Raw genomic sequence first — 72089 nt, 5'->3', positions numbered from 1 at the left:
GTGTGCTCAGCCGCCGCTTTCGTCATGCTTGGCCTCCCAGGTCCCCAGACCTCAGTCCGTGCGATTATTGGCATTGGGGTTACCTGAAGTCGCAAGTGTATCGTGATCGACCGACATCTCTAGGGATGCTGAAAGACAACATCCGACGCCAATGCCTCACCATAACTGCGGACATGCTTTACAGTGCTGTTCACGACATTATTCCTCGACTACAGCTATTGTTGAGGAATGATGGTGGACAGATTGAGCATTTCCTGTAAAGAATATCATCTTTGCTTTGTCTAACTTTGTTATGCTAATTATTGCTATTCTGGTCAGATGAAGCGCCATCTGTCGGACATTTTTGGAACTTTTGTATTTTTTCCGATTCTAATAAAACCCTATGTCATTCCAAGCATGTGTGTCAATTTGTACCTCTCTATCTACATTATTCCGTGATTTATTCAGTTTTCAAATTTATACTGACTTTTTGATCACCCGGTATTTTAGAGAAATTAAGTGTGCCCAAGTACACTGTTTCAGGTGTTACATAAAATGGAAACATCAAGAAAGCAGAAGAACTATTGATTATTGGTAATGCATTACAGAAATAACTGTGACTGGTGAACCGCAAAGCGAACATTGCAAGTTAACCAGCGTACTTGTCTATAGCCGGGAACACCCGTGACGGTAGCTCAAGTATTCAGGTCAGAGAAACTGCGAAGTCGGGGAAAAATGTGTGGAACATTCAAACGAAGTCCACCTGCTGCTGACAAACAAGAGCTGAACGAAAGCAGAACAAGCATACAAGACGACTAGGCGAGAAGCCTTTCTCCTACCAACAGTAGTGGTTACCCTGAGACTCGAGGGCGCAGCGTGCCTTTTTCAGGTTACACAGGAAATCTTGTACTAACGCTTTCTGATGCAATGCTAGCGACAAACATGTCGTAGTCTCCGCGTGAATATCACATTCAGTGAAATTTAATGGGTGTTTTGCTCATCAGATATACACTGAAGAGCCAAAACACTATGCTCGGTCGGCCGGTGTGGCGCCTCAGTCTGGAACCGCGTGACCGCTACGGTCGCAGGTTCGAGTCCTGCCTCGTGCATTGGTGTGTGTGACGTCCTTACGTTGGTTAGGTTTAAGTAGTTCTAAGTTCTAGGGGACTGATGACCACAGATATAAAGTCCCACAGTGCTCAGAGCCATTTGAACCATTTTGAACCACTATGATCGGCAGCTTAGTAGCTGGTTTGTCCGTCTTTGTGGAACGAAATACATCACTGATTCTGCGTATCAGGTATTCGACAGTTTGTTGATAGGTTTGTGGAGGTATGTGGCATTACACGCTTCCGCGCTGGTCATGTAACTAGCGTAAATAACGGGCCGCTGATCCATGTACGCGGTGATGCGCGACAGCGACCCAGAGGCGTTCCATAGGAATTACATCAGGAGAAATTGGTCGCCGACTCATCAACGTGCGGTCACTATAACGCTCCTCAAACTTCTGTAGCACTGTTGCGGCTCCGAAACACGGGCAGCTATGCAGCTGAAAGGTGACATTGCCGTCGGAAAAGACATCAAGCATGATGCAGGTGGCTCACAGCTGTCAGCGTGTCTTCGATCACTACCACAGGTCCCACGCAATCGCGGCAGAATGTCTCGCGCCAGCCTCTATCCGTGGCGCGCTGCACGTTTCGAGCCACCGTTGATCTCGATGACGGCGTTGGTGGAGACGACCATCGACCCTGTAAAGCAAAGCCGACACGTTTCCGTTGATCGACGGTCGAATACCGATGGTTCCGCGCCCACTGCAATCGTAATTGACGATGGCGCTCGGTCAAATGTGAACACGTAGGGGTGGACTGCTGCAGAGCTCCTTGTTCAACTACGTACGATGAACGGTGTGCTTCGAAAGAGTTGTGCGTGCACCAGCATTGTGTTCTTACGGCAGAGATGTCACACATCATCTATCCTACTTTACAGAGCAGCCAAGCCTCTGAATCCCACGTTCTGTGAAGAGCTCAAATGGTTCAAACGGCTCTGAGCACTATGGGACTTAACATCTGAGGTCATCAGTCCACCAGACTTAGAACTACTTAAACCTAACTAATCTAAGGACATCACGCACATCCATGCCCGAGGCAGGATTCGATCCTGCGACCGTAGCGGTCTCGCGGTTCCAGACTGAAGCGACTAGAACCGCTCGGCCACACCGGCCGGCCTCTATGAAGAGCCGTGAACGTCCAACAATTTAGCGCCGAGTGGTAATTCCACTGTCCTTGTACCTCTTCTCATAGATGCTCACGACAGTAGCACGTGAACACTGGACAAGCTTCGCCGTTTTCGAGATATTCGTTCACAGCCTCTCCGTATTAATAATCAGCCCTTTATCGTAGCTAATCTCAATGGATTTCCCCATTCGCTGGGGCGATCCCCCGTCAGTGTCTGCTCCGCTTACACATTATTGTTAGCGCGTCACTTGTCCACAACGCCACCAGGAGGCATCCATGTTGCGGTAGGCAGTGGTCATAACGTTTTGGCTACAGAACTCTCTTACTGTACGACGTAACACATAAGGAGTAGTTTTCTACACACAGTACCACAAAAAAAGTAGAATCAGTAATATGAGCGAAAAACATCGCTCGCGGTATCACTTCTGAACAGATGATTTTTATGGCTATTATTTCATATGATGCGTGATGAATATATCCGAAATAATTTATAAATATCATTATTGTTCGGGCGAGAGACAGACAGATGGATCGACGAAAGAAGGGTAGTGAAACGAACTGGAGGAAAGAAAATTCTTGACACAACTTGACTACTAATTTAAAGATTAAACGCCATGTTCGTTATAAACTGAGTGGTTAACAACTTCTTTCTGCCTGACAGATGATATTACCAGAACGTAACAAAATCGGTACGAGTTCTGTATGAGAATACCCACCGTTGTTTCATTACTGTATGTGAATTGTTTCTCTAATATACTTGACCTACAAATTAAGGTAGCACAAAACGTGATGTGTCTGACCAAAACACATTTTCGTGTTCAACACATACAACATATCAATGGTCAGCTATAAAATATTCTTTGTCAAAGATAGTTGTACACAAGACAATTGCCATCAAATGATAAACAATGTCGCTACAACAAATTTCTCGGCATTCGAATTTAATACGGAGAAACTTAAATGGATTCAAAAACGTACCCAGTAATTAATACAGAGGTGCGATATAAATATTTTATTTGATATCGCAAGTGCTGAAAGAGATGAAATTGTTATTTTCTTTATTTTCATCATGGCAGGGACAACAGCAACCGTTACGAAATTGCCTCGAATGAAAAACAGCCCACAGTTGCTCTAAATTATGTGTATTTTAAACCTAGACCATAGTTTCTGCTATAATAATATAGTCTTCTTCAGAAGTCGTACACAGTAATAAATGAAAAATATCTTAGCCCAGCAGGCTGTTTTTCATTCGAGACAGATGAAATTGTGTACATTGCTCGCAAGTGTCATATTCTGAAAACACTAGTGTCAAAAGGAGAAAGATGATTGTTGGATTTATGAATCTGTTAGCTGTTCATGAAAACAGTTTGTGAATAGTCTTGATAGTCTCTTCCTTGCATTTGTACATTAGTAATAGTAATGCAAGTAAAAAAGAAGCATACTCACAAATAAACTTTTATGTTTTTCTTTTTAACCAAAGTAGGCACGTTATAATCAATCCGGGTGCCATTGCCATCCCATTTTATATTTGGTAGGAGTATACAGTTCGTATCTAAACTTATAACAAACTTTCTAGCTATTAATCTTCATCTTCTCTTCTGCTATTAGGCAATAATTGCCTGTTACGGTACCCATCTCCGTCGGCGTCTTCTTCTGTCTCTTCTCCCATGGAACATATAATTTCTTTCCTTTAAGTGGAGTCTACCACTCTCCATTCATTCTATATGTTCGTTCCATTTTTTTCTATAATCTCGAATTTTATCACTGAGGCTACAGATTTGCAGTTCTTCTCTAATTTCTTATTTCTTAGCCTGTCTTCCGTTGTGCAACCTTTAACACCTCTAAGGAATTTCATTTCTTGTGCCTGAATCCGGCTTTCTTGCTTCTTGGTAAGCAACCAGGTCTCACTTCCATAGAGCAGTGTGGAAACTGCAACAGTTTTGTAAAATTTAATTTTTTTTTTTTTTTTTTGGTTTCTGTTAATTTCTCCACATACCCGCCTGAATTTACTAAGCTTAATTTCAATATCTCTGCTGTAGCCATATCCCATTTCACATCCGAGGTTACTGAAATGGTTTACTTGTTCTAAAATCTTCTAATCTATCATTATTTTGGTTCTGATTGGTTCTTTCCCCAGGGCAGTGTCTTAGTATTTTCTTTTGAAATTTCCATGTTAAATTTTACCCTTATTTGTTTTAGCAAGTAGATGCCTTTCTGAAGGTCATCTTCGTTAACTGCGCCTTTAAATCCGCGCCTTTAAATAAACGGAACATATCGGCTAAGGCAGATAAACCCGAAAGAAAATCCTGGTCCTCCTAGAAGAGGGTTGAGCAGATGGCTGGTAACCAACTTTCAGAAAACACAGACTACTCCCAGTACCCAAACGAGTTTCGGAAACTTTCTAGCTATTATATGTTATTAATTTTTAAAATAAATTTACCCACATAAATAACGACAGCCTGATAGTCACAAAGAACGTCATTCATAATACTATCCGAATACCTTAAACGATTACAGTGTGATAAATGAAAAGCACTACTTTGCTTTTGTTCTACAGTATTACTTTTGTACTGTTAACTGGGTTTCGTCTTGCAAGACCATCTTCACACATTTAGTATCTTGAGATGCTCAAAATAACGCAAAACTTTTACTGGTGATTTACATGGTTCAAAATCATATTTTTCTTTCAGTATCATTGTTAGGTTGTTTTCGGAGCTCTTATTCCCTCTGAAATACACTCCTGGAAATTGAAATAAGAACACCGTGAATTCATTGTCCCAGGAAGGGGAAACTTTATTGACACATTCCTGGGGTCAGATACATCACATGATCACACTGACAGAACCACAGGCACATAGACACAGGCAACAGAGCATGCACAATGTCGGCACTAGTACAGTGTATATCCACCTTTCACAGCAATGCAGGCTGCTATTCTCCCATGGAGACGATCGTAGAGATGCTGGATGTAGTCCTGTGGAACGGCTTGCCATGCCATTTCCACCTGGCGCCTCAGTTGGACCAGCGTTCGTGCTGGACGTGCAGACCGCGTGAGACGACGCTTCATCCAGTCCCAAACATGCTCAATGGGGGACAGATCCGGAGATCTTGCTGGCCAGGGTAGTTGACTTACACCTTCTAGAGCACGTTGGGTGGCACGGGATACATGCGGACGTGCATTGTCCTGTTGGAACAGCAAGTTCCCTTGCCGGTCTAGGAATGGTAGAACGATGGGTTCGATGACGGTTTGGATGTACCGTGCACTATTCAGTGTCCCCTCGACGATCACCAGTGGTGTACGGCCAGTGTAGGAGATCGCTCCCCACACCATGATGCCGGGTGTTGGCCCTATGTGTCTCGGTCGTGTGCAGTCCTGATTGTGGCGCTCACCTGCACGGCGCCAAACACGCATACGACCATCATTGGCACCAAGGCAGAAGCGACTCTCATCGCTGAAGACGACACGTCTCCATTCGTCCCTCCATTCACGCCTGTCGCGACGCCATTGGAGGCGGGCTGCACGATGTTGGGGCGTGAGCGGAAGACGGCCTAACGGTGTGCGGAACCGTAGCCCAGCTTCATGGAGACGGTTGCGAATGGTCCTCGCCGATACCCCAGGAGCAACAGTGTCCCTAATGTGCTGGGAAGTGGCGGTGCGGTCCCCTACGGCACTGCGTAGGATCCTACGGTCTTGGCGTGCATCCGTGCATCGCTGCGGTCCGGTCCCTGGTCGACGGGCACGTGCACCTTCCGCCGACCACTGGCGACAACATCGATGTACTGTGGAGACCTCACGCCCCACGTGTTGAGCAATTCGGCGGTACGTCCACCCGGCCTCCCGCATGCCCACTATACGCCCTCGCTCAAAGTCCGTCAACTGCACATACGGTTCACGTCCACGCTGTCGCGGCATGCTACCAGTGTTAAAGACTGCGATGGAGCTCCGTATGCCACGGCAAACTGGCTGACACTGACGGCGGCGGTGCACAAATGCTGCGCAGCTAGCGCCATTCGACGGCCAACACCGCGGTTCCTGGTGTGTCCGCTGTGCCGTGAGTGTGATCATTGCTTGTACAGCCCTCTCGCAGTGTCCGGAGCAAGTATGGTGGGTCTGACACACCGGTATCAATGTGTTCTTTTTTCCATTTCCAGGAGTGTATCAAGAAAGTTGGTGAAGTTTGTGACATTAGTGAATCTACGAAGAAGTGCGCTGAAGTACAAAAAAAATACAGAAATACGACACTTCGCATCATTAAGGATCTATCTGCCATCGCTTGTTAGTGCATGGCGCTGTCCTAATACTTGTAGTGACAATAAATTTAATAATAAACGACCGCCGGTGAGTTCTTTAATGCTGACATATTCTAACTCCCTGCTGGAAAATGTCGTGTACGAGGCCTTACAGAAAGGAAGCAACACTGTCGCTCCATATGTATGTACTCACCAAATGTATCAGATTGGTGCATGTCGCCTTCGCAGAGTATCCCATTGGAGTCCACACACGCTTGCGTCCGCTCCCGCATGCCGCTTCCCTTGAGGCTGCTCTGTATCGTTTGCCTCCTCGAAAGGCGCAGTAACATGTCAGTAGTAAACTGCTCGTCCACTGCCACGCAAAAGTTGGATTTTGATGAAATAGTCAGAACTTGCGGTCACAGGTCAAGGCTGAGAAACAGCCGTGCACTAATACGCCATGACACGGCATTTCCTTTCTAATGAGAACAAACATCTACACGTACTAGCACTTGCACGTGTGTGGGTAACAATACCTTGACTGTAAACCAACAGTGAACGATAATTGCTTTACCGATTCCTTTTCTTTGTAGTCATCAGTTTTCTGACTGGTTCGACGCAGCCCGCCATAAATTCCTCTCGTGCGCCAACCTCTTCATCTCAGTCTAGCACATGCATTCTACTTCCTCAGTTCTTTGTTGTATGTATTCCAATCTCTGCCTTTCCCTGTAGTTTTTACTCTCTATATGCCCTTGTAGTACCATGGAAGTTATTCCCTAATGTCCCAACAAAATCCTATCATTCTGTCTCTTCGTCTTGTCTGTGTTTTCCATGTGCTCCTACATTCAGTGATTCTGTGTAGAGCCTCCTCATTCCTCACCCTATCAGTCCACTTAATTATCAACATTCGTCTGTAGCACCCACAGTCCATGTTTCGCTACCACACAACGCTGTTCTCCAAACGTACGTTCTCGTAAATTTATTCCTCTAATTATGACCTATGTCTGATACTAGTAGACATCCCTTGGCCAGGAGTGCCGTCGTTGCAAGGACTAATCTGCTTCAAATGCCTTCCTTGCTTCTTCCGTCATGGATTATTTTGCTGCCTATGGGTCAGAATTCCTTCACTCCATTTACTTCGTGGTCCACAATTTTGATGTCAATTTTATCGTTTATCTCAAATCCGATATTTCTCATTACTTTCGCCTTTCTTCGGTTTCCTCTAAATCCACATTCGCTGCTTATTAAACTATTCATTCCATTTAACATGTCCTACAGTTTTTCTTCACTTCTACTGAGGATGGCAATGTCAACAGCGAATCTTATTACGGATATCGTTTCACCTAGAATTTGAATCCCACTCTTGATCCTTTGTTTTATTACTATCATTGCTGCTTCGATAAACAGATTGAACAGTTGGGGTGAAAGACTGCACGTCTGTCTCACACTGTTTTTAATCTGAGCACTTAGCTACTAGTCTTCCATTCTGACTCTTTCCTCTATATTTTTGTACGTATTGTATATTATCTGTCGTTCCTTATAGCTTAATCCTATTTTTTTTAGCAATTTCGAACATCTTGCTCCATTTTACATTTTCGAACACTTTTCTGGATCGATAAATCCAAGAAATGTGTCTTTAGTTTTCATAGGTCTTGCTTTCATTATCAATAGCAACGTCATGAACCGTATAAGTATCAGCGTCTTCTTTTTACATTGACATACTGCGCACTTTGAACAGAAAAATGGACCCATTTATGTTTATTTTATATGCCACACTGCTTTTCGTTTCCTCCATTTCCACTCCAGTGAGCTTAAATGCGTGAAAGTGAGAATGATATGAAAATAGGAAAGCTTACGGCTAACAGTAGATAGTAGGAGTAGAACGAGTTAGTACCAACTTCACCTATGAGGGCAAATTCAGCAAAAGGAAGTTAGCACCAAAGATAAACGGAGTTACCAGGTTTAGAGATGTCCTGTTGTTCGCAGCCAATGAGAAACCTACCCCCTCCAACGAGTGTGAAAAAGGAACCGTTGCCCTCCGATCCCCCCATATTGCAGTTGTTCGGCTGGTGATGGAAGTGTGCGCACGTTCCGTCAGGGATTCTCGGGTAAACGTGAAAAGAAATCAATAGGAATGTGCAAGTTTGTTATAGAAAACGCTAATAGTTTGACTTGCAGCATCGACATCGTCAGAGAAACGTCGAGGGACGTATTAGTTGTCATTAAATGGGTGGTTCAAATGGTGGAAGCGGGACTTAGAGGTGAGTATTCACGTCCAGTGTGAACCTTCAGTTTACGGTCTAAATACGTTTGAAGCGAGGTTGCGAAGTGTAGGAACAGGTGTAAAATCGCGTAATGTTTAGATAGCATTATATTGGCTGACTTTTGTTAAAATCAGTGGTATTTCTTTGTATGTGGGATCACGCCACACATTCCCGTTATTACTACCCTCTCCAGGCACTTAAATGTGATTTGCAGAATATCCATGTAGATGTAGATGCAGTAGAGTTCTTGCTCAAATATGTCTAAATTACACTTCTGGGCGGTTTTTCTTACACTTGAAGTCTGATTACCTGAATATTAATTGGGCTAAACTAGCTTTGTGAAGAATTTGTGCTGAATTTGTAGTGATTTCTTTCTAATTAACATTCAGCCACATGTTCCAAATTAAATTTTCATATGGTTTGGTTACGGTAAAAGTTTGGTCCAGCGGATATCACTTAGTCCGTAACAACTTATCGTTGAAATTTCATTGAATATGTGGTCCTTTCTTTGTAAGCATAGTTCAACCAAGTGTTTTCGCCACTCACGGCGTACTGTGCTAGTCCCAATTACATCTTCGGGCGGTTTCCTAACGCTAAAAGATTGTTCAGCTGAGTATTATTTTAGATTAACGTTGGCCAAATGACGTTTTCGTGTGACCTCCCTTACGTGACGACGTTGATTGAGTGAATATTAGAGCTGATGACAATTTTATGTGAGAATTTTACCGATTTTTATACGAATTCTGTTTAAGTAGTTTCGGCCAACAGCTGCCCGCTATTCATCGTGTGCTAGGTTTGCGTCATCAAAATTAATTTCTCAAGTGTGTTCAATTAGAGTTCGCTGAATATGATTGAAACTGGCCGTCTTCGATTAAAAAACTGCCCTGGTTTGCTTTAAGAATTTTATCAGGTTTAGGACCCTAGCCTCTGTAAGTGTTGTACTACCATGTGTTTTCGCCATCTGCGTTCAGTTATTTGTTTGGTATTAATCGTATGCTTAGCGTGGAATCTTTTGCATGAAGTGTCTGTTTGTAAGGATCTGGAGTTTAATTAATGCCTTCCCACATAATAATTTCGCGTAATTTTGGCATAGTTCAGTCCATCGTCTCCGGCATTGTAGTATCGTACATGCGCTCATATGGCTACTGAGTCATTCGTTTGACTGAAAGCAGTCTGTCGGAGAAGCCGAATGAAAACTATGGAGTAAGTCGGTTGTAGTTTTACGTGTCAGTTGGATTATTATTCATTTATTTTTTCGACTGAAAGCAGTCTTTGTGAGCAGTTGAATGGAAACATTTGCCGCCGTAGCAGTTTTGCATACTGACTGATTAATTCATCATTTCTTTTCAAGTGAAAAATGTGTTATACAAAAAGTTTTTTATTTAACTGGTTATTCTCTGCGTTTTAGTCTTCAATGTGTGAAATTTTTAAATTGATTTCAAATATTTTGATGTGATTACAACAAAGTCATGTGATAAATTTCGGGTTTATTTCACTTTCTCTTCAACTGAGTCAGCCAGTGTATTGCTTCCTCCTACGTATATCTCGCTAAAAGATCTCGAATACAAGAATGAGAGAGAATCGAGCTCACACTTAATCTTAACAGCAATCGTTCTTAACTGCGGGACATTTGCGACTGGGAACAGGAAAACAGGGAAATAACAGTGCTACACCAAGTACTCTCAGCCACACACCAGAAAAAAAAGCGAGTTATTATTGCATTGTCACTCAGCTCCGAGCTAAGTTGAAAGTTGAAAGTCTTTTACCTTATCGGGAAGTCAGTTTGTAATCAGTTGCAAAATTTGAACCGACAAATAGACCGACAGAAAAACAAAGTAATCTCTGCCACATACTAGACTCTAAAGCGTGCTAATACTGCAGTGTCATACATTTCTGAGCTATATTCAAGTCTCTAGCTTATCTGAAAGTTAGTTTAAAATCAACTGCAAAATTTTTACCGACCAATAAAAACGTATTAAAAACTGATTGTTCATTTATATATAGATAGTTTTACACTGCAGCACCAGATACTAGACTTTTGAAATGATTTTTAACGCTACAAGTACGAAAATTCGTATTTGAGTGACTAAATACAAATATTTTGAAAATATTTTAGTTCAAAAAATGGTTCAAATGGCTCTGAGCACTATGGGACTCAGCTTCTGATGGTCATTAGTCCCCTAGAACTTAGAACTAGTTAAGCCTAACTAACCTAAGGACATCACACACATCCATGCCCGAGGCATGATTCGAACCTGCGACCGTAGTGGTCTCGCGGTTCCAGACTGCAGCTCCTAGAACCGCACGGCCGCTTCGACCGGCATATTTTAGTTATAGAATACACTTTTACTCACATGCCCTTGAAATAAAATACTGTAATTGCCTCTAAAAATGTTGTCAACCCCTAATATTGTTCATATATAACCAAAAAGGCTGAAAAAGTATATAGATAAAGTCACTCAAACCCAGAGACTTCAAAACATTTGTATAACGGCCATAACCAACAGAGACTTGTCAGTCGGTTGTCTCGCATTGAATGAAATCACTCAAAGGCAGTGAGTGAGCGAAAAACATTCACATGACCGCCGCAACTGAAGAGGACTAGTTTCAGTCATTGAGTGAAACCACTTAAGCCCGGTGAGTGAATGAGGTAAAAACATTCATACATGTGATATGGCCATAGACATTACTTTCATTCGGTTCTGTTATTCGACTGAGAAAAACCGTCTGAACGAAAAAGCAATGGACTAACTGATCGGCTGTTAAAAACAGTCGGTTGACCCATCACTAAACGTGGCACGGCAACACGGCAGTTCTGGCCGCAGGTTGACGGCGCGTCTTCAGGTTCAGTCGGCAGGGCAACGCTCCCGGTCCTCTCTGTGAAAAGCGCTTTGTGAAGATGACAGCCAACAGTCGACAAAACATAACTCTCTCCTGTCTGTCTACCACTGGGAGTTGTCACGTCGCTAGCGGTGCTTTTCTTAGACGCTGCGCACAGGTGTCTAAAAAAAATTGTGTACGGGATAACGACTTCGGTCGAATAGTTAACTCGCTTAACACGGTGTAAGCAGTGGGCCAGCGCCGTGACTGCGTCAAAGTGCGGCCTCATGCATCCAGACGGTGACTTTAAGCCTAGATACCTAAAAGAAATTTACCGGGTGATACAAAAGTAACGGGAAAATCAATTAGAGGAGTCACTTTAGCGGTAGCGGGATTCAGTTTTTACATAAGTTAGTTGAGTCTTGAGTTGCTACAGTTGGTACAGTATAATTCACAGCTGCGCGTATTTACAAGCAAATGAAGAAGTGAAAGGGAATACAGATACCTACAAACTCAGACTGACAAAACGTACAAAATGGCGAAGAAGGAATTGCTGGAGGACAAATGCGAGGGTGTAGAAGCGCGTAATACTAGAGGAATGACAGATGCCGCTTACAGGAAAACTAGAGAGACTTTTGGCGATAAGAGAAGCAAGTCCGGTACTAAGGAAAGAAGAGAAAGCTTGAAGCTGGAGTCAACGTATAGAGGGTCAACATAAGGAAAACAACCGCGACGGCTATATAACAGAAAGAAAAGATAAAGAAGGTGTAGGTGAGAGGGGACACACGATATTAAGAGAAAAAAATTAAGAGAGCACTAAAAGGCGTAATTCGAAACAAGGCTGCTGGAAGAGATGACATACCCTCATTTTTACTGTTGTGCTTCGGAGAGCCAGCCACGACAGAACTACACCACTTGGTGTGTAAGACATACGAGAGAGGCGAGTTACTCTCATACTTCAAGAATAATGTAATAAACCCGATTTCCGTGACTCCAGGAGCTGTCAGGTGTGAATATTACCGAACCATAAATTTAATAACCCATGGTTACTAAATACAGACAGAAATCATTTACAGAAGAATTGAAAATCCCTATGATTTATCCTATAAGATAGAATAAAGGAAGGCAAAACTGCCTCTATAAATTTTGTTGATTAAAATAAAAATGGCTCTGAGCATTATGCGACTTAACTTCGGAGGTCATCAGTCGCCTAGAACTTAGAACTAATTAAACTTTACTAACCTAAGGACATCACACACATCCATGCCCGAGACAGGATTCGAACCTGCGACCGTAGCGGTCGCTCGGCTCCAGACTGTAGGGCCCACAACCGCTCGGTCACTCCGACCGGCAGACTCAAAAAGGTTGGCGATTAAAATAAAGCTTTTGAGAACGTTGACTGGAATACAATATTTAAAATTCTGAAGGTATCAAGGATAAAAGTACGTGGAGGAAGTTGTAAAGAAACCAGACAGCAGTTCTAAAGAGTCGAAGGGCGGCGTATTAAAAGCGTGTGCCGGGCTGGGACTCGAACCCGCGACCTTCGCCTTTCGCAGGCAAGTGCTCCATCTACTGACGACTCACCCACACATCTCTCCTTCCGACAGTAACTCATCTCGCGCCTTCCAAACTCACGGAAGTTCTCCTGCATACCGTGCGGTGCTACCGTCTTGGAAGAAAGAAATGGCTTAGACACAGTCTTGGGGGATTATTTTCAGAATGAATTTTCGCTCTGCAGCAGAGGGTGCGCTGATGTGAAACTTCAAGGCAGATTAGAACTGCGTGAAGGACACTGACTCGAACTGCCGACCTTCGATTTTCGCGGGTAAGTGCTGCACCGACTGAGTTGTAAAAGCGCGACTGACGACCCCTCTTCACACCTAAACTTCCGCCAGTACCTCATCTCATGTGCTCCGAACCTGACAGAAGTTCTCTCGCATAGACTGCGGGACTAACATTCCTGGAAGAAAGTATATTGCGGAGACAAGACTTAGAAACGGGCTGAGGGATTGTTTCCTGAATTCATTTTCAATCCGCAGCGGAGTGTGCGCTGGTTTGAAACAAAATGGCTCTGAGCACTATGCGTCTTAACTTCTGAGTTCATCAGAACTAATTAAACCTAACTAACCTAAAGACATCACACACATCCATGCCCGAGGCAGGATTCGAAACTGCGAACGTAGCGGTCGCTCGGTTCCAGGCTGTAGCGCGTAGAACCGCACGGCCACTCCGGCAGGCCATGGTTTGAAACTTCGTGGCAGATACAGCGGTTGAAAATCAAGTGAGACAGGGTTGTAACCGATGTTATTCAATCTGTACATTAACCAAACAGTAAAAGGTGCCGAGGAAAAACTTCAAGACAGAATTATAGATCAGGACGAAAAAATAGAAACTTTGAGATTTGCCGATGACACGGTAATTCCGATAGAGACAGCTATGGACTTGGAACAACAATTGAACGGAATGGACAACATCTTGAAAGGAGGATATAACATGAAGATCAACAAAAGTGAAACAAATATAGTTGAACCGAGTCGAATTAAATCAAGCGATACTGAATGTATTAGACAAGGAAATGAGATAGTGACCGTGGTAGACATTTTTTCCTATTTGGGCACCAAAATAGCCGACGAAGGGCGAAGTGGAGAAGACATAAAATGTATAATCGCTATAGCACAAAAAGCGTTCTCGAAAAAATGAATTTTTTAAAAATGTAATATAAATTTCATTGTCAGGAAATCTTTCCTGAAGTAATTTGTCACGAGTGTAGGCTTGTACGAAAATGAAACATGGGCGATAAACAATTCAGACAAGGAGAGAATAGAGGCTGTTGCAATGTTGTGCTACTGAAGAATGCTGAAAACTTGGCTGGTAGATTGAGTAACTAATGAGGACGTTCTGAATCTAATGGGGGTGTAAAAGAAATTTATGGCCCAACTTGACTAAAAGAGGGCATCGGTTGACAGCACATATTTTGAGTCATAAAAGGATTACCAATTCAGTACTGGAGGGAAATGTGGGGGTAAAAGTTGGAGACGGAGACCAAGGGATGAACACAGCACGCAGATTCGAATGGAGAGTACCTTACGCACAGAGAGCCGACTGACAAAATACGTACGGACGATGTCGGCCTCGCCGCAAGCACAAACTAACAGGCCAAATTTAGCGGACCAGAACGAGTCTTCACAAGTGACGCCTCAGAATCAAATTTCAGTACAATCAACGCCGAATCACAATGAGCCAACATTAACACTTACGCCTAGGTGCTCTCCTTTCTGCATTACTTTTTTTCACTTATTCTTTTTCTTCATTTTAACTAGTTCAGTAGTATAATTTGGAGTTGGGTTTTAGAGTTGGACAGAAGAAGAAAATAATTTCAATAGTGTACTACGGGTTGTATGTAAATGTGGAAACTCGTGCAGTTTCTTCTAGAATGCAGGGGCTTTGTAAAAATAAACAAACAAAAATAATGTTCAAAAGCTTGAAGTAATAAATACAAACACAACACCAAAATAGAAATACGAGCTCTAGAGTCTTAAGTGGGACTTGAATCGCCGAAGAACGCAACTTAATTGAACGATAAGTTTACTTGATTACAAGAATTATCGAATGAACGAAAGTGGAACAACGTGTACACACATGAGATACTTGAAACCCTGCAGAAGAGCAACTACGGACATCCACCCCTGCTAACCAACCGTCACCCCTACTAGCCAACTTCTCTACACGAATAAAATATAGTAAATACAAGATCATTCAATTGTAAGATAACAACGCTTGAAGCAACAGTTAAATATAAAGATGTCACTGCTGTCCAAAAGCGAAGCACGGCTAAATCCAAAAGCTAACTTCAGATTTCCAGGCTATCAAGTTATAAAAAGAGCAGTTAGGCAGGATGTACTCTGAGTAACATCTCCAATACATGATCGCAAGCTCCTATGAAATATTCTAAAGAAAGGTAAGGAATGGTGGGGAGGACTTCTGTTCGGAATTGAACAAAAATGTGCCGATTACCAAAGTGTGACACAATGTCGGAGGATTCCGCAATAAAAGAACTTTGTCGAGTTACTTGTCAAAGACCTTCTGGAGGTAATTTTACACAGCAACTGTATATCCAGATGTACTTCACGGTGACAGACGTGAGGAAGTTCTTACTTCTTGGAAGAGAGACAGCGGATGGGTGAGACAATGGACATTACAGTGTGCCTGGATGAGGAAAGCAAACATTGCTCAACACTGTCAACGGAGTCATCAGATAAACAACTCGCTACTGAAGACGTTGAGGATAGTACCTAAGAGCCGGCCGCTGTAACCGAGCGGTTCTAAGCGCTTCAGTCCAGAACCGCGCTGCTGCTACGGTCGCAGGTTCGAATCCTGCCTCGGGTGTGGGTGTGAGTGATGTCCTTAGTTAGGTTTAAGTAGTTCTAAGTCTAGGGGACTGGTGACCTCAGATATTAAGTCAGATAGTGCTTAGAGCCATTTGAACCATTTGAAGTACCTAGCAAGAATTCCAGCAATCCAAATCTTCGACTGCAGTCACACAAACACCAGTCAGGATATTCTCTTGTCCTCAAAAATTATTTGAGCGAATAATAATTTGCATCTACATCTACATGGATATTCTGAAAATCACATTTAAGTGCCTATCAGAGGGTTCATAGAGCCACTTTCACAATTTTCTATTATTCCAATCTCGTATAGCGCGCGGAAAGAACGAACACCTATATCTTTACGTACGAGCTTTGATTTCCCTTATTTTATCGTGGTGATCGCTCCGCCCCATGTAGGTCGGTGTCAATCAAATATTTTCGCATTCGGAGGAGAAAGTTGGTGATTGGAACTTCGTAAGCAGATCCGTCGCAACGAAAAACGCCTTTCTTTTAATGGTTTCCAGCCCAAATCCTGCATCATTTCAGTGACACTCTCACCCATATTTCGCTATAATACAAAACGTGCTGACCTTCTGTGATCTTTTTCGATGTACTCTGTCAGTTCTATTTGGTAAGGATTCCACACCACGCAGCAGCGTTCTAAAAAAGGACGGACAAACGTAGTGTAGGTAGTCTCCTTAGTAGCTTTGTTACATTTTCTAAGTGTCCTGACAATAAAACGCAGTCTTTGGTTAGCCTTCCCCACAACATTTTTATGAGTTCCTTCCAATTTAAGTTCTTCGTAACTGTAATTCCTAGGTAGTTGAATTTACTGACTTTAGATTTCACTGATTTATCATTTAACTGAAGTTTAACGAATTCCTTTTAGCTTCCTTGTGGGTGACCTCACACTTTTCGTTATTTAGGGTCAACTGCCAATTTTCGCACCATTCAGATATCTTTTCTAAATCGTTTTCCAATTTGTTTTGATCTTCTTAGAGTCGATGGCACAGCTCCATCTGCAAACAACCTAAGATGCCTGCTCAGATTGTCTCCCAAATAGTTTGTATAGATAAGGAACAGCAAAGGGCCTATAACACTACCTTTGGGAATGCGAGAAATAACTTCTGTTTTACTCAATGACTTTCTGTCAGTTACTACGAACTGTGACCTCTCTGACAGGAAATCAAGAATCCAGTCACATAACTGAGATGATATTCCATAATCACGCAGTTTCACTACAAGCAGCTTGTGTGGTACAGTGTCGAAAGCCTTCTGGAAATCCAGAAATACGGAATCGATCTGAAATACTTGTCAATAGCACTCAACACTTCACGCAAATAATGAACTAGTTGTGTTTCGAAAGATGTTTTCTAAATCGATGTTGACTATGTGTCAATAGACCGTTTTCTTCGAGGATATTCATAATGTTCGAATATATGTTACAGAATCCTGCTGCATATCGACGTTAATGATATGGGCCTGTAATTAAGTGGATTACTCCTACTACCTTTGTTGAATATTGGTGTGACCTGAGCAACTTTACAGTATTTGGGTACGGATTTTTCGTCGAGTGAACGATTGTATATGATTGTTAAGTATGGAGCTAATGCATCAGCATACTCTGAAAGGAACCTAATTGTTTCTTGTTGATTTAAATTTGAACTGAGAGTACATTACCGAGCTTCTCCCACATTGAGGATCAGTAATGTTTTGTCTTCGAGTAATTGCCAGACTGAGAAGCAGATCAACATCTTAACATATTTTACATATTTCCATTCATTGTCTTAAAATATAATTTTTTGAGGTAACAGTATTAGATACACAAAATCGAGCATGTGGTGTTCCCCTGTAGTCAAAGTGGGGGCCTATTGAAGAAAAGAGTTGAGTATTCCAATAGCACCTTCAGAGTATACATATTTTCATAACTAATCCATCACAATTTGAGAAGAATAGTAGTACAATTGCCAGGATAGCAATGGCAAAAGAGGCGTTTTATAAGAAAAGGAGAATCTTCTGCAGCGGTCTGGACAGCGAACTCAGAAAGAGACTCATAAAATGTCTTGTATGGAGTGTTCTTCTATATGGCGCTGAAACATGGACTATGAGGAAAAAAGACAGAGAAAGGCTGGAGGCTTTTGAGATCTGGACATGGCGGAAGATGGAAAGAATAAGTTGGATGGACAGAGTAAAAAATGAAGAGGTACTGAGAAGAGTGGGAGAGAAAAGACAGTTACTAGATGTAATAAAGAGAAGAAAAAGAAATTGGATTGGGCATATATTAAGAAAGAATGACGGACTAATAAAAACAGTTTTAGAAGGTTATGTAGAAGGGAAAAGGAAGCGAGGAAGGAAGAGATTCCAGATACTGGATGACATGATGGACGGTACAACATACAGCAGCCTTAAGAAGGAAGCAATGGATCGCAGAAAATGGAGAGGCAAAGGACCTGCTAATATAGCAGATAACTGATGATGATGAGTAGTACAATAATACAAGGGTTGGGGTTGTTTGGGGGAATAGACCAAACAGCGAGGTCATCGGTCTCACCGGATTAGGGAAGGACGGGGAAGGAAGTCGGCCGTGCCCTTTCAAAGGAACCATCCCGGCATTTGCCGCAAGCGATTTAGGGAAATTACGGAAAACCTAAATCAGGGTGGCCCGATGCGGGATTGAACCGTCGTCCTCCCGAATGCGAATCCAGTGTGGTAACCACTGCGCCATCTAGCTCGGTGATAATACAAGGAAAAATGATATTTGTTGCAAGGAAATCATGGATACGTAACTAGTAAACTGACTCGTTCCGCGTAAATTTGGTCTAAATTGTGCAAATTCTTTAAATAACATGTAATCAAGTAACAAATTATATGACTTTGGGGCGAGCGCCTCCGAAATTACCTGCGTTAGCGATTTCGACTGTGAAGATTCCTTTCCTTTGCGTATAAGCTGAAATATCTTGGACCAACCTATCTTAAGAGACTCCAAGGAACCTGACACTTTTTGGAGACTGTAAACTTGTCTGTGTCAGCAAAGACATTGACCGGTTAGTCGGCCTGCTCGTTATTTTTTATGCAACACGGAAGATATTCGTAGATGAACAAATATGTGTGTCTACATCTACCTCTAGACACATACTCCGCAAGCCACGGCATCGTGCGTGGCGGAGAGTATGCTGTTCCATTACTAGTCATTTCGTTTCGTGTTCAACTCGCAAATAGAGCGAGTGGAAATCGACTGTCTATATGCCTCCGTACGCACTCTAATCTCTTTACTCTTATCTTCATAGTCGTTATGCGAAATATACGTTGGCGGCAGTAGAATCATTCTCCAGTCAGTCTCAGATGCCGTTTCTCTAAATTTTCTCAATAGTGTGCCTCGAAAAGAACGTCGTCTTCCCTCCCGGGATTCCTATTTCAGTTCCCGAAGCACCTCCATAACGTGTGTTGTTCCAACCCACAGGTAACAAATCTAGCAACCCGCCTCCGAATTGCTTCGATTTCTTCCTTTAATCCGACCTGGTGCGGATCCCAAACACAGCAATTGGCCGCAGTAGTGTCCTATATCCGACCTTCTTTACAGATGAACCTCACTTTGCTAAAATACTCCCAGTAAATCCTAGTCGATTATTCGCCTTCCCTAATACAATCCTTACGTGCTCAGTTCATTTCACACTGCTTTGCAACGTTATGCCTAGATATTTAATCGACGTGAGTGTGTCAAGCAACACACTACTAACGCTGTACTCGAATATTCCTACTCATCCACAGTTACATTTTTCCAACATTTAGAGCTAACTGCCATTCATCACCCGAACTAGAAATTTTGTCTGAGTCACCCTTCATCCTCCTACAGTCACTCAAGGACGACATCTTACCGTGCACCAAAGCATCGTCAGCGGACAGCTGCTGACTGACTTTTACCCTGTCCTCCAAATGATTCATGTATACAGAGAACGACAGCAGTCCTATCACAGTTCTCCCTGGTGCACTCCTCACGATGGCCTTCACTCTGATGAACAGTCGCTGTCGACGACAACGTACTGGGTACTGTTCCTTAAAAAGTCTTCGAGCCACTCACATTCCTAGGAACCTATTCCCTATACTCGTACCTTCGTTAAAAGACGACCTTGTGGCACCGTGTCAAATGCTTTACGAAAATCTAAGAATATGGTATCTGCCTGTTGCCCTTCTCAATGGTCCGCAGGATATCTTGTGAGAAAAGGGCAAGGTGAGTTATGCCTAATCGATGCATTGTGTACTGACTTGTGGAAAGAGGCTTTTCCCTCTCAAGGAAGAATATTATAGTCGAACTGAGAATACGTTCCAGGATTCTGCAGCAAACCGATGTTAAACAAATACGTTATTGTTGAAAAATGGAGAGTTGTGGTAGACGTGAGATATAGAATCCTCACTATCAGCGAGTTACGAACCAAAATTAGGTAAGTTGAATTGAAAAACACATCCTTTCGAAAAAACAGAGCGGTACAGTGACGTGTGTGTATTGGCAACAACACACGAAGTGAACGATTTATTTTTGGGTTATCAGTCTTCTGGCTTGTTCGATACGGCGCGTTACAAATTCCTCTCTAGTGCCACCTTATGTGCCCCGGTATTTGTTGGAGGTATCCCAATCTCTGTCTTTTCCTGCACTTTTTACCGTCTGCACCCCTACTACTGTGGAAGTTACTGCCTGTCGTTCGTCGCCGATTCTGCAGAGAAACACTTCATTACTCATGTGATTAATGTACCTAATTTTCAATAACCTTCTACAGCACCAAATTTCAAACGCTTTGATTACCTTCTTGACAGGTTGTCCCACAGTCCACGACTCAGTACCAAACTATGCAGTACTCCAAACGTAAATTCTCGGCCAACATTGGATGTCAGCAAACTTCTATTGGCCAGGAATGCTTTCTTTGCATATACTAGACTACTTTACATGTTCGTCCATCAGGTGTTATTTTCCTTCCAAAGCAGAAAAATCCGTTAATTTAGTCAGCTTCATGATCCCCAATTTTGATGATAGGCTTATCGCTAATTTCTTCTACCCCTCAATATTTTCATCTTTTTTCAGTTTATTCTCGCTCCACATTCGGTACTCATTAGACTGTATATCTCATTCAATTCATTCTATAATTCTTCTTTTTATTTCACTGGGCAACAATATTAGGAGCGAATCTTACCACTGATATACTTTCAACCTGAACCTTTAATTAATTTCTGTCATTGCTTATTCGAAGTAGAAATTGAATAGTAGGGATGCGTTTTTAATTAGAGTACTTCGTTCTTGGTCTTCCATTCTGATTTTCCCTCTTGGTTCTTGTGTATTATGTGTCTTTCTCTATAGTTCAATCCTATTTCTTCAGAACTTCGAACATCTTGCACCATTTTACATTGTCTAACGCTTTATCCAGGTCGACAAATCCTATGAAGGTGTCGTCGGTTTTCTTAAGTCTTGTTTGCTCCTTCAGTCGCAACTTCACTTTTCCGAAAGATGAAACAGATTCTCAGGTATCTCTTCCATTCTTCTGATGATAACGGGTGCCCTAGTGAAGAGTTTCTCCCGAGGATGCAGAGAACAGGTGTCGCAAGCAGCTGTGCCACTTCAGAGGTCAGCAGGTTTGGCGCGGCAGCCGAAGCGCCAAATGGTCCGTGTCGCGTGACAGACTGCCTGGGGCCCGGCGCGCAGACTTCCCACGTGTTAAGGGTTAGCGCTCCGCTGGCCACATGGGGGCGGATGGCGTCACCCTTGGCAGTGGCGAGTAACCCCCGACAGCCGGTGGGTGTCTGGTTTCCCCGCCCTCGCCGCCCGTGTTCCCACGGCTCGCTCCAGCTCCAGGACGCCTCGTCTGGAGACCAACAGTGCTGGAGCGAACGAGTTTCCGGCCGCTGCCTAGTCTTGGTCTCTTTCTTTTTCTCAAATTGAAATTATCGCCTTCTTCAACGGTTGTGAGCGTGCACAAAGAGAAACGGACCGTATTCACCAATTTTACTTCATAACAGCACTGACAATTATCTGTAACTACCTCTCTTAATATTGTCTAAATGTTAATGCCAGATAACACAGGATTGCTAAGTTGATGTTCTGGCAGTTTATCGATCTCTGCTTAGTAAAAATTTTTGCCCTCATGATGTAAGGGAAAAAACACACTAGTAAGATATCAGTCCCGGCAAACAGTTCCGCCTGAATATTTGGGCCCTGACTCTGAAAGTACGTAGTTATGACCTCCTGAAATTACAGATTATAAAATTTCATGCCCACCGATGGTTTGCATCCGCTTCACCCCACTTTACGCGAAAAACAAATAAGTAATATGAGGACGAAATACATCAGCCTCAGTCACATACACGTTCAATATTATTTTAACAATATTCTATTATTGTCGTTCGGCAGCTACATATATTCCTTAAAAGCAAAATGGATAGACCTAAGAAACTGAAGAAATATTATGAAATGAAGTTAATGACTTTGGACGTACAATTTAATCGCTCCAATCAAGTTGGGGAATAGAGCATCGCATGCAAATATACTGTATTTCATTTTACCTGTATCATAAAATCCGAAGATGATAAACCACATAAGCGAGGATTAAATAACGCCAGTTACTTATTTAATGATACAATCATTCAGTTTAGCCGTTTACACTTCGTATGTGAATTACAACATAATAATGCTTGAAGTAAAGAAATCAGTGTCACCAGCTACAGGTTGGAAACCGCTCATACACAATGAACAAAGCATGTTACCAGTGTCAAATTAGTACTTCACCAACCTCTTACTCACTCCACTGTACAGTACATAGCGCTCGGGCATTTAGCCGCCGCATTGGGGCAGAGCAAGTGACGAATAATCGGTGCGAGCGGAAGTTTAAAAGATGTTTATTCGGAAGGTTGTAACTGCGTACTATCAGATGTATGGGCAAACTTTTCGTGAGGAGTTGACTGCTAGGGCTGTTAACTTGCTAGTGTAATTTTTTCCTCCTTAAAATATGAGGTGACGTCATATTTTGAAAGAAAGTTTAGGTGCTTCTTTCAAGTATGAAATCAATAGAAAGCTTTTTGTTACAGATCTGCAAGAAAGAAAATTATGCTTGCTGATGTTCGTCCGGTAGCTAAACAACATTAGCTTCATATAGTTTTTATTTTACTTCTGGACAAAAAGTAACTTGCGGTGGTCAAGATCAGTGGGACACACTTTATATAACACTGCAGTGTTCAACTTTAATATTATCCTCAGGTAAGTGAACCAGCGCCCATATTCATTAAAGTCACAGTCTTGCACTCCAATCGGTCCCCTGTTCCTTTTGTTTGTCACCCTGTCTCGACTTTCACATTCTTATTCTCAACAACTATTTCTCAGTTGTTCGCTGGGCAACATTTAGTTATAGAATCGATTTCACACTGAGAGTTCATACCTCAGTGTCGTAAGTCAGCACTTGCAGTGCACATTGACTGAAAATTTCTCGTTTAAGGACATCTCGGGCTTAGGTTTGAAAATTCCGTTAGGTAACAAACAGCGCTCCATGACATTTTTACTCTTGTGTTTAGTCATTTCACTGTTATCCAGTCGAGCCACAAACATCAGGTGCTCGCTAAATAACTCTCCATGAAAAAATATATTTATGTTGAACAAATTCTTGCCTGCGTCTCGTTACTAGGATCACGCAATGACGTGAATTTAGACAGAGCGGGGAAGACAAGACTTTATGATAAAATAAAGAAAATAATGAGTTGTGTTTTGAGTCTACCAGATAATGAACTTAAGAACAGAGTGAGGGACAAAAGGTAATAACTGGCACAAAAAGTAACGAAGTCAGGGACAAGTTGCCGGGATTGTAGAAGACATTGCTTATACCAGAAGCAAATACTGAAGTACTGGTACAGGAAAGCGATATGGATGAGTGCATCAACGTAAGTAGTAACAGCAAAAACAGGGTTTTGGAAGGAGGTGGGGGATATGTCGAGTGACTGACCTCAAATTCTCACTGCGCCGCAAATATTCCGTAACCAGGTGTGCAATTTACGTGCTGTTTCGGCAGCAGTCGATCCACCTGGTAAGTGTCGATTTGGGTGCTCCCAGACATTAGCATTCATTTCTTTTGCGGGGGGGGGGGGGGGGGTACTGTTGGGAACTGAGAACTGTTGTTCTCTCTCGCAGGTTGTGTAATTAACCGGTGTTTCATAATATCGAACAGAATTGACTATTGTTCCTATCTCATTAATTATTCATATTGACTTGTTAGAGGAGAAACATTCAACCAGTTAATGTGTTTAAAGGATCATTAGGATCTAGTTCGTGTGCCAACTGTGGTTTCTATGCAGTCCTAGCCGGAGCGCCTCTACAACCTTCCAAGCTGTCTATTTTAATAATATACTGGTTCTTCTCGCTAATTTCACTGTGCACTGTAGTGAAGTTTCACACACTCTGGTGACTTATCACTTATTCTTGACCTCCTCCATGGTAGAAGCATCTGCTCTGGCAAAATTGTTGACACTGCTTCGGAGGAAGTCGCATAATGGGCACAATTTCCAAATTGCCATTAAAATACCTACTGGATAACAATGGCACAGTCTCGCGGCGCATCTTCGAGCAAACGGTAACGCAGATATGTTCTCCAAGAACAACTGTGCACGTTTTCCACTACAAAACATATGGAATCAAACTGCACTTTCCAAACCGCACATTTCCCTCTCTGAGGTGGTGGTTGGACAGTGTATTTACCTTCGCTGTGCGAGAAAACAGAGACTTATGAAATTATCTATTTTTAAGTAGACGCTTCGTCGATAGAGATGTTATGTAATGGAATATCAGATCGATTCGAGAAAAACTTCCTAGTGATGACGAAGTCTCTAGAAAAGGAACACGAGTTCCTAGGTACTATCGAACAAGAGACATGCTGTTTATTTAATGTGGAAGATTTGATGATGTAACTGAGATGAACAAATCTTGATCGATTAGTAATCGTTTAAGAGCTCGAATAAAGTTTAAGAGTGGAATGTTCTGCTTAAAGGAAAAGCAAGGAAGCAAATCAGATAATGTGTGCAGGAACAGAGCTACAGCCTGATGAAATTTCAGATCGAGGTATCCATTAACTATGGAAATGAAATATGATTGCAAACAGCGTCTTAATTACAAAGGGAAGATACGTGTACGCTACTGAAAGAAACTGAACGGATCCGTGGTGTCATTAAGTCGGATGCCAGGGTTGATTGTCGTCAAAGAACACTATTTGATCATAAGTATCAGGACACCTATTAGTTGACATTAATGTGGTGCGTGTCAGCCCCTCGCTTCTGCGAGGGTGAGTCAAATGAACACCTTAAATTTGTAATAACAAATCGAAATTTCGCGCCGTTGTCCTGTAAGTTGGTAAGCGTGCTACAAACAACGTGCAGAATGTCCTGTAATTGGGAGCATAGTGCAGATGCACACATACTGACGCAGTATCTGTATAAAGATGGCCGCCCCACTTGCGACTTGCGCCAGGGAGGAACAGCATTCTCTTATTCGGTTTATGCATAGTGAAGGTGTGAAACCTATTATAATTCATCGACGAATGAAGGTTCACTACGGTGATGCATGTTTGTCACAGCAGCAAGTCTACGAATGGAGTAGGAAGTTCGCAAATGGTGTGACTTCAGTGGAAGATGCTCCTCGTCCAGGTCAGGCACAACCAGTTGTGACTCCACAGAACATTGCAGTAGTTGAAGCCATAGTGAAGGAAAACCGCAGAGTGACACTGAATGACATTGTAGCATGTTTACAGACTAGCCATGGCTCAGCACACCACGTTGTGCATGATGTGCTCCAGTTTCACAGAGTGGCTGCAAGATGGGTGCCACGGCAACTGACTCCTGAAATGAGATAACGACCTGTTGATGCTTGTGAAGAACTTTTTCGGTGCTTTGAACGAGAAGGTGATGGCTTCTTTGCAAGAATCGTTACTGGGGATGAAACCTGGGTTCACTTCCACCAACCGGAAGCGAAGAGAGCGAGCAAAGAATGGAGCCATTCCTTATCACCAAAACCAAAGAAGTTTCGAACAGAACCATCAGCAGGCAAGGTTATGCTGACTCTCTTTTGGGACGAAAAAGGCGTCATTTTGGAGCACTACATGCCTACAGGGACCACTGTCACCAGTGCATCATAAACAGATCTCCTAAAAAAATCATCTGCGGCCTGCAATCAAATCAAAGCGACGTGGATTGCTGTCAGCAGGTGTCCTTTTGCAACATGACAATGCAAGGTCTCACACTGCCCGTACAACAGTTGTAACAATCTCAGACCTGCATTTTGAGTGTCTTCCTCATCCACCATACTCATAAGACTTTGCCCCAAGTGATTTCCATATGTTTGGACCACTCAAAGACGCAATGGGAGGAAAGAAGTTGCGAGATGCCGTATGGAGAAGAGTGTGTACCACTTTGCATGAGAACATGCACTCGACCCCCTCCTCATCTACCGGGTAATTAATTGTGTACACAACGGTAACGGAAGGAAATTATGGTGGACCCTGCTAGTTGGTAAAATAAGGAGTGCACATTCAAAATAATTTAGTAAAAATCGTAATCTACTCAAAAAGAGAGAGAACGTTATTATAATAAACAACAGGAAATGGGATTCTGCCTTTATCTACGAAATGATATGCGGATTAAATATTACAATGAAATTTATTATATATCAGAACATAAATGCACATGATTGTTGACACACACAGTAGGTTAAAGGACAGGGTATACTCAAATATTATGAGAGTAAGAGTTGGCTCGAGAACAAGGGGCTCTTACTCTCTGTGATGCAATAGATTGACGATAATGACTGGAGATCCTAATGAATCAAATATTAATATCCCGACTATGTAGCAGTATCGCAATTAGTAGCGAAAGTTCAAATGGAACCACATGGAGAAAAGGGCAAGGTGGACTTGTAGCAAAGCGAACGCGTGTGCTGCTGAGGGATTCAGTATAAAATTGATAAGGTCCTACAATGCCGGAGCCGCAAAATACTGTACCAGTACTGAAATCTGCAGCACATCGTCAGTAGGCAGCGTCCTGACGATGTAGGCGCCGACTTCTGCCGTGCAGCAACTCTGTGTCAACCCCTGGCCGCGAAGGCTGTCCGAGAATTCTAAGTTCTTCAGAAAACGAGCGACCAAGTCGCAAGACCATCCGGCTCCGAGGAAGATCAGATCCCGACTTCCGCTGCCCGCGCAACGCAAGAGCGAAGCCAACATTGCTCTACTGCCTACTCCCCTCGAAAAACTGCGAATCAGCATTCAGTTCTCATTCCAAAATTCCCCCACACTGTCTCAGATCATCATTCGCGCCAATAGCGACCGTTCCCGCCAATTTCGAGCAGGGCTTTATGACGTCAACTGGCCTCAGTTTAAGTTGATCAATCATGCCTCTGCTATTCAGCTGAGGGCACTGAACTTGCCGTTTGACTGGCTACGAAAACAACCTGCCTAGACCACCGGCCATCCGGTGCCAGACAGTCGCACTCAGCAGGGTACAGTCCACAAGTTTTCTCCGAATCAAGAGGACAATGCAGTCAGTCGGTGCCAGGAATCTTCGTTCCGGACGCGCCGCGCGCCGGAACGGTAAACACGTAAACTGCGGCCACACTCAGAAGTGTCGCAGGTCGTTTCGCCCTGCATACAATAGGCGAAACTCGACCGACGTCAGTCATTCCTCCAGACGCTTAAAACCTTATTCGGTCTGTTACTGCCATGCAGTGACATAAAACATTAATAAAATTGATGAAAAGGAGAGGCGACATGCAAAAGAGGACATGGAACCTCTCAAAGTTCCGTTCTGATGAAGAGGTACGCCATGCGGTGCATGAGTGTTTGCGCGGACTACCAAAAGAATTTTTTTTCTAAAGGTATTTATGCAATTTCTAAGCGCTGGAGGACTTGCATTGAGAGTGGGGGAGATTATTTTGAAAAGTGATGCAGCTTTGTACTACTTCTGCACAATAAATAGTATTTGAAAAAATATTTAAGGATTTCATTTGACTCACCCTCATATGACCGCTTAAACCCTGCCGGGAACACTTTCAATGTCGTGCCTGAATGTTTGTGGAGGACTGGCAGCCTGTTTTTCCTCAAGAGACGAAACTGCAGAAGATAGTGAAGTTTGGTCCTGGAGTCTGGAGCGAAGTCGACGTTCTGTCTCAACCCAGACGTGTTCCACTTGATTCCGGTCGGGTCTGGGAAAGCCACTCCATTCCAGGAATGTAGTGTCCACAATGCTTGCACAGATGGTGTTCTAAGACAGGGCGCATTGTCATGCTGATGCAAACCAATATCGCCTCCACAATGTTCCTCTACTGCACGCAGTACACACTGAAGTAAAATGTGTTCACATCCTTCCACATTCAGCGTTTTGTTAAGCGGAATAATGGGACCACAACATCCTTACCACGGAAAACCACCCACTACCGTAATGCCACCTCCTCATTACCTCACTGTTGGTACTACACATGATATCAGGTAAAGTTCTTCAGGAATTTTCCAAATGCAAATCCTTCCGTCGGAGTGCCAGATCACTCGTTTCCACTCATCCACTGTCCCGTGGTATCGCTCTTTACATTACTGCAGGTGTTCTTAGCGTAGACTACAAAAGTGTGTCGCTTTTATGGAGCTGCTCGACAATTGTAGCCCATTCTTTCTAACCCCCTGCGCACCGTGTCATAGCACTTTGGAACTCACCATTGGTTCCCCCCGCTGATTTAATGCGGCATTTTGCAACCGCCCTCCCCCATGCTCGACGGTCTTCTTCCGTGAGATTCGCCTGGTCTTAGTTTAGCTATGATTGTTCCTTCGCGCTTCCACTTCATAACCACACTATCGACTGTCAACTCGGGCAGCTTAAGAGGAGTTGTAAAGTCCCTGAAGGATTTATTACTCCAACGACTAGTCCACGTTAGAAACCAATAAGCTCTCCTGAACGATCCGATCTGCTGTTACTGACAACACAGTACTCCCCGCCTGCTTTTATACTGGCCGTACGTGATATCTGCTGATCAATTTCACAGTGCGAAAGGATGTGCGGATACTTCTGATGAAATAGTGTAGACGCTGATATGGCTCAGGGATCTTGCTCTGTCCACGAAACGGAGCCTATACACACTCATGAGTCAAAACATTATGACCACTGCCCATCGTGAGACGGTAAAGCTCACCGTGAGGGTGCGAGCACGTGATGCGGTGAGAGAAGGATGTAACGGGAGCACAGACCACGAATAGGGAGTCACCCAAGACAGAGTTTTGCAGATCCCATTCGAAATTGTCGGTCGGGATAAGTTATCTTCCAGTCCGTGACTTGTTGGAAAAATTATCTGCTGTCGGAGCTCATAACAAAGGCTGGTTGCAGCCTGCTGAGCACCCACTGCTGATTGCTGTCTACCAGCGACTCGACTCCGCAGATTTTTATTCATGCCCACGCTCTCAGCCACGTGCACCATCGCACTGTGCCCACACCAGAGAATATATGCATGTGTGAAACTCGGAGATAATCTTATTCGATAATTGTTCCACAGCGTAGTCGAGTTTTTATTCCATCTGAAATTTCATCCTGCTCACAAGAAATCATAGGGAACCGTAGTTACACAATAGGTCACCACATGACTTTTCCAACAGCTCATTCTTATATACATTTTTTATCGATTTTATTACAGAATAATTACGATGTATATTGAATTATCGAAACTTCTTGGCAGATTAAAACTGTGTGCCCGACCGAGACTCGAACTCGGGACCTTTGCCTTTCGCGGGCAAGTGCTCTGCCATCTGAGCTACCGAAGCACGACTCACGCCCGGTCCTCACAGCTTTACTTCTGCCAGTACCTCGTCTCCTACCTTCCAAACTTTACAGAAGCTCTCCTGCGAACTTTGGAGAACTAGCACTCCTGAAAGAAAGGATATAGTGGAGACATGGCTTAGCCACAGCCTGGGGGATGGTAGACCACTTGCCCGCGAAAAGCAAAGGTCCCGAGTTCGAGTCTCGGTCGGGCACACAGTTTTAATCTGCCAAGAAGTTTCATATCAGCGCACACTCCGCTGCAGAGTGAAAATCTCATTCTATATTGAATTATCTCTGTGTTCAAAGATAATAAATTACAGTGATACCGAATCTGATTCTCATTTCGGTAGTTAAGGTACTACTTTTAATATCCTGTCCCCGTGATAATACATTTCTGGCGGATATTAATAAATCACATTGTCACTAAAATAAATTATGACGCAGGTGTTAACTCTTAAAATGTTCACTGAGGGTCCAAAATAATTTCTTTTAGCCTTAATCATTGTCCTTGCGTCATAGAAACAGTATCGGCTCGTGGGGGAGGGTAGAGTGCAATTGCCTTTCAGATACAGATTTGTAGAAATCAAGTATGCATCTCACCTCTACACCAGTGGCAGCTCTTGAGTGTACATACGAGGTGTTCATAAATTTTTAGATTCAGATAAATATGAGAGTGTGAAATTAATAGCGTCTTCGGTATAATAGTTATGCTTATCAACATATTTATACAATTACAGCCCCTGCCAATAATGATAATAATAATAATAATAATAGCAATAATAACAGCAAATATAATAATAATAGTAATAATGATAACACGAATACCTTAAAAAAAGAAGAACTGTTTTGTGGAATTTTGTTGTTTTGTACATAATTAAATACAAGTTTGGAGCTTTTTTATTTTTCGGACAAATATACAAGATTCCTCGCACATGTATTACTTGACGAATTAACTTCCAGGACGAAAATCAGACAGTCTTACGTTGCAGCAACACAGGAACTTACGCTTATTATACGCTTCTTTGCGAAATCTTCGCTTGTAGTCACCCTTATTTGATTCCGTCACTTTCTCGGATTGATCTGGGAGGCCTAACTTCCTTGTAGTTAACTTTTACTGGTAATTTTCTTTTCTGTTAGTAGTTACAACAGATTCGAAGGAGTTCATGTTGAAACTGAACACGAAAGCCGATTGCTGTTCAGTAAACAACCAACTCCAAACACAAACTGCTTTTGTGGAAATCATTAATTTCAAGTAGTACTGTCCATGAACCATGGACCTTGCCGTTGGTGGGGAGGCTTGCGTGGTTCCTGAAGAGGGGCAGCAGCCTTTTCAGAAGTTGCAGGGGCAACAGTCTGGATAATTGACTGATCTGGCCTTGTAACACTAACCAAAACGGCCTTGCAGCTTTACTGTATGGTTAAATAATGATGGTGTCCTCTTGGGTAAAATATTCCGGAGGTAAAATAGTCCCCCATTCGGATCTCCGGGCGGAGTCTACTCAGGAGGACGTTGTTATCAGAAGAAAGAAAACAGGCGTTTTACGGATCGGAGCGTGGAATGTCAGATCCCTTAATCGGGCAGGTAGGTTAGAACATTTAATAAGGGAAATGGATAGGATAAATGTAAGAATGTAGAGGAATGTCTCACTAGGGGCAAGACAGATACTGCCTACAGGAGAATTAAAGAGACCTTTGGAGAAAAGGGAACCACTTATACGAATATCAAGAGTTCAGATGGAAACCCATTTCTAAGTAAAAAAGGGAAAGGAGAAAGGTGGAAGGAGTATATGGAGGGTCTGTACAAGGGTGATGTACTTGAGGACATTATTATGGAAATGAAAGAAGATGTAGATGAAGACGAAGACGAAATGGAAGATATGATACTGCGTGAAGAGTTTGACAGAGCACTGAAAGAGCTAAGCCGAAACAAGGTCTCGGGGTAGACAACATTCCATTAGAACTACTTATAGCCTTGGGAGAGCCAGGCATGACAAAACTCTACCAACTGGTGAGCAAGATGTATGAGACAGGTGAAATACGCTCAGATTTTAAGAAGAAAGGCAAAGATCCCGAGTTCGAGTCTCGGTCCGGCATACAGTTTTAATCTGCCAGGAAGTTTCAAGAATATAATAATTCCAATCCCAAAGAAAGCAGGTGATGACAGGTGTGAAAATTACCGAACTATCAGTTTAATAAGCCATGGTTGCAAAATACTAACACTAATTCTTCACAGACGAATGGAAAAAGTGGTAGAAGCCGACCTCGGTGAAGATCAGTTTGGATTCCGTAGAAATGTTGGAACACGTGAGGCAATACTCACCCTACGACTTATATTAGAAAATAGTTTAAGGAACGGCAAACCTACGTTTCTAGCATTTGCAGACTTAGAGAAAGCTTTTGATAATGTTGACTGGAATACTCTCTTTCAAATTCTAAAGGTGGCAGGGGTAAAATACAGGGAGCCATAGGCGATTTACAATTTGAACAGAAACCAGATGGCAGTTATAAGGGTCGAGGGACATGAAAGGGAAGCAGTGGTTGGGAAGGGAGTGAGACAGGGCTGTAGCCTCTGCCCGATGCTATTCAATCTGTATATTGAGCAAGCAGTAAAGGAAACAAAAGAAAAGTTTGGAGTAGGTATTAGAATCCACGGAGAAGAAATAAAAACTTTGAGGATCGCCAATGACATTGTAATTCTGTCAGAAACAGCAAAGGACTTGGAAGAGCAGTTGAACGGAATGGACAGTGTCTTGAAAGGAGGGTATAAGATGAACATCAACAAAAGCAAAACAAGGATACTGGAATGTAGTCGAATTAAGTCGGGTGATGCTGAGGGAATTATATTAGGAAATGAGACACTTAACGTAGTAAAGGAGTTTTGCTATTTGGGGAGCAAAATAACTGATGATGGTCGAAGTAGAGAGGATATAAAATGTAGACTGGCAATGACAAGGAAAGCGTTTCTGAAGAAGAGAAATTTGTTAACATCGAGTATAGATTTAAGTGTCAGGAAGTCGTTTCTGAAAGTTTTTGTATGGAGTGTAGACATGAATGGAAGTGAAACGTGGACGATAAATAGTTTAGACAAGAAGAGAATAGAAACTTTCGAAATGTGGTGCTACAGAAGAATGCTGAAGATTAGGTGGGTAGATTACATAACTTATTGAGGAGGATTTGAATAGAATTGGGGAGAAGAGGAGTTTGTGGCACAACTTGACAAGGAGAAGGGATCGGTTGGTAGGACATGTTCTGAGGCATCAAGGGATCACAAATTTAGCATTGGAGGGCAGCGTGGAGGATAAAAATCGTAGAGGGAGACGAAGAGATGAATACAGTAAGCAGATTCAGAAGGATGTAGGCTGCAGTGGGTACTGGGAGATGAAGAAGCTTACAAAGGGTAGAGTAGCATGTAGAGCTGCATCAAACCAGTCTCAGGACTGAAGACCACAACAACAACAATGGAAACTGTATCCCTGGTAAGCTATCAGACTGGGATGTGAACCCGACTGCTGCGGAATACGCGACCGCTGTTTTCTCACTGTTGGTCGGCAGTGCGCAGTGCTGGGAGGCGACAATGAGCGGAGGCGGCTGCTGGGCCTGGGTGCTGGTGCCTCTGGTCTAATGGAACGCAGGGGGAAGCCGGCCCGTGGCGACGCCATCCATCATGGCGGCTGCTCCCGGCGGGACCTGGGGCCGCATCTGTCTTGCGGGCGTACTCCGCCGCTTCTCTTTTTATCGCCAGCTAACTCGAGTTCATCATCCGGGCCGCCACCGGAGACAAATTCTGCAAATGCTCCTGGGGAAGACAGTGATAGTCGCCGCCCGAATTCCCGCGTCGCGTCGGGTCTCCGAGGCTTCCCCGTCGCAACAGCCTCCGATATTCACGGCAAGGGTCAGTGGGAAAGTTCAAAAGGCCGTCAGAAGAAACACTCTGCTTTCGGAATGTAACGGATGCCAGAGAGTCACACACGACGAAAATGTAGATTTTCGTAACAGACGTTTAAAAATCACCTAAACTGCCGAGGACGCCGCGAGAAGCATTTCACAGGAAGTTTCTTATCATCTCAAAAGTAATCGCTCAGATGCGTTTGGCAGCGACAGGACAGAAATCACTGCAGCATAAAGGTTGCAAAGCATATATCATCTAGCGTAAAGAACCAGCTATTGCTTGTTTACCGCTGTCGTAATAACCAGTTATCTATGTTAAGTAGTGTAAGAACTGCCGCACAGCGAACCGTCTCTTTACCTAAGTACATACTTCGGTGTCTCGACATTGATTAAGGATGTATCACCTCAATGGACACACAATATTCGTACTTCCCTAAATATAACCAGTTATACTGGACTCCAGTATCTTTGATCATAAACGGAATAGCTTTTCTTGACAGTCCGCAGCTCGTGGTCGTGCGGTAGCGTTCTCGCTCCCCGCACCCGCGTTCGATTCCCGGCGGGGTCAGGGATTTTCTCTGCCTCGCGATGACTGGGTGTTGTGTGATGTCCTGAGGTTAGTTATGTTTAAGTAGTTCTAAGTTCTAGGAGACTGATGACCATAGATGATAAGTCCCATAGTGCTCAGAGCCATTTGAACTTTTTTTTTTTCTTGACAACAATAGCACGTACGGCTCACACCGAAAGATCTCAGCGATTATCTCGTGTAACTGTTCGATTACATTAACACGGAAGTGGAGGGGTTGAACTAACGACCTAACGCCATGCAGTTTTGTGACACTTATGAAGTAACATACAATATCAGATCAATAACTTAACAAAGACGGACGCTCTGCTACACGGTCCATTCGACTGCAGAAATAACTGGCAATATTATCTTCAAAAATAGCTAATACCGAAGAACAGCTGTAATAGCGACAAGCGTTGTCGCACACTAATCTTTTCTCCTGTCTACACTACTTCAATAGAATTGTCTCGTACGTAAAATCGTTCCCAGTCAGCCCACATATCGCAGTGGCAATGTGCTCAAGAACCCATGCAGCGTAACAGACCCTCGCATTGTCATTTATGTTGCGACAGTGAAACATCCCCTTTGAAAACTTAATGAATTACTATGCTGATAAACTTCTTACGTTATTTGATTTTCAAACAGCTCAGCAAAACTGAACGTACTCAACATTTCTCTCTTTACTTATTCTGATCAACGCTAAACTGACACACAATATTTTTTTTTAGCGCAACGCAATCTGACTTTCAATTATCCCTACAAAAGAATGGCCCTGACTAACAATAACCTATACCTTTCATGAATCACTTACCTCACAAAAATCTTCGTTACTCAAACTACTGCAATACAGCGTGCGCCAATACTGCCATCTGAATAGAAGATTCTTACTGCTGAAGGCATAGTTAGCAAATGAAAGATTTTGATAGAGAACATTACAAATTTACTATTTCTGATGGACACACGTCCAGAATGTCCGCTCTCAAAATTCTGCCACCTCTCTCCCCACATCCACCACTGCTGGCGGCTCACCTCAAACTGTGAAATGCTACAGGCTGTTCACATCCAACTGCCCAACACTACAATAGCAAATATTCCAACAATGCAAACCAGCCACAGACTTCACACAGCACAATCATTGATTTACTTATAGAATGCTACGTGGCGTTACCAACATAAAAACCTAAACAGCCTACTTTTAACAGTATTTTTTTAAAACTATATGTTAGAGTATTACTGTACAAGAAGCGGCCTTGGACTGTTGGAAGTAAATACAAAGTTATTCGCCTAACGTGAGTTGTGGAAACCATGAGCTGACCTAATTTAATTTTAGACCCTTCTCTTCTCAATATGGAAGTCTAGCGTACCATCGCATTCAGTATACAGAACAGAGAAAAAATCGAGCATCCATTCTAATGATTTCGCCACCGCCTTCCTTTCGTAACGACTTTCGACTAGCTGTATACAAGTGGTGGAAATTTCAGTAGTTTTCCTAATACACTGCTGATAAAGACAATACCAGATCGAATACAGTATATCTTAATATGGTATTCCGTCCTTACATATACTACTCCCCATAAGATCAACTTGCTCAGGACCTGTGGGGAAATAGTATTAATGGGTTGCTCACCAACCTGCATTACAGACACAGTGGTGTGATAAAGTCTGCAGCCCTCTTGAGAGGAACACAATTATGAATGTATGACCGACTGTAAAGTAAATGTACCGACGAGAAGGATCTAACGCAGAATTATAACTCATGGCAGGTTCGCCTGCGCTAGTGTGGAATGTATCCTCCTGCCTATAATCTCCACGGTCGTGAAATAACATAAGAAACTTAATATTCACACGAACTAGTCGTCATGACCCAAGACTCGGGTTTCCAGAAATCTTCAGAAGTGACCTGTGAGCATAATTATGGCAGTGTTGGTAGTAAGTCGACATATTCTCGACGATAACGTAGATTAATCGATTATGGGTACGGTTGTTCGAGGACCTACTGGAGTGCGCGAGTTTCCGGTATTCCAAAACAGTTGAATTAATATTAGGAAAAAAGGGGCTCAGTGAACTCAGGAATTAGTTTTAGCTCTGCGACACAACCACGAATGCGCCTACACTTTGCTCGGGTGAATAAACAGCAGTATAGGCTTTACACCCCTCCATGAACCATGGACCTAGCCGTTGGTGGGAAGGCTTGCGTGCCTCAGCAGTACAGATAGCCGTACCGTAGGTGCAACCACAACGGAGATGTGTCTGTTGAAAGGCCAGGCAAACGTGTGGTTCCTGCACAGGGGCAGTAGCCTTTTCAGTAGTTGCAGGGACAACAGTCTGGATGATTGACTGATCTGGGCTTATAACATTAACCAAAACGACCTTGCTTTGCTGGTACTGCGAACGGCTGAAAACAAGGGGAAACTACAGTCGTATTTTTTCCCGACGGCATCCAGCTTTAATGTATGGTTAAATGATGATGGCGTCCTCTTGGGTAAAATATTCCGGAGGTAAAATAGTCCCCTATTCGGATCTCTGGGTGGGGACTACTCGGGAGGGCGTAATTATCAGGAGAAAGAAAACTGACGTCCTACGTATTGGAGCGTGGAATGTGAGATCCTTTAATCGGGCAGGTAGGTTAGAAAATTTAAAGAGGGAAATGGATAGGTTAAAGTTAGATACAGTGGGAATTAGTGAAGTTCGATGGCAAGAGGAACGAATTCTGGTCAGGTGAATACAGGGTTATAAATACAAAATCAAATAGGGGTAATGCAGAAGTAGGTTTGATAATGAATACAAAAATAGGGGTGCGGGTAAGCTGCTACAAACAGCATAATGAACCCATTACTGTAGGCAAGATAGACACGAAGCTCAAGCCTACCGCAGTAGTACAAGTTTATATGCCAACTAGCTCCGCAGATGACGAAGAGATTGATGATATGTATGATGAGATAAAAGAAATTATTCAGATAGTGAAGGGAGACGAAAATTTAATAGTTATTGGTGGCTGGAATTCGATAGTAGGAAAAGGAAGAGGCCGGCCGGTGTGGCCGAGCGTTTCTAGGTGCTTCAGTCTGAAATCGTGCGACCACTACGGTCGCAGGTTTGAATCCTGCCTCGGGCATGGATGTGTGTGATGTCCTTAGGTTGGTTAGGGTAAGTAGTTCTAAGTTCTAGGGGACTGACGACCTCAGAAGTTAAGTCCCATAGTGCTCAGAGCCATTTTTTTATTCTGCACATTTAACGTAGGCTGTCAACTGTAACCATCACAAATCCACATGAATCTGTGTTCGCAGTTTGAGTGTTATTTCACAATCAGGATGAAAATGATGAGCTCTATTAATGTTGAGATTCCAAAAAGACTTTAGGTACGCCTGCAATAGCAGGACTCAGCAATACATCACGTATATATTTGGATGATATACAAATTCCTTCAGAAATTACTGCATGAATGACTTTTTTTAAGGTAGATTGGCTTCCACGTTTAAATATTCGGAACGCTCATTTCCGCTTTATAGTGGCATATATGACGGTTTGGCGACATAATAGTCCGTAAGAGAACTACAAACTTATGACACCGTTGGTTTCGAAAACTTTCAACGTTTTTTGTTTGCAGAGTTATTTGTTCTATAACTGATATGATACAATAGGTGCAGTGGATTTTTTTTTTTTTTTTTGCAAAACTGGAAGTATGTGATATGCGTGGTCTTAATAATCGTAAAATAACTGATGGGTATTTTTTTCATTTTCAACGTAACGCTAAAACAACGATACGACAAAAGTAAACAACATACCTGAAAAATAAGCTGTCAGAAAATGACACCGAAAATGGCAGAAAATATCACCGATTTGGCCACAAAATAGCACCGAAACTGGCCAAAAAAATAAACATTTTTTACCTGTTCGTACCGATTTGGAGTATGACCTGCTCTACTGTCACCTTGCCAGCTTCGAGTCTGAGAATGTTGAGCCGTTCATCTGATATTTCTGCTGAGCTCGCTGGAGTTCAGGACTCCAGGACAATAATTTTAGGATGATTTAGCACACTCTTCTGCGCAGAGCGAATGCACAGCGTGCAGAATCCACAGTGGCGCAGAGCCTGACACCTCGAAACGACGCGAAGTTTAGGCGCGGCCTGGACGTGGCAGGTGTCATTTTGCGGGTTTCGTTCCGCCGTGTCGGCCGGCCGCAGCTGCTGCGCGGTAGCGCGTGGGAGGCCGTCGCTGTGCCGTGTGCGCGCCGGACAGCGGCGGTAAATCTGGCAGCAAACCGCGCCACTGCCAGCGCCGAGGCGACAATTAGCGCCCACTGCGGCCACGGCGACCTCCTGAGATTTAGGGGCGGCGCGGCACTCACCTGCCAGCGGCCGGCCGGGCCAGGTGCGCTCCGTGCCGTGGAAAATCGTCCTGTTGCGCGTTCCAACGAGCTATGCGCTTACCTCGCTATTTGTACTTCCGTTCCAGTTAACCACTGTGGACGCACGCGAACAGCAAAAATACCGTTCCCTGAAAAAACCCACTAACAGTTCTGTCAGTAGGCACTCGGAATTTTAAGTGGGTTTACTACAACGTTCTGGTCTGGGCCCTCTGTTGTCTCTAATATACAGGGTGAAAAGTATTTAAACCGACAAACTCTGGGAGGTTGTAGGGGACATCAAAACAAATATTTTTTCCTAATGTAATTTTTTCTTATGAGGAGTATTTCACCCGGTAGAGGAAGATTTCTCTGGCGGCAAATTAATTAAACCAACAAATACTTTTCCATTTTTTTATGACCAAGAGACAACAACTAGGTAGCAGATACGGCCCAATTAAACAGTCTCCAACAACACCGACCCACACATTAACGAAGAACAGCTCTTGATGAGCGCTAGTAACTGTGGCATGTGGATTATCCTCACTCCAAACATGGGAATTGTGCATGTTGAAGACTCCATCACGCCCGAACGGTGCTTCATCGGTAAACAACACAGAGGATGGAAATGTAGGATGCATTTTACACTGTTCCAGGTACCACTGCGAAAACTGTGCTCTCGGTGGATAATCAACTGGTTCCAAGTTGTGGACACGCTGTAAGTGAAATGGACGTAACAATTGACCTCGAAGGACTGTTGTTACATTCGCCTGATTCGTCCCCAGGTGACGCGCAATTGCACGAGTGCTGACTGAAGGATCCCGCTCCACATGCTGCAAGTCAGCGTCCTCAAATTGCAGCGTTCTTACCGTGCGACGGCGATTAGGATATTGTTGTTGACAAACCCACTGTGCAGCTCGCTATGTAGTACGTTATGTAGTACGCACCAACCATATCAGTGTACTCACTCCAGGTGTATCGCTCCATTAGTACACAGAGACAATGCACTACTACGCCGGCCGGGGTGGCCGAGCGGTTCTAGGCGCTATAGTCTGGAACCGCGCGACCGCTACGCTCGCAGGTTCGAATCCTGCCTCGGGCATGGGTGTGTGTGATGTCCTTAGGTTAGTTAGGTTTAAGTAGTTCTAAGTTCTAGGGGACTGATGACCTCAGAAGTTAAGTCCCATAGTGCTCAGAGCCATTTTAACAGTTTTTTGCACTACCACACTAGTGGACAGCAGTTGCCTACAACTGAAGAGCGTAATACGCCCTCTAACTGCAGAAGATCGTAATACGGCCTCTATCAACTGAAGAGCGTAATACGGCCTCCAACGGTTTAAATAATCCTCGTAGGAAAAAATGACACTAGGGAAAAATATCTGTTTTGATGTCCCCTACAATCTCCCAGAGTTTGTCGCTTTAAACACTTTTCACCCTGTATATTCAGTAATCACCCAGAACATTATCACGACCTGCCTAATACCAGATATGTCCACCTTTGGCACGGATAACGGCGGCGACGCGTCGCGGCATGGAAGCAATGAAGCCTCGGTAGGTTGCATCTGCACACACGACTCACGTAATTCCCGTAAATTCCGGGAAGATGGCCGATCAGATCTGACGCCACCTTCAACCACATTCCAGATTTGTTCAGATCTGGTAAGTTGGTGGGCCAACGCATCAACTGGAACTCACCACTGTGTTCCTCGAACCAATCCATCACACTATTGGCCGTGTGACATGACGCATTATCTTGCTGAAAAATTCCACTGCCTTCTGAAGCCAGGGGTGTATGTGGTCTGCAGCCAATGTACGGTACACCTTGTTCATCATGGTGCCTTGGACGAGCTCCACTGGACTATTGAATGCCCACGTGACCCAGAGCACAATGAACAGCCGCCACATTGTCTCCGTCCCGCATTAGTGGTGTCAACGAACTGCTCCCCTGGAAGACGACGGATTCGCGCCCTCCCATCGGCATGATGAAGAAGGTATCGGGATTTATCAAACCATGCAACACTCTGCTCTGCACCAATGTCCGGGGCCGACCATCACGTGCCCATTTCTGTCGTAGTTGCCGATGTAGTGGTGTTAACATATCACATGCACGGATCGTGGGCTGTAGGGGTCCATTGTTAGAAGTATTTGGTACACTGTGTGTTCAGACACACTTGTACTCTGCGCAGCACTGAAGTTTCTTGTTAGTTTCGCCACTGTCGGCCGCCTGTCCTGTTTTACCAGTCTGTCCAGCCTACGACGTCCGGTCAACCCTACGACGTCTGGACGTGGTTTCACCTTGGTTTCGCCGCGTACTGAAGACACTTGCCACAGTACTCCTGGAACACCCAACAAGTCGTGCAGCTTCCGAAATGCAACGGGCCATCACGATTTGCCCTCGGTCAAACTCCGATAGATTGCGCGCCTTCCCCATTCCACATAGAGAGAGCACACTCACTGATACTACATGCGTGTGTCTGACTAGCAATCATTCCTCTTCAGGTGAAGCTGCTATCGCCTGGACGGGTTTATATCGCCAGTAAATCGGTGGTCATAACGTTCTGGCTGATCCGTGTAGATGATATTCCACTTGCAATTTCAGAAGATGCAAATTATATACTTTCTGCACGCGATACAAGTATAAGAATAAAAGAATGCCAGTCCCCTCAGTAAAGAGACAACTGATGAAATACTGGAAGCATCCACACATAGTACAAGCCAAAGATTATCACTGATTTTTCTTTCATGAACACTCCCATGAAAAGTCCAATGACCAGTTCCATGTCAGCCACATAAAGTAAGGCTCGCGAAATTTAAAGTGATAAGATAGGGTTCAAATGGCTCTGAGCACTATGGGACTTAACTTCTGAGGTCATCAGTCCCCTAGTACTTAGTACTTAAACCTAACTAACCTAAGGACATCACACTCATCCATGCCCGAGGCAGGATTGGAACCTGCGTCCGTAGCGGTCGCGCGGTTCCAGACTGTAGCGCCTAGAACCGCTCGGCCCCACCCCGGCCGGCTAAGATAGTGTACTACAGGTTTCTATTTTGGGTGCTCTGTTGCTTCTAAAATATACTGTCCCAGGAAGAATGATCTATATTCAGGGATATGACAGGAACTAACATTCGAAGCAAAAAATGTCTAGTAAACATGGATTCTAAAGTATATACCTTAAGAGCTACGTGCACTTCTTATTCAGTGCTGCAAATCAGATCTCTTCTACTGCAAGCTCACTGTTTTCCAAATTTTGATAGGGTGTAGTATGGACCAAAACCAGAAAAATAGGTCCAATAAATGTTGGCTCTAAAACGCGTACGTTAAAAAGTATGAGCAATTGTTTATCTTCGTTGGTGTGAAACATGTCTCTTCGAAATAACTTTTTTTTTTCGTTTAGTCCATACTGCTTCCTTCCGAAGTATGGACAAATAACTCGCAACAGAAGAGATTTGTTTCACAGCATCGAAGATGGAGAAGTGCTCATAGCTCATAAGGTATGCTTGTTAGACTTCTGTGTTTCAAATGATCGTCCTTATCATATTCTTGCATATTGACGATTACTCCTGGGAAACCTCGTGTAAATGATCTAGCACTTGCGCTTTTAGAACATGAACTTTTTACCAACGATCCAAGTTGTTGTTGTTGTTGTGGTCTTCAGTCCTGAGACTGGTTTGATGCAGCTCTACATGCTACTCTACCCTGTGCAAGCTTCTTCATCTCCCAGTACCTACTGCAATCTACATCCTTCTGAATCTGCTTAGTGTATTCATCTCTTGGTCTCCCTCTACGATTTTTACCCTCCACGCTGCCCTCCAATACTAAATTGGTGATCCCTTGATGCCTCAGAACATGTCCTACCAACCGATCCCGTCTTCTGGTCAAGTTGTGCCACAAACTTCTCTTCTCCCCAATCCTATTCAATACTTCCTCATTAGTTATGTGATCTATCCATCTAATCTTCAGCATTCTTCTGTAGCACCACTTTCGAATGCTTCTATTCTCTTCTTGTCCAAACTATTTATCGTCCATGTTTCACTTCCATACATGGCTACACTCCATACAAATGCTTTCAGAAAGGACTTCCTGACACTTAAATCTATACTCGATGTTAACAAATTTCTCTTCTTCAGAAAAGCTTTCCTTGCCATTGCCAGTCTACATTTTATATCCTCTCTACTTCGACCATCATCAGTTATTTTGCTCCCCAAATAGCAAAACTCCTTTACTACTTTAAGTGTCTCATTTCCTAATCTAATCCCCTCAGCATCACCCGACTTAATTCGACTACATTCCATTACCCTCGTTTTGCTTTTGTTGATCCAAGTATAAGAATAAAAAATGGTATCAATTCCCTTACTGAAAAGGCAGCTAATGAAATGCTCGAGAAACCCAACAGAGGGTTCAAGGCAATCTGATTATCGTACTTCACATAGAACTCCACAAGCTATCGAAGTAAGTTTCTCAATCAGTGAAGTACACTGAAGTCTCACGTTTCACGCACTACGGACACGGCACCACCTCGACTGGAAAACAAACTGCTGTAGTTAATGAAGCATCTTGATTCAGCTATGTTTGCAGTACTCATGATTAGTGCTATAAAGTGAAGAAACTGGTTCATTCTACCTATTTAAATTCACTGATGAGTTATGGAATCATTTTCTGGGGAATTGCAAGCTACAGTGGTAGTATTTTCATATTACAAAGCCTGATAATGATGATGCGTTCGTGAAGGCATAAGGTCTTTACCGCTAGTACTGTATGAGAGGGCTGTCGACAAAGGTCGCAAAATAGTAAAGCCTTAACTACAAATGAAACAGACATAAAAAAGTCATGCAACAGACATGTTGTAAGAATTACGTCTGGTGTTACGTCTACAACATCCCGCTGAGATGTCTGCAAGAAACAGGATATTTTGACAACTATTTCACGAAACAGATATTTATTAATGTCCTTTGTCATTACCGAAATTGCTCTTCCCACAAAAATAGTAAAATGCATTAATATAAGTCGAGGACCAAAAATAATCTCTACAAAGGCTTCAAGCGGTTAACGTTTGTAAAGAAAGAGTCAGACACAGGAGTACACGCCCATTCAACCGCCTAACAGAATACCCGTACATGTACTAGTGCTTAAAACTGAAATAAGAAACTTCCTGTTGGGCAACGTCTTCTTTTCCAGTCAAGAGTATCTTCACAGAAACTATTAAAGCCCATGTTTTATTGCTATTTATAAACAGAATTAGCAGTGCAGTATGGTCATTTCATTTAGTTTAAATTAAATGTACGTCCTTGATTTCTTTCCACGTCGCAAAGACAGTTCTCCGTGGGATCCACACAATGCGATTTACTTAATTTAACAAAAACCTTAAACGGCAGACAGACCCCTCTGGCGTCCCAAAGAAAACGTTAGCCTTGAATGTTTGCCGTTTTGATTTCCTTGCAAAGAAAGTCTTTCATTTACTTGGAAAGTACTGGAGGGCAATGTGAACCTAAAAATTTTGTTGCGATATATAATAGTCGATCGATAGTAAGAATTTCATCTGTTGGTTATGTGTTTTTATTTCATTCTCTAGCTGATCTACATCTACATCTACATCTATACTCCGCGAGCCACCTTACGGTGTGTGGCGGAGGGTACTTATTGTACCACTATCTGATCCCCCCTTCCCTGTTCCATTCACGAATTGTGCGTGGGAAGAACGACTGCTTGTAAGTCTCCGTATTTGCTCTAATTTCTCGGATCTTTTCGTTGTGATCATTACGCGAGATATATGTGGGCGGTAGTAATATGTTGCCCATCTCTTCCCGGAATGTGCTCTCTCGTAATTTCGATAATAAACCTCTCCGTATTGCGTAACGCCTTTCTTGAAGTGTCCGCCACTGGAGCTTGTTCAGCATCTCCGTAACGCTCTCGCGCTGACTAAATGTCCCCATGACGAATCGCGCTGCTTTTCGCTGGATCATGTCTATCTCTTCTATTAATCCAACCTGGTAAGGGTCCCATACTGATGAGCAATACTCAAGAATCGGACGAACAAGCGTTTTGTAAGCTACTTCTTTCGTCGATGAGTCACATTTTCTTAGAATTCTTCCTATGAATCTCAACCTGGCGCCTGCTTTTCCCACTATTTGTTTTATGTGATCATTCCACTTCAGATCGCTCCGGATAGTAACTCCTAAGTATTTTACGGTCGTTACCGCTTCCAATGATTTACCACCTATGGCATAATCGTACTGGAATGGATTTCTGCCCCTATGTATGCGCATTATATTACATTTATCTACGTTTAGGGAAAGCTGCCAGCTGTCGCACCATGCATTAATCCTCTGCAGGTCCTCCTGGAGTACGTACGAGTCTTCTGATGTTGCTACTTTCTTGTAGACAACCGTGTCATCTGCAAATAGCCTCACGGAGCTACCGATGTTGTCAACTAAGTCATTTATGTATATTGTAAACAATAAAGGTCCTATCACGCTTCCCTGCGGTACTCCCGAAATTACCTCTACATCTGCAGATTTTGAACCGTTAAGAATGACATGTTGTGTTCTTTCTTCTAGGAAATCCTGAATCCAATCACAAACCTGGTCCGATATTCCGTAAGCTCGTATTTTTTTCACTAAACGTAAGTGCGGAACCGTATCAAATGCCTTCCTGAAGTCCAGGAATACGGCATCAATCTGCTCGCCAGTGTCTACGGCACTGTGAATTTCTTGGGCAAATAGGGCAAGCTGAGTTTCACATGATCTCTGTTTGCGGAATCCATGTTGGTTATGATGAAGGAGATTTGTATTATCTAAGAACGTCATAATACGAGAACACAAAACATGTTCCATTATTCTACAACAGATTGACGTAAGCGAAATAGGCCTATAATTATTCGCATCTGATTTATGACCCTTCTTGAAAATGGGAACGACCTGCGCTTTCTTCCAGTCGCTAGGTACTTTACGTTCTTCCAGCGATCTACGATAAATTGCTGATAGAAAGGGGGCAAGTTCTTTAGCATAATCACTGTAGAATCTTAAGGGTATCTCGTCTGGTCCGGATGCTTTTCCGCTACTAAGTGATAGCAGTTGTTTTTCAATTCCGATATCGTTTATTTCAATATTTTCCATTTTGGCGTCCGTGCGACGGCTGAAGTCAGGGACCGTGTTACGATTTTCCGCAGTGAAACAGTTTCGGAACACTGAATTCAGTATTTCTGCCTTTCTTCGGTCGTCCTCTGTTTCGGTGCCATCGTGGTCAACGAGTGACTGAATAGGGGATTTAGATCCGCTTACCGATTTTACATATGACCAAAACTTTTTAGGGTTCTTGTTTAGATTGTTTGCCAATGTTTTATGTTCGAATTCGTTGAATGCTTCTCTCATTGCTCTCTTTACGCTCTTTTTCGCTTCGTTCAGCTTTTCCTTATCAGCTATGATTCGACTACTCTTAAACCTATGATGAAGCTTTCTTTGTTTCCGTAGTACCTTTCGTACATGATTGTTATACCACGGTGGATCTTTCCCCTCGCTTTGGACCTTAGTCGGTACGAACTTATCTAAGGCGTACTGGACGATGTTTCTGAATTTTTTCCATTTTTGTTCCACATCCTCTTCCTCAGAAATGAACGTTTGATGGTGGTCACTCAGATATTCTGCGATTTGTGCCCTATCACTCTTGTTAAGCAAATATATTTTCCTTCCTTTCTTGGCATTTCTTATTACACTTGTAGTCATTGATGCAACCACTGACTTATGATCACTGATACCCTCTTCTACATTCACGGAGTCGAAAAGTTCCGGTCTATTTGTTGCTATGAGGTCTAAAACGTTAGCTTCACGAGTTGGTTCTCTAACTATCTGCTCGAAGTAATTCTCGGACAAGGCAGTCAGGATAATGTCACAAGAGTCTCTGTCCCTGGCTCCAGTTCTGATTGTGTGACTACCCCATTCTATACCTGGTAGATTGAAGTCTCCCCCTATTACAATAGTATGATCACGAAACTTCTTCACGACGTTCTGCAGGTTCTCTCTGAGGCGCTCAACTACTACGGTTGCTGATGCAGGTGGTCTATAGAAGCATCCGACTATCATATCTGACCCACCTTTGATACTTAACTTAACCCAGATTAAGTCACATTCGCATTCGCTAATAACTTCACTGGATATTATTGAATTCTTTACTGCTATAAATACTCCTCCACCATTGGCGTTTATCCTATCCTTGCGGTATATATTCCATTCTGTGTCTAGGATTTCGTTACTGTTCACTTCCGGTTTTAACCAACTTTCCGTTCCTAATACTATATGCGCACTATTTCCTTCAATAAGAGATACTAATTCAGGAACCTTGCCCTGGATACTCCTGCAGTTTACCAATATTACGTTAACTTTTCCTGTTTTTGGTCTCTGAGGACGGACGTTCTTTATCAACGATGATAATGTCCTCTCTGGTAAGCCGTCAGGTATTTTATCGTTTCGCCCAAGGGGGGGTCCCTCTAACCTAAAAAACCCCCGTGTGCACGCCACACGTACTCTGTTACCCTAGTAGCTGCTTCCGGTGTGTAGTGCACGCCTGACCTGTCTAGGGGGGCCCTACAGTTCTCCACCCAATAACGGAGGTCGATGAATTTGCAACCATTATAGTCGCAGAGTCGTCTGAGCCTCTGGTTTAGACCCTCCACACGGCTCCAAACCAGAGGACCGCGATCGACTCTGGGCACTATGCTGCAGATATTAAGCTCAGCTTGCACTCCGCGTGCGATGCTGGTTGTCTTCACCAAATCAGCCAGCCGCCGGAAGGAACCAAGGATGGCCTCAGAACCCAAGCGGCAGGCGTCATTCGTTCCGACATGTGCTACTATCTGCAGCCGGTCACACCCAGTGCGTTCAATAGCTGCCGGAAGGGCCTCCTCCACATTACGGACGAGACCCCCCGGCAAGCACACCGAGTGCACACTGGCATTCTTCCCCGACCTACCCGCTATTTTCCTAAGGGGCTCCATAACCCGCCTAACGTTGGAGCTCCCTATAACTAATAGGCCCGCCCTCTGTGACTGTCGGGACCTTGCCGGAGAATCGGCCACTGGCCCAACAGGCGAGGCATCCTGTGGTGGCTCGGAAACGATGTCATCACCACTAGGAAGCACCCCGTACCTGTTGGAAAGGGGTAAGGCAGCTGCCACGCGGCCAGATCCCACCTTCGCCTTTCGGCCAGGCACGCGCGAGCCCACCACTGTCCGCCATTCACCCTGGAGTGATGGCTGACCGGTAAGATGCTCACTGCCGGAAGACGCAGCGACATCAGGGGTTCCATGTGATTCCAAGGCCACCGAAGTAGGCATAGGTCTCACCACAGTTGCCCCAACGCCACTACGAGCCGACGCCTGCGCCTCGAGCTCGATGAGCCTAACAGACAAAGCCTCCACCTGCCCCCGAAGAGTGGCCAATTCTCCTTGCGTCCGCTCACAACAACCACAGTCCCTACACATGACTATGTTTACCCTACTTTATACGGTGACAAATTCCCAAGATAATCTTCTGATGAGCTACTCTGATAATCAAGAAACACTCACTGAAATACGAGACGCGAAAACTACGCTAGGTTTTCCCAGAAAAACTATTTAAAAGCTAAGCGCAGCAAATAAGTACAAAAACGCTTTGTACAAACAGTACTCGCTGCTGCTGGTGCTCTCGCTCTGGCTGTCACAAGAGCAATGTTGAACTCCAAACGTGATTGTGGAGGGATCGTCTCTTGAAATATGCAGTATCTTGTTGAGACCAATACCTAAAGCCGCTGAGGAAAGCGTAGGCACCTAACATAGTTTCATTTACTTCACCAGTTTTTTTTTCTGCCTGCGAATAGGATAACCCTAATTTCAGATTCTGTGCTCCTTGTCTTGCTGATTCTTTCAGTGGTTTCACAGCGTTCACAAAACTTTTGGCAATAGGCGCGCAATCATGAATGTTATGTCGACTCCTTCTTTGTCCTATAGTGACATAGTGTTCGTTTGACACTTTGATCTCTAGAAGTACATGGCGTTCAGCATCTTCAACAGCGGTTATCGTATTACAGGTGCCAGTCCTCTTCAGTACTATGCTATGTATACGAATAAATTTAGTAGTTCCCGGCGAATTCTGTGTCGTCTCATGGCACTAGATAAAAATGGCCCTATATACACAGTAGTACCATCCTTTATGTTGTTAACCTGTGAATCCTCAATTGCTGTTCATATTATACTAAATATTTTTAGGTTATAACAGTTTGCAAGGCACTCGATAACCAAGCCTTGGGTTGCTTTTTATAAAAGAGGGGAAGCTTTTTCACATTTTGAAATGCTGTTAGACTTTACTTTCATCAGAAGCGGCATTTTATGGCTTCCCGTACAGGTCGCACAGGTAAGCACCGTAACACGCTCTTTACTAACTTTATGTCCTGGAGCACTACACTACCTTTTAAATACTAAAGAGGTTTTAAACAGAGCTATCCAGACAAGACCGGCTTGATCAGCGTTGTACAAAAACTCAGGATCGTAGGAGTCTGCTACAACTTTAAGTTTTTCAATAAAATCTGCTGCGGCTTTGGACTCTGCTCATAACTTCCCACCACTTTAGTCTAATTCAGAGACACTATGTCTGCATTTAAAATTTCTTAGCCAGCCGTTACTTGATTTAAAGGGTGAATAACCGAGATTATAAGCTAAGATCTTAGCTTTTTCACAAAGAATGGACACGAAATTGGGTTTCCTACAGAACGTCGCTGCAAAAACCACTTGGAAACGACATCTTCTAAATTGTCGTTGGTTGCTGCCTTCATTGGTTTTCTTGAAGAAATTCCTTCTTCGTTTTCTAGAACTGAGATGAAGTTTAAAAGTTTAGGTTTGCTTCCTTTTAATGTCTGAAATCGTTGCTTGTCCAACATCGTGTATCTCAGACAACTGTTTACCCGTATCTCCTTTATCCGATCATTTTTAGTTTATCCGCTGACGGTAATACATCACGGTTTGTTTTGGAAGCTGAGGTGAACGACGAAACGCACTCGCAAACAAAACAACACGCACAGTGAGTAGGTCCACGACACACAGAGTGACTCGTAATCAAAAGGAACAGTTTTTAACACATTGGCCGGGCCAGCCACCTGGCGACATGACTCACCATCCCAGCTATGTTCGCGCTGCGCCTACGCTAGCTTCGTCGAGAGGACAATAGCGCGCATAGACAGAGTTAGTATTTTGCGATTCGGATAGTAAGCGCTTCGGATGGCTGGAGTTCGGATAATTTGAGATCTACTGCGCATATTCTGACGATTTAAATGTCAGGCTCCCGTTACAGGTGTTTTCACCTGAGAGAAAGAGATTACTAGTTTCAGGAGCACTCAGTACAGGAAGTGTGTGAACAGATGGACAGTTTAAACACTCCTTCACACCTGCCAGTAAGAGAAAGGCCACAAGTAGTGAGAGTAGCGACATGACTGAACTGGTCATGGCTTGTCAATGACGCTCGGAGTGAGTCTGGGAAGGATTTGGATATTTAGATACGGCGACTTCGAACCATTTTTGTAACGAAAATACAGGATGGAAATTTCATCAACGATAGATCAGCAGTTTAAGAAATATTATTATTTATAACCTAGTTTCATATGACGCAATACCCAAGTGTTTTGCACGCTAAAACGATTTGAATACTTACAAAAACATATTCTGAGTTTGCTTTTTACCGCGTTCCTAAGCTTGGTATTGTGTAAATAGGCTGTTTAGGTTTTTATGTTGGTAACGCCACGTAGCGCTCTGTATGAAAATCGCTGACTGTGCCGTGTGTAGTCTGTAGCTGGTTGGCATTGTTGGAATATTCGCTAGTGTAGTGTTGGGCAGTGGGATGTGAACAATGTGTAGCGTTGGGCAGTTGGAGGTGAGCCGCCAGCAGTGGTGGATGTGGTGAGAGAGATGACAGAGTTTTGAGTGGACGATCTGGACGTGTGTCTGTCAGAAAAAGGAAATTTGTTTAATTGGGTGTCACAAAATTATATACGTATCATGACTTTTGAACGCGATTAAGATAAATACATTGTTTGTTCTCCATCAAAATCTTTCATTTGCTACCTCTGCCTATCAGTAATCAGTGCCTTCAGTAAGAATCTTTTATTTAGCTGGCAGTATTGCAGTCGTTACAGTAACGAAGATTTTTGTGAGGTAAGTGATTCATGAAAGGGTAGGTTATTGTTAGTCAGGTCCATTCTTTTGTAGGGATTATTGAAAGTCAGATTGCGTTACGCTAAAAAATATTGTGTGTCAGTTTAGTGATGATCAGAATACGTAAAGAGCAAACGGTTTGAGTACGTTGAGTTTTGCCCAGCTGTTTGAAAATCAAATAACGTAGAACATTACCTGCACTGTCATTCATAATTTTTCTAAGGGGACGTTATAATTGTTCAGGAAATATAAGCATAGCAAAATTTATAGCAAGGGGACACTAACACTATCGTGACTGTTTCGTATATTTCTCTGTGAGATGTGTGCGGAATGCTGGACTGCAACTGGTAAAAATTTGTTATACGATGTAATTCTTACACATTGAAGTATATCTGTACAGGTGTCGCATATCTCTTCGAGTGAGATATTCTGTTAACTATCCAGCGCCTTTATCGTAAGTTAGATCACCTGTGTCTGCCAGAAAATGGCCCTCCTATTGCTTTTGGCCAAATATCTGACAGCTGTTTTGTGTATTCTTTTCCGCTGCTATTTCGGCACTGCGCGGGTCACATGACCATGACTGGTGACCTTGCCAGGAAGAAAATGACAGTCTTATACTAGGAGCGGAAAGTGTCCGCCGAGCGCTCGTGTTGGCGTGTGGTGATGGAACAAAATCTCTGCCCAGTAGGCCACCGAGTGATTATCTTCCAAAGCACGCACCCCGCCGACATAAATCCTTGCGCTAACAAGGAAAATACACATATCTTGGAACGCGGTAGCAACGGGCCACCCATAATCACAGCTATTTAATTCGCTCGCTCCGGACGAAACCTGCAGTTCTCAGCGTTGTTCGCTCACCGTGTGGTTGTTGGCTATTTCCAGCATAATATCGGGCCAGTACCATCTACAGCGTCCAGCCTCGTCGAATTTACGAGGATGGTAATGCGTTTGCATGCTCAGAACATTCCATATGAAAGGGAGAGAAAGAGAATGTTAACATTCCATGAGAAAACTGAGCTCTGATAGAAGACAATACTTCTTACAGTGTTCTTACGCCACTACGACATGTAAACCAGATATATAACTTCTTTCATTTTTTTGGTCATCGGTGTTATCACTGGGGCCTGGCACTACTTCCCATCGTGCACCAATCTCTTCATCTCAGAGTCCAACCTCCACTCAGCGTCCTCAATTTGCTGTGTGTTTTCCAATCTCTTTGTCTTCCGCTACAACTTTTCCTTCTGCAGATTCCACTAGTACCATGAAAATTATTCGTTTGATTCTTAACTAGTGTCCTGTTATCCCGACCGCTTTTCTAGTCACTGTTTACTATATATTCATTTCCTCACCGATTATGCAGAGAAGCTCCATATTTCTTACTTGAATACTCCACACAACATTCAGCATCCGTCTGTAAGATGACATCTCAGATTATACGATTCTACATTTCTTCCGATTTCCCCACAGTCTGTGATCACTTCCATACAATACTGCGCTTCATACCTACGTTCTCATAAACTTCTTTCGCAATTTAAGGCGTGTGTTTGATCTTGGAAGACTTTCGTTTCGGGAGGAATACTTTCCTCGCTTGTGTTACCCTGATTCTTATGTCCTACTTGTTTCGTCTGCCACGCATTACTATTCTTCCAACGTAGCAGAAGTCCTCCGCTTCGTCTACTATGTAACTGTTAATTTTGTTTTAACGTTTGTCGTTTATCTCATTTCTGGCGATGCTCAGTTCTTTCGTCTTCGTCATATACTCTCAGTCCACATTCCATGCAGAGTTCACTGTTCCATTCAGTAACGGCCGCTATACTTCTAGAACGATATAAAGGAGAGCAATGTCATCGGTGAATTTTTTCACTGTTATCCTTTCAATCTGAATTTCAATCTCACATCACAATAGCTGTTCAATTTCCTCGATTGCTTTTTCAGTGTATGAACTGAACAGTAGAGAAGAAAAACCACCCTCTCTCTTGATCTCGTATTCTTTTCATTTCCGTTTGGTTGTTGTACGTGTTGTATACTACCTATCTTTCCCTATAAAGTACAGGTATTGCTCTAAGAATTCTAAACGTCTTACCCCTGTTTACATTGTCCGACAATTTTTATAGTAAGATTAATTCTACGAAAGCGTGTCGACTTGTCTCAAGCCTTGCTTCAGTTACAGGGTGTGACAACAGAAATGGGTCTCCGGTTGCTTTGTCTTTCGTAGAGCCAAAATGATTGTCGTCTACCAGATCTTCAATTTTTTTCGATTCTTCTATTTATTATTCTTGTTTGTAACTTGGATTATGAGTTATGAAGGTGATTTTACGACAGTTCTTGTGTTTCTCTGCCCTGTGGTTCAAGGCGTCACTCGACAGACAAGACACTGCAATTCTTTTTTAAACCACCTGCTGGGAAGCATACAGCTGCCTTTCCTTTGCACCACTAATTGCAAAACCAACAGGACGACTTTCTGAGGTTTTCAATGGGTCTATAGTACACTATTTTTGTGCCGAAATAAACGTAACATCTATTACAAGGTGAAACGAATCCGATTGTTGACAGTATAATGTTTGTGTCTACATCTACATGTACATCCATACTCCGCAAGCCACCTTACGGTGTGTGGTGGAGTACCTCTATCGATTGTCCCTTCTATTCCAGTCTCCTATTGTTCGTGGAAAGAAAGACTGTCGGTATGCCTCTGTATGGGCTCTAATATCTCTGATTTTATTCTCATGGTCCCTACGCGAGATATACGTAGGAGGGAGCAATATATTGCTTGACTCCTCGGAGAAGGTATGTTCTCGAAACTTCAACAAAAGCCCGTACCGAGTTACTGAGCGTCTATCCTGCAGAGTCTTCCACTGGAGTTTATCATCTCCGTAACGCTTTCGCGATTACTAAATGATCCTGTAACGATGCGCGCTGCTCTCCGTTGGATCTTCTCTATCTCTTCTATCAATCCTATCTGGTACGGATCCCACACCAGTGAGCAACCTACATCCTTTGTTTGCGGACTGCATTTCCTTAGGATTCTTACAATGAATCTCAGTCTGGCATCTGCTTTACCGACGATTAAGTCTACGCCTGTTCAAAAAATGGTTCAAATGGCTCTGAGCACTATGGGACTTAACTACTGAGGTCATCAGTCCCCTAGAACTTAGAACTACTTAAACCTAACTAACCTAAGGACATCACACACATCCATGCCCGGGGCAGGATTCGAACCTGCGACCGTAGCTGTCACGCAGTTCCAAACTGAAGCGCTTAGAACCGCACGGCCACACCGGCCGGCTCTACGCCTGTTGCAACTAACTGCTTAACTTGGTGGACAGAAATGACGAATGGTCTTGAGTGCTATCTTGATTGCCTATCACAAACCGTGTCCACTTCACTCTCGACATCTGAAGGTGCCTGAAGTTATTTTACATGTGACTCAGTCTTGTGTCCATGAGCTTACACCTTCTACTGCAATCGTTTGTGCAAAGAGCTACAAATTGTTGTCGGTCGTCATTCAGTAAAATTACAAACAATTGAATGAAAGAACGTACCAGCAGCCTGTTGCATCCTCTATCAGTAGATAATGAGAAGGCACGGCATTGGTAAATCATCCTGGTGCGCGACCGCTCATGAGCTGTCTTCGACACACACGGGTTGCTTGTTGCTGGATCCAAAGCGCCTGCAACTTGCTCGCTCCATGAAATCTCAGACGCTCTCAATAGTTGAGGCCAATTTCAAGGGGCAGGAGGAAGATGGGTAATGTAGATGAACAAAAGGAAGCAGGCGATTCTACAGTACGGCCCTAGTGAGAAACAATGTCAGACTCTCTAGGATTCCCACTTTATACCATGTAGATAGCCCCAAAACGGGAATTCCTCTCTCACTTGCTTAAACTGTGCTCTGTTGGAAATGTTCAAATGTGTGTGAATTCCTAAGGGACCAAACTGCTGAGGTCATCGGTCCCTATACTTACACACTACTTAAACTAACTTATGCTAAGAACAACACACTCACCCATGTCCGAGGGAGGACTCGAACCTCCGGCGGGAGGGGCCTCGCAATCCGTGACATGGCGCCTCTAACCTCACGGCCACTCCGCATAGCAGCTCGGTTGACAAGCAGGATGTATCGCTACATGTGGTAAACACTGATCATCTCCAACGATGAGGACAAGGCACAAGGCACTCTCTCGATATTTTAATACTTGTAAAGGAATATCGAAATGTTATCAGTGTCTAATCTGTAGACTAAGCCGCTCACTAGGCCAAAGAATGGCATTTTTAAAACTGTTCTTCACACCAATAAAAGCAGAAAGTGCTTGACTATTAGTGGTATCTACCGAAAAGATAGAGCCATTGTTAACAAGTTCTCATCTGGTCTCCATTAAATAAATAAGGTTGTGCTGCTTGCTTTCCCTAAGTACTAATTTTTAGCGAGGGAATGTTTCTTCTGTGTGACGTACCTAATTCAAAGTCTTACTGATCATTGAGTATATCAGCTTTAGAACGTCACAACCACAAGTGCGGTCTGTGCCGTGACCACGGCAGACAAGTCTCGAGCGAAATCGATGAGCATGACGTAACTGAGAACGCGGAGGGGCACATCCCTTGAGAGGGAACCAATCAAGCGCCCTCTATTAAGCTCCCTGGCCAATCTCGGGACAGGACTCCCACCGTGATCTCGGAATCCGCGGGGACGTGCTACTGGCATGTTTCACCACCGCTCTGGAAGCTTTCGCCCTTTTTATTTCTTCTCTCCTCTTAGCTGATACTGTTATCAGCTTTTTAAGCTGCCTGCTATTTCACACCAATCGCGTACTTGATTCTTTTTGGATCACTCCTCTTTGAAACATTAAATCCTGGAAGGACGGCTTGTTGTCAGATCTTCTGTACGCCAGTTTTTTTTTTATGTAAAGCTGATCCATTCTGAACAAAATGCCTGACAGTAATCGGCAGAGAGGAAATTCCGACTCCTGCTGATTATTTCAGTGAGTATGGTAAATATTACCATGATCGCAACTATGGTCTACGCTGGTTCCAGCATTTACTGACATCATAATATGATTGTCACGCCACTGTGAGTCAGTCTCCACAAGATCACAGAAAAGCTGTATAAACACAGAAAACTAAAACCAGTTACTTTTTTAAATATTTGTTTATTCCATTAACTGATTATCAAACTTTTTCAGGCTCATCTTCAGACGATGCATATGCAAATGAACATGTAACTTCCAAGTTACATGTTCATTTGCATAGTATGTGTGGTGTCAGCGCCAGACACCACACTTGCTAGGTGGTAGCTTTAAATCGGCCGCGGTCCATTAGTACATGTCGGACCCGCGTGTCGCCACTGTCAGTGATCGCAGACCGAGCGCCACCACAAGGCAGGTCTCGAGATACGGACTAGCACTCGCCCCAGTTGTACGGACGACTTTGCTAGCGACTACACTGACGAAGCCTTTCTCTCATTTGCCGAGAGATAGTTAGAATAGCCTTCAGCTAAGTCAATGGCTACGACTTTGCAAGGCGCCATTAGCATTACATTGCATGTATCTACAGAGTCTCACTTGTATCGTCAAGAGCGATGTACAACAAGGATGGATCAAAGTTAAGTATTCCAGCAGCTACGTACTTTTCTTTATAGCATTCATTACGTATCCTGTTTCAGACCTCACGCCTTCCTGCGTGAGCTTATATCGTGCATTTCGGTCTCCTCAAACCACACTGTGTCGGCACTTCTGTCGACACATCAGTATGGATGCTCGGTACTGACATACGACACTATGCTCGGTTTTTACTTGGTGTCCAGTTAGCAGCACCCACTGTGATAGCCAATTAGCTACAGATCACTCACTTTTCACTGTGAACATAGGTATACGTCGATTGTTGCGATAAATCTCCCAGCAACTAGGTTTTGAACAGTTTCTCCTCGTAAATCCTAACATTATTTATTTCAGTGTAACCCTAAAAAAATTTTGTTATGTTTATTACACTGTTTCTAAAAAACGTAGATAAACACAAAAACAGGATCGCCGCAGAGTTATTTTGATAATTATTTTATTTTTTATTTTTATCACCGAAAACTGAAAGTACAGGCACTACCTAAAAAACATAAAATCCTTTGAAGACAGACGATAAGAAGAATGCGATAAGATGCATTGTTACTTGTACGTTACACATTCCTCGTGTGTGATGCAGTGACCATCGGTTAGTCTAGATGGGCCACATAAATAATTTAAGCCTTACAGATAATATTCAGACCATGTCTACTGCATAACTATTGACACCGCTGACCTCAGAAGCGGAGGTCATAAATTCGATTACTACCTCCTCCATGTCATTTTCTGGCCGAAAAGTCGAACGTTCACCGTAGTATTGTTAAATAATAAGAAAGTGCTTGAGTAAATCGACGATTAATCCACAGAAATTATGACACATTGAAAGATGCGTTTGGTATGGAGCAGTTAGACATTCATTTGGATATTATTCAGGAAAAGAATTTAGACTGAATGAAAACGAAACTGCTTCATTATATCATCTGAGTCTTCGGGATTAGTGAGACCAGACGTACGTTTCAGAAAATTTATCAATCTTAGAGGGGCAGTGTTGTCGTTTACGACATAAATTTTACGCTACCAGTCACAGTTTTTATTTATATTATGCACAACGGGTGTCAGGAAACGATTCCCGTTTTTAAGTATTTTTCTGCGTGTGATGCCATTTATTCGTGATGTTTTCCGCGTGTTAGGTGCTGCATTGTTTTATTGTTTTCCCTCTAACGTATAAAAAACGCCAATTTTTAATTAATGACCGATCATTATTAAGAGTTTGTGGTGCAATTTGCGTACAGTGTTCTTGTGATGCACTTAAGCAGAAACTCTCACATATTAAACATCACCCACTACTTTCTGTACACAGTACACGATCAAATTAGCAAACATACATAAACAAACAGTTACAAAACTGTTTTCACATGTAGTGAGCAGAAATAACGCTATAGGCCATCCACGGAGTAAGTAGACAATACTTTTTGATCACTGTTGCTTATATAGAATATTTACGTTGGCAGTTATTTCTATGCGTCTCGCTTTTTATTTTAATATCTTGTCCAATCATATAAAGAAATTCAGTGATTAACTTTTCAGTTTTTCGTTTATTTGTCGTGTTCATATTTTGTGTAATGTAATATATCTCCAGTTATTCCAACAGATCCTTTGTGTAATGTGTGGAGTACTCTGTCATTTTGTTCTACTTTTCCAAATGGATGTCCTGTGTTGTGTGTGTGTGTGTGTGTGTGTGTTTCTATTGCTGATATTTTGTATCTGTTGTATGTATGTTGTTAAATGTTATCTTCGTACCTCGTGTTGAAATCTCAGCTTGTTTGTCCTAGACAGAACATGGAGCGTTCCTGGTATGCTATTTCTTATATTCCATAGTCTGAATGTGTGTCATGAATACACTTTATGTTATGAATTAGTTCTCCACTAATTTATTTGGTATGAGGAGACCAACTTTTAATTTATGGGTCTTGAAGATCTTTGCAATGTCTTGTGAACGGGATGCTAGATATACGTTTGTTTTTATCTTTATCTTCTGTGTTGTAGATTGTATCTGGGTGTTTCTTTACTTTGCCTAGTGAGTCGGTGTTTGATTATGTTTATTTTCCATTGAATGCTTTCTTTGTTCAATAGTTTCTAATTTCCTTGTGCAACACTGCCCTATATGTTGCTGGTTTAAGAAACAGTGATTCAAAAGTATGCATACTCTATGGATGATTTGTAGCGTTACTTCTGTTGACAACATGCAGAAAGATCTTCGTAACTGTTTGTTTATGTACGTTTGCTAATTTGATTGTGTACTGTGCCCAGAAAGTCGTTTGTGAGTTTTAATATGTGTGCGTTTCCGCATTAGTGGATCACAAGAAAACTGTAGGTAAAAATTCTTTCCAAATTTCATCATTAACTCTACACAGTGATGAACCGTTACTTAAAAATTGCTCGTTTTTTTATACATTACAATGCAGATATCATAACAATGCAGCATCTCACAGGTAGGAACATCACGAATAAATGGCATTGCACACAGAAAACGCGCCTGAAAACGGAAATAATTTCCCAGAACGCATTGTGCAAAGATAAAACCAAAAATAAAATCGTTACTGGCAACAGAAAAGTTTTTTCATAAACAAACCCACTGTTGCATGATTTCATCAGCCATTTGTAATGGATCAAATCAGATTTAACCGATTATAATCTGTAGTTTGTTTGTGGTCTTACATTTTCAGATGATGCTTTGGTTGGTTTCCCTAAAAGAACGTCATCTTCCACCCCAGGGACTCCCATCTGAGTTCATAGAGTATTTCTATAATACTAACGTGCTGATCTATCTTTCACCGTCGCTACTGCCGAATTTACGTACTAGTTCCATTTCGCACCGTTTTGCAACGCTACGCCGAGATATTTATTTAATCGACGTGACTCTATCAAGCAGCACATCACTGATACTCTAATCGAACATTGCAGGATTGATTTTACTACTCATCATCAAGAACTCATCTTCTTTCCACATTTAGAGAGAATTGCATGTTCAAGTCAGCCCGTATTCTCCTGCAGTCACCAAATGAAGACACTTTTCCGTATGCTGTAACGTAATCAGTGAATAGTCCTGCATTGCCGTTCACTCTATTTGTGTATTACAGTTGGTCAGCTACATCTTGAAAATAATTTGATTTGGAAATGACTATAGTACGTTGACGTCTTCCACTGATGAAATTCATTTGGTTTGTGGCTTCTGAGCTTGAAAACTGGCCATGTTTGGCACTAAATGGCTGAGGAATTTTCGTCTCTGTGAATTTGACTAACTACGTCATTTATTGAAGTTCCTTTGCTGTCTATGGTGAAAATTGGTACCATCTCTTATTCACCGAAGTACAGGGCTATTACAAATGATTAAAGCGATTTCATAATTTCACTGTAGCTCCACTCATTGACATATGGTCACGACACACTACAGATGCGTAAAAAAACTCATAAAGTTTTGTTCGGCTGAAGCCGCACTTCAGGTTTCTGCCGCCAGAGCGCTCGAGAGCGCAGTGAGACAAAATGGCGACGGGAGCCGAGAAAGCGTATGTCGTGCTTGAAATGCACTCACATCAGTCAGTCATAACAGTGCAACGACACTTCAGGACGAAGTTCAACAAAGATCCACTAACTGCTAACTCCATTCGGCGATGGTATGCGCAGTTTAAAGCTTCTGGATGCCTCTGTAAGGGGAAATCAACGGGTCGGCCTGCAGTGAGCGAAGAAACGGTTGAACGCGTGCGGGGAAGTTTCACGCGTAGCCCGCGGAAGTCGACGAATAAAGCAAGCAGGGAGCTAAACGTACCACAGCCGACGGTTTGGAAAATCTTACGGAAAAGGCTAAAGCAGAAGTCTTACCGTTTACAATTGCTACAAGTCCTGACACCCGATGACGAAGTCAAACGCTTTGAATTTTCGGCGCGGTTGCAACAGCTCATGGAAGAGGATGCGTTCAGTGCGAAACTTGTTTTCAGTGATGAAGCAACATTTTTTCTTAATGGTGAAGTGAACAGACACAACGTGCGAATCTGGGCGGTAGAGAATCCTCACGCATTCGTGCAGCAAATTCGCAATTCACCAAAAGTTAATGTGTTTTGTGCAATCTCACGGTTTAAAGTTTACGGCCCCTTTTTCTTCTGCGAAAAAAACGTTACAGGACACGTGTATCTGGACATGCTGGAAAATTGGCTCATGCCACAACTGGAGACCGACAGCACTGACTTCATCTTTCAACAGGATGGTGCTCCACCGCACTTCCATCATGATGTTCGGCATTTCTTAAACAGGAGATTGGAAAACCGATGGATCGGTCGTGGTGGAGATCATGATCAGCAATTCATGTCATGGCCTCCACGCTCTCCCGACTTAACTCCATGCAATTTTTTCTGTGGGGTTATGTGAAAGATTCAGTGTTTAAACCTCCTCTACCAAGAAACGTGCCAGAACTGCGAGCTCGCATCAACGATGTTTTCGAACTCATTGATGGGGACATGCTGCGCCGAGTGTGGGAGGAACTTGATTATCGGCTTGATGTCTGCCGAATCACTAAAGGGGCACATATCGAACATTTGTGAATGCCTAAAAAAACTTTTTGAGTTTTTGTATGTGTGTACAAAGCATTGTGAAAATATCTCAAATAAGAAAGTTATTGTAGAGCTGTGAAATCGCTTCAATCATTTGTAATAACCCTGTATTACGTCGACCGTCGATATGCGCACTTTCAGACCCGCTGTTTGTTGTTGCCTCTCTTGACAATGACCCTATCCGTATTCATCCTGTCAGTCCTGTAGGCCAGGTTACCCAGTGTTAATATACTGCATATGCACAAGTAATGAGTTGAGTTCAGACTCTCATATAGGCAAATAGAATCGGGCGAAAGCCGGGCCTCTGCCTATTTTCTGGCCCAAAACTGTCCAATCGAACTTCAGCTCCGATTCTAATGTCCTAACCATCCATCCGTCTTCCAGTTTTCCTGATGAGACATTGGCACTGGAGAGTGTGATTCTGTTGTATTACATATCAATATCGCTCAGGATCTACAAGCAGAAGGTTGATTTTTCTGTCTACATTCATACAACAAGTGAAAAGTTTCTGACTGTGATAGTAGATAATTTTAACTGCGTTGCCACATAGATGTGCATCGATCTATGTCTACCATTCACTGTTTACGCATCGACGTCCCTGTATGTCTAAGACAACTGTATTAATTCAACGAACAGCGCATAACCTCAAAAAACTACTCGGTAACTGACATGTCGTGACAGCAATAACGTATCATAATGGTGACTATGTAACTAAAATCGTACTATTCCTACGCTAGGATTCGTCCTCCTGCATTAGTGCTCTCGTTCCGGGAGCTGACAGCTGAGAAAGGTCCTTTAAAACTGATCCCCTCAATAACGCTGTCAGAGAGAGGGCGCCATATGGTGAAACTGCAATGCCCATTGCCGCCGGCGAGTGTCTGTATTCCAATGAAGGTGTGAGAGTGAATGAGTCGGGATTCGATATGAATAATGCAGGCGAGAATTCATTGTGTTACTCAGCAACGGGGTGATGGCGCAGCCGTGATGGGTGGTCGCGCAAACGACCCCTCCCGCTCCCGGCGATAGTTGCGCGGTGTGCCGCATGCGGGAGCAGTCCTGGCCACTTCGAGGTTGTCTGACGGTGACAAATTGTGCCGGACCGAGTTGGAACGCGGCAACAAGCGGTATTTCCGCTTGTAATACAACAGCTATCCTATACAAGGAGATCGATAGCAGTAAAGAATGATGGTACAGCACCGTGCACCAGTCGTGTTTATTTATGCTTATTCACAATCCCTTCCTGGAAGAGTCGGTGTTAGGTCCCACTGATGAACTGCGCTCTTTTTGTGCACAGACTGTAAAAATAATCTTTTTGAGAGAAATGTCCTCTTCAGTCTATCGCGTCGTTGACAAGAGCTTATCCTCCTTTTGAGAACAATCTTTCAGCAGCTGAAGTTGTGGCTATACCGCTCAGATTTTTGTAGCTTTGGATAGGTAGTATCGATGATGTAAGTCCATATTTCTAATGCAACTTGTTCAAGATCTAGAAAGCAAACTTTCGGATACCAGCTGAACTGTGGAGGTTGGATAGATTCTGTTCCAGCTTGGAAATTATTATTTTCCAGTGCTCTTTCATAATGTTCGCTCCACAAATGAAATTTGGGTTCTCTATTTTCCTTCTTGTAGCAACGTGTTTTATCCATTCTGACATTTCAATAGTTGCAAGCAAACGGTTAATTCCAGAATGAGATTTTCACTCTGCAGCGGAGTGTGCGCTGATATGAAACTTCCTGGCAGATTAAAACTGTGTGCCAGACCGAGACTCGAACTCGGGACCTTTGCCTTTCTCGGGCAAGTGCTCTACCAACTGAGCTACCCAAGCACGACTCACGCCCCCTCCTTAGAGCTTTACTTCTGCCAGTACCTGGTCTCCTACCTTCCAAACTTTACAGAAGCTCACCTGCGAACCACGAAGGACTAGCACTCCTGAAAGAAAGGAGAGCACTTGGCAGGGAAAGGCAAAGGTCCCGAGTTCGAGTCTCGGTTCGGCACACAGTTTTAATCTGCCAGGAGGTTTCAAACGGTTAATTGTTTCGATTGCCCTCGAGCATGCTAAACCATCTACGGACGAGGAACGGTAATATGGCTAATAAGTTGAGATGCTCAGCAGTAGTATGTGCTTTTTGAATTCTGAAATGATGTCACTCTTCAGATTCCCTTCCACAGTCTGTACTGGCTGCATGCTAAGTGTTTTGATACTGGAAATATAGTTTGATGGGATTAATTTACACATTTCAATGTACTTTTCTACACAAAATTTCACATGCAGCCACTTCAAAAGGCCACTGAATGTCAGAAACGTCTCCAAGATTTAATCAGCGCCTGTTAACATTAGATTGTGCACTATTACGGCAGATAATGACATCATTAACCACTGGACGCAACTGCAACAATATTTCAATCGTATAGTACGCTGAATTCCGTCTGATCGATACTTTTTGAAATAATTTGAGGCCTGGTTCTTTTGTTAGCTCTCGCTTGCCACTACACTTTGCTTAAACAGTCACAGTCGCTTTTGACACTTTTCGCTGTTTGAGGTCGAAGAATGCGCCGAACTGTAAAATAACACTCGAAAAAATGCGACAACAGTTAAGGAAGAAAAGGAAACGAAATCCTAGTCCCAGTGAAACTAAAAATGGACTTACAAAAGAAACAAAACCTGACATTAAAATAGTGGAAAAGACGAAAGGGTTATATAAGTGGTGCGAAGTGCAGTATTCTGGAGAAATCCCATTATTTGTGTGTAGTTTCTGCGAGAAGACTAAAGGACGAACTGTTTGGCGTCATTATCAGGTAAGCTGCAGTATTAACGCGAGAACTTAACAGCTTGCAACAGTTTTTTTTTTTATATCGACAGCAAATGAAAATTTATACCTAACTCATACTAGGTTCCTCTGAAAAAAAAATGCTTCCGGCTAAAATTATAAATGCCAACGTAATTAATTTGTTATAGCAGTTATAAATTATTCCCAAGTAAACAAATAATTTGACTTACGTATATTACAAGTATAGCTTACTTCTAATTGTAACTTGTACGCTAGATACAAGTAATTCTGTGACCACTAAAAGTTGTTTATTTTCCTTTTACATTCAGGATATCGCGGTGTTAAAGTCGATACATTAAGGAGGCGTGAAATATCGGTGGACCATAAGAATTCAATTCGAGAGTCGATAGAGGCACCGAATTCCGTCAAAGCCTCTCCTGTATCCTGCGGAAACGCGTATACAGCAACCTACTACAGTTCAATAATCATTACATGTTTAGAAGATCTACTGGACAGTTAACGTTGCAGCACAACCAACTGACGTCTACTGATCGTGGATGGATGGATGCCTTTAAGTAGGTCTGCGTCTTGCGATGATAACTGTTTCGAGTTCAACGTCCCAGCGATTTTTATTTTGAAGTCCACGTTTTCTACTATCTTCCTGTTATTATTACACGAGAATCACGACACGGTGTCCTCGTCTTTGTTTTCTCCTGATTTTTTGGACTCCACTGAACCATGTAGAGACGGATCGTAGTCTATAACAAGGTTAATTAGCGAATGTGCGCTGCTTATGCAAATTCATGACAGTATGTCTCCTACTCAACTTTCAAAAGATACTTCATGTTTTCTTGCGTTACAATATAAACTGCATATCGTGACAGGCCTCTGACATTCTTCTTCAGGGCGGGTTGGGCCTTAGGATATATCTACTTCTTTCGTTCTGAAGCAGCTACATTCACGATATACGGCCACTAAGAAGATCAGCCTAAGCCTCCAGGCTGAAGTTATCTCTCTGACACATCAGAAACTATCTGAATATTGCACAAAGCTTGAAAGGGTACAGTACCGCCCGACATTGAAAATAGGTACAACATTCTTCGTTATTCTTGTCAGTACAACGTATTTTTTCTAATAATAACTCAATTTCAATTAATACAGCGAAGCCGGATACCAGTGTGGGAAAGAATGACAATTTATTTATTTAATTGATCACATGTGCACTCCCACAAAATAAATCCCTACATCCAGTTAGGTGAGACCTGTGAAATGAATGAATGTATGGTCGTATGCTAACCGCAGGTAGTGAATGTGAATATATGATCATCTTTGAGACGATCTTTCGGTCACCTTTGGTGGAACCAAAGAGATGAAATTTACCAGAGCTTTGAGCGCCTGAAATGTGGCTGACCAATGGGTAGCATGGTCTTCCCCCACCACGACGGAGGTGCGAGATGACCTGAAGAACGGCGATGTTTCAGCACTCTGCCGCTGGATCTAGTGTTGGTAAGACCTGTCTTAGGTGTGCTCCGTAAAGACAAAAGAGTGGAGAGAATGGTATGCATGTGAAATACTTAAGAGTAGTTTGGAATAATAATTTCTCTATTTCAGGAACTTTTGTGGGGAGAATTAAATGTCAGGCAGATAATATTAAGGGGATCGTAGTAATCTTCGGAAGTGACCAAAGGTCACAATGAAACCACGTCTAGCAATAAGTTGAAATACTTCCGAGTGCTTAAGTTAAGCTGAATTACTAGCGTGTGTACTATAAGTTGGAAATATTTAAGAAATGGCGTGTGCAGGATTTGAAATTAGAGACGAGTACTTCCACGTGGTGAGTACTGTGTGCGCCTCAATCTGTGTATGAGACAAAGGATAAAGAGAAGTACTCGTCCATGGTATCACTTGACGACTCGCGTGTGTGATGAATATGTTCTTAATATTACTTTGCGTGTTATGTTTCCGTGTGACGCTTGATTCAAACTATAATACTCTGAGAGTGAAGCAAGGTGAGTCAGCTGTCTATCCAGCAACGCCACTTGGCTTGCATTGCACAGGAAGACGTGCATATATCCTCCAGAGTTCACAGTAGGAAAGAAAAATTACGAAGTGGGGCAGAGTCGTGTGAAACTGGGATGAATACTAATTGAAGTGGGAAAGCTGAAAGTGATGTGATTATAATGTTGTGACTATTCCTTGTGTTGTATTCCATGTTGCAGTGTGGTGTATGTCATGTAATTCAAGTATGTGTGGTTTGCATGGGAGAGTAGCAAGGTAGTGTCAGAGGTAGTGGGTTATGCATGTTCCATTTGTACCGCTCGGTCTGGAGGGAAGTTTCGTGATGATGGTTGTGAGAGTCGATGTGTGAGATGTAGCAAAAGATCCACCATCCTATCCAGAAAGTGCACTGTAGCTTAAATAATTACGAGACCATAAGATAGAGAATCACCAATGTAAAGCCATGCCCTCTGGGCGGAATTTCTCGTGTGTTATAGTTGTAGGTTATAGAATTTGTGTGTTTAGGTTATAGAATTTATCGGAATAAATAAGATAGTGAAAAGAAAAAGATTGGTGGCCTTTTCCTTCGAATTGTATGTTGTCATTTATAATGTGTACGCCATTCATATTCAGTGCGATGGCCACGTGTTGATCAAAGCCGTTAAATAAAAAAGAAAATGTGGTATTGCCAGTGCGAAGTGAACAGTCAAGAGTTGTGTAAATTACTAATAGTCAGATGTGCGTTTCCGTTGCGTAATATTCAAACAGGAGAATAAGTTGTAACTTAATTGTGAGTACTAGAGTTCATGTTACTCGATAAATAAGAATGAGTCCACTCGCTTGGCAGACCACTCATCTTGCAGGCCTGACTGCTTGATGCCACAGTATGAGCAAGGCATGTGGGTGCCTCTCAAGCTATACAAAAGATAATCGCGCCCCAGCAGAAAGTGATACTGTTACTTTCACATCAGCTCATTAGCAAACCTTATCTGATGAGGGAGTGTACTGCAAACCTTCTAGCCGTTCTCGTTTATTCGACAGTGTCATCTCTTGATAGTAACTGATCAGTAGATACGACAGATAGACGTAAGTCAAGTAATTAACCACAGTAAAAAAATGGTCACACCTAAAGGTTATGTAGAACTAGACTGTGAATAATCGACATAGCACCAGGCAGCGCCAAGTATTTCCCAACACTATCAATTTCAGTGAGACATTTTTATGTGGTAGTGACAGACGTGATCATTGTGACAGTAAAAGATTTTTCTTTAAATTAACTGACTTGACTTGTGTTACTGGTATTACATTATAAAGAGTAACCTCCGTTGTTTAGAGACCGACGGAAAAAAAAATCGTAACACGAAGGAGTTGTGAGACATAAACCAAAGTTGGTAGCGGCGTTTCTACATATGTAACATGACGTCTATTCATGTTTCGCACCAGTCACATAAGAGTGGTGCCAGTAGACGCCATTATTAACACCTCATTGAATTTGAACGAGGCCGTGCAGTGGGGCTACGGGAAGGTGGATTTCCTTTCGAGATATTGCAGAAAGACTTGCCAGGAATGTAGCCACTGCACATGATTGCTGGCAGCGGTGGTCACGAGAATGTACGGTCGCTAGAAGCCCGGGCTCCGGACGGCCAAGTGGAGCTACCGAGAGGGAAGACCATCGGTTTCGGAGTATGTCTCTGGCGCATCGTACCTGCAACAGCAATTTGAGAGTTATTGGCACCACAGTGACGCAACCAACTATTGCAAATCTGTTACTTCAAGGGCAGCTCCGAGACAGAGGCCTGTAGCGTGCATTCAACTGACAGCGAACGACTGCCGTTTGAGACTTCAGTGGTGTCAAGTGATAGCTCATTAGAAGGCAAGATGGAGGTATGTTGTGATTTTGCTGTTAGAAGCTGGTTCTACCTCGATGCCACTGATGGCCGTGTGTTAGACGGAAACTGGTACAGGTCTGTTATGGTCTGGGGTGCGATTTCATATGACACCAGGAGCACTCTCGTGGTTATCCCACACATCCTGACTGCGAATTTGTATGTCAGTCTGCTTACTCGAGCTGTGGTGCAGCCATTCGTGAACAGCATTCTAGGGGGGTCTTTTCCAGCACGACAACACTCACTCACTGCTATTGTAACCCAACATGTTCTGCGGGGTATCGACATGTTCCCTTGGCCTGCTCGATCACCATATCTGCCTCCAATGGAGCACGTGTGGGACATCATCGGATGAAAACTCCAGAGTTATCCAGAATCAGCATTAAGCGTCCCTGTATTGACCGACAAAGTGCAACAGGCACGGAACTCCCTCCCCGGCGTCTGTACAACACAATGCGTGCAGATTTGCGTGCTTGCATTCAACATTCTGGCGGTTACACCGGTTGTTAATATACCAGCATTTCACATTTGCAATGGCTTACCTCGTGCTTACATTAACCTGTGACCTTGCGATGTTAATCAATGAAATACGTTACTTAGACAAATGTATTCCGGAAAATTCATTACTCGATACTACTTATTTTTTTGATGTTGCAGCTTTCAGTATTTTTCCCAAGTGTGTATCTTACACAGACAGAGTTTCAAGTTTCAGTCCCATTTTTCGCGAAAACCTAGCTCGTACATAATAAAAAGTTTTAAAGACAGGCAGAAAGTGCTTTTGCCTGTGTAGTACTTTTTATGTAATCTCTGTAATCATCTGCCACTTCTGTTTTTTTTTCTCTTCTGATATGGCCTTATACCCTTTCTAGAATTTAAACCGGAATGAGTTTACGAAAATTGGAAAATAAAGGTAATTAATTTCTCACAACCTCGGAAACCTTGTCAAATATGCATTATCTTAGCCTTCCTAATGCCTTCCCCACCTCGGAAACGTCAAGTACACGTTATCTTAGCGGCTGTAGTGTCTTTTCATTATAACATACAATGCTAAAGGACATTAACTGTGCAGAATTGTGAGCTGTTTAACTGCTTAACCCCAAATGGAGTATGTATCCAAATTATTTTTAACCCGTGTAATGAACCTTCCAAACTAATGCGGATGATTTTCCTATACTTTCCGAAAATGTGGCATCTGCTATAAAACAAATAAATCTTCCAGAAGAAGCAGACTGCAGAATTGGCTTAAGAATTTCTGCAGAAAAAAAATATTTTCAGCAATCGTTAAAGGTGTACCAAAATTCCTGTAAACAGATATTGGCCAAATAGAGGACAAAAAAATTCAAATATCTAGGGGAGATAATCAAAGAAAATGCTTTAGGAAATCAACAGAGGAAGGGTTGCATATAATGGGAAAAGCATATGGTATCACCAAAGATCTATCCAAAAATGCAAAAATAAGGGATTACAACGAAGCCAGAGTGTCTATATGGAAGCGAAAAAAATGGTTCAAATGGCTCTGAGCACTATGGGACTCAACTGCTGAGGTCATTAGTCCCCTAGAACTTAGAACTAGTTAAACCTAACTAACCTAAGGACATCACAAACATCCATGCCCGAGGCAGGATTCGAACCTGCGACCGTAGCGGTCTTGCGGTTCCAGACTGCAGCGCCTTTAACCGCACGGCCACTTCGGCCGGCTGGAAGCGAAAGCCTGCCATTAAACTACAATTTAAATACATGGTAAGTACTAGAAAGCCGAATTATAAGGAAAATATTAGGACCACACAACACAGCAGAAGGTTGAAAATTACGAAGTAATGTTGAACTATACCAAAATAAAGAAAATATTTAGAACGTAATGAGAAAAAGGAGACTCATGTTTTTTGAACATCTGTTTCGAATCCAAGAATAAGGTTTTCAAATATTTGTGAGGTAAGAAGTCCACCACAAGCTGGATCAACGAAGTAAAAAGGAATTTACAAAGAAACAATGTAAAAAGAGAAGATATAAACAACAGGAAAGCCTGTCGGGAAAAAGTATTGAAATGGAGGGATTCCAGGGCAGGGTAGCTAAAAAGACTGGTACAAAATCGTCTGAAGACAGAAGAAACATTTGATGTATGTTGAATCTGTGAAACATGATACGTAATAACTTATGATTCATGACATGACAAATAAAGAAAATACGTCAACAAATTGCTCAGCTGCAGGTGGTACACTTTTGCCTTCGCAATTTGGGGTCAGTTTAAGGAACCATTTGCACTCGAGCACAGACAGTATTTAATTTAGTTAACTTAGATTATATGTATCGATTTTTTAAGACAAGAGAATGCAAAATAAAGGAATTAACACCGCTCTCTTGTCGCAGCCAGTAGGCATCTACACTCTTATGTCACTGGTTGTCCTAGAAGGACGTAATATTTTGAGTGGCTCCACAGTTTGCCATTTGATACTTATTTGCAGAAAAGAGGCGTAGAATTAACAAGTCGCTCTCATTTGTGAATTATCTGCAATTATTTATCTAGAATTTTACTTTTAGTCACTCCATTCTCATGAGTGAACTTGAGGTCAGATGTCAGACATTGTCTACAAAAAATGTATAATGAGCCCTGGCTACGTTCCGCACATCTTCGGACGTGCGAAGCTCGATAAATTCACGGCGTAAATTTTAATCTCTCAATTTTTTATCCAAAAAACAATAATAATTATTATTATTACAAATTATTATTATATGTTATTATATATTATTATCATTATTATTATTATTATTATTATTTTGTTAAAACGTGAAGGACTCTATCTACTACAACGCTCAACTACTCTATAAAGCAGTACTTTCTTAACGCTATTAAGCGTCACATAAAATTCCGATTTTTTTGTTTATTACTCGTAAACGGGGGCCCACTCGGGTTAATGGCAGTACAGCTTGTGATCCCTGGAATATTAACCTCCACCACCGTATAGATGGTTCCAAAAAGTCGATCTCACAGCTGAGGACCTCTTCTTCTCAGTGTAAGTCAACAGACGGTTTGTAGCTACAGAACGCGTAGAACAACACCGTTTCAAATTTAATTTGTAGGTTACTAACACGGTTATCCTGTGAGGAATTTATTGTACACAATTATTCGCAACAGCCTCCATCACCCGCGTTTTGTTTAGCAGAAGGTGAAGTCAAGACTTTCCAGTGGAATATTATCCAATATGAAGCAGCATTTGACTCGAGAGACGGAACCTTACGTAAATTTTAATACTGGTATGCATGCGCGTCCCCAGCTCGTGGTCGTGCGGTAGCGTTCTCGCTTCCCGCGCCCGGGTTCCCGGGTTCGATTCCCGGCGGGGTCAGGGATTTTCTCTGCCTCGTGATGACTGGGTGTTGTGTGATGTCGTTAGGTTAGTTAGGTTTAAGTAGTTCTAAGTTCTAGGGGACAGATGACTATAGATGTTAAGTCCCATAGTGCTCAGAGCCATTTTTTTTTTTTTTTGGTATGCATGCGCATACGCGTGGCGGGGGGCAATCAGGATGGTCAGCTGACATCTACTGGATTTTGTATGCCTATGTTCCTACTATTGTACTGCTGTCGATAAAAGTTATACAGTCACGTTACGACTGGATTTACCATTTGACATGCCATAACTTTTGAAAAAAGCGCGCTGCCCGCCGCGTCGAGTTATATCCAAAGCAATACGCTAGCACAGCAAGCAAACGCTACGCTCGCCAGCAGGCGCCGCGACGACGATGGACGAAGATTTCCGAATCTGGCCGACCGCTCTTATACTGGGCTGCGAGTACGAGAGAGAGATTCAAGACGACGGGAGTGGGAGGAAGTTGCGAGCTGCTTGCAATTGTTTGACGTGTTGTTATTTTGAAAGGACCAAACGTAGGCGATGAAAAATGTTCATTCAATGTCCATATCAAACTAAATTAAAAAATCTAATTGATATTGTATTATGACACTCACCGTGTAACTTGAATAACAACGAACATTCGAATTTTTTTGTTATGTTGTATTTTTGAAAGGAGACAATGTTGTTTGTACCTAGGTGTAGGTTAGGTAAGTACCTGATATTATGAATGCGGTGGTCATCATATCGACTTACACAACCGGAGCTGATTTTAACTACGTATAAGATAGCGGTTTCTCTGCAGCCTGGCTAACGAAACTGAACCTCGTGTTCTTACGCACATCAACGCCACGCAGTCCAAATGTCCACTTTTAATATAAGCTAGTAGACCTGATGTTCTTGATGCTTGATGCGATAAAATTTCGTTTTTGTCCACCCGTCTTTTTCCATAATAATCTTTTTCTGTCTATGAACAGGTACTTGAATAAAGATTTTTTTGATTTTGGTATATCTTCAAATGTATTTCGTGATTTCAATTGTCATTTGATCCATTAAAGGGCTGTATATATACGCGACGGATCGCAGCGATCAGTTCAGCGTGGTATCGCCTGTAATCGGTCGCTCGCCTTGACATCCCACACAGGAGGGATTTCAATCACTGTTATGAACGTCACGTTGTTAAGTTATCCTATGGGAAATGAACTATATTTAGCAGCAGCCGCAGCTGATTTCCGTATCCCCAGGAATACTTGCAAAACGTAAGTTTAAAATAAATG

Source organism: Schistocerca americana, chromosome 7 (assembly GCF_021461395.2).
Source record: "Schistocerca americana isolate TAMUIC-IGC-003095 chromosome 7, iqSchAmer2.1, whole genome shotgun sequence".
Lineage (NCBI taxonomy): Eukaryota > Metazoa > Arthropoda > Insecta > Orthoptera > Acrididae > Schistocerca > Schistocerca americana.
The sequence above is the reverse complement of the archived record's forward strand: the minus strand, read 5'-3'. Positions refer to the sequence as shown.